Source organism: Sphaerodactylus townsendi, linkage group LG10, assembly GCF_021028975.2.
Source record: "Sphaerodactylus townsendi isolate TG3544 linkage group LG10, MPM_Stown_v2.3, whole genome shotgun sequence".
Classification (NCBI taxonomy): domain Eukaryota; kingdom Metazoa; phylum Chordata; class Lepidosauria; order Squamata; family Sphaerodactylidae; genus Sphaerodactylus; species Sphaerodactylus townsendi.
In genome coordinates this window covers 80,348,723-80,409,670 of record NC_059434.1, presented here as the reverse complement: position 1 = coordinate 80,409,670, position 60,948 = coordinate 80,348,723, and the positions used below count along the sequence as shown (strand labels likewise).

At 48.0% G+C, this 60,948-nt stretch overlaps 1 protein-coding gene across 1 annotated transcript; it reads left to right on the top strand.

Annotated features, from left to right (window-relative positions):
* The first annotated feature begins 7,488 nt into the window (after positions 1 to 7,488).
* MRPL1 (mitochondrial ribosomal protein L1) lies at positions 7,489 to 27,818 on the top strand. The gene is made up of 9 exons (XM_048508678.1): positions 7,489 to 7,600; positions 8,758 to 8,863; positions 11,352 to 11,616; positions 13,335 to 13,418; positions 15,469 to 15,540; positions 20,070 to 20,181; positions 22,355 to 22,455; positions 24,960 to 25,041; positions 27,060 to 27,818. Exons 1-9 carry the CDS (start codon positions 7,564 to 7,566, stop codon positions 27,221 to 27,223), a joined length of 1,023 nt encoding a protein of 340 aa, XP_048364635.1. The 5' UTR covers positions 7,489 to 7,563; the 3' UTR covers positions 27,224 to 27,818.
* The last annotated feature ends 33,130 nt before the right edge of the window (positions 27,819 to 60,948 follow it).

Here is a 60,948-nt window from a genome sequence, read left to right as displayed (position 1 = left end):
CTCTACTAACTACACACACACAGATTTGAAAGCAAAAAAGAAATGCAATAACTGAAACTCAGTACTCACTTTTGATGTGTCCCCTTTGCTTTAAAAACACTATAAAGTGACTGCTTTAAAAATACTACAAAAGAAGACGGAAATCCTTAGCTTTAAATTACTTGACACTTCTTCTGCTATGCTCTGACAATTCATACGAAAATAATGACACAAAAAAGAGTAAAAGAATAAATTTAGTACACACTCCTTAGAAGCATGACTTGTTAGTAGCGATGAAAAGGATAGAGCTGTAGTGTGCAAAAAAAGGTAAGAGTCATGACAGGTGAAATTCAGGGGTCATTTAGCTGGGAGGGTATAATTACTGCCAATTTGGAGTGGTGGGGGGGGGAGAGAAAGGAAAAAATGAATCATTAGTCATCAGAACTAAATGGGGCCTGCAAGATGAAACCACCAACCCATGTGTAGAACTTTTAAAACAAAAAATTATGACTTTGGAAATTAACCAGCAGCAAATCTCCATACAAGCCTCCAGGCTAATGAGCCCCACCTGAATTTGCAGTGGAGAATCAATTAAAGGCCAAAAGGATCAGAAGGTGAAAGATCCTGCAATGAGGAGGGAATTTACAAATCCTTCCTTTCCTCCCAAGATTCCTTGCTGCCTCCCAAGATTCCAGTTCAAACCTCTGAATTCCAAACGCTGGGAGTCTATAACAAATTAAGAGTTGTTAATCATGGCCTTCATAGGAATATTTGATTGGCCCCTGTTGGAACTGGAATATTGGTCTAAATAAATGCTTAGTCTTAGGTTGATACCTTACCTTGAAGGGGTTGCCAACCTCTAGGTGGGACCTGGAGTTCTCCCAGAATGACAACTGCACTCCACCAGACTACAGAGATCGATTCCTTTGGAGAAAATGTCAGCCTTGGAGGGTGGACTCTGTGATATCACTTCCTTACTGAGCTCCCTCCCCAAACTTCACCCTTTCCAAGATCTGTTCCCAAATCTCCAGAAATTTTCCAACTCAGAGTTGGCAAGCTTGACTACTGGAAAAATTGCTTTCAAATCAAAATATGTGGGAATTGTTTCTTGCACGGAGTGAAATCTGATTTAGAAGAACATTTAATTAGTTCTAAAGGGATTTGCTCTCTACCACTTATATTTCGGATTGCAGTGTGGTCTGTAATACACTGCATACTTGGGAGTAAGTATAATTCAACAGCGTAGGGTTATAATTCGAATTAAATTGGCCTATGGATCAGTGCATGCACCTCCACATGTGTGTGGACTCTTTAGTTCCTGGAAACTCTGGTTGTCTTCCTCTTTGGTATTGCTTTTCCTGGACCTCCTTTGAAAACTGGTAACTATCATCCATCCTTGAAATGCTATCCAACTTCTTTCCTTTTCTCTTAGGCCCCTTCCACACATGCAAAATAATGTGTTTTCAAACCACTTTCACAACTGTTTGCAAGTGGATTTTGCTATTCCGCACAGCTTCAAAGAGCACTGAAAGCAGTTTGAAAGTGCATTATTCTGCATGTGCGAAATGAGCCTATAGTCAGCTCTTGAATTTAAGAGCATATAACTCTGTTTGGGATGGCTATATAAATCACATTGTTGTTTTTTCCATTTATTAAGATAGGCTGACAACATATAGGTGTGCCAGGCTGTTGTTAAAAGCACAGGATTTGGGCCAGGGAAAGTTGGCAACCCTATAACTGGCAAAAAATGTTGTGACTTTAACCAAAAATGTCAGTTTCCTTTTATTTAAATATATGAAGTTACACAGTAACTTAACAAATAATATGAATCACCCAAGTTTTAAAGCACACTTATCTATGTTGTCATCAAGTCACAGGAGCATTGTGGCTACGGTATAGGGTATGTAGGGCAAGAATCATTTGGAAGTAGTTTGCCATTGCCCGCCTCTGTGTAGTAATATATTCTAAGTAATATAAAAGTTTTGTATTTTCATGCAGTTAATTTATGAGCTGAGAGCCCACCTGGAGGCAGGCCATGGTAAGCCACCTCTGAACATCTCCTGCCTTGAAAACCAGAGGTGGGATCCAGCAGGTTCTCACAGGTTCCCGAGAGTAGGTTACTAATTATTTGTGTGTGCCGAGAGGGGGTTACTAATTGGTGATTTTGCCACGTGATTTTTGCCTTAGTTACGCCCCTCCTCTCAGCAGTAGCGCGCAGAACTTGAAGCAGTCTAGCAGGAGGTGCACCAGCGTGCGTGGCAGCCTGCGCCTGCGTGCATTCGTTTCCTGCCCAAGGACCGGCGCAGCGGCTGCGTCCTTGCCACAGCCCCGCCCAGGAATGCCCCACCCCCGGAATGCCTGGACACGCCCCCGTCGGGCCCCGCCCAGCCCCATTGGCGCTCTGCCACAGTTTGAATCCCACCACCATGGGAACCTGTTACTAAAATTTTTGGATTCCGCCACTGTTGAAAACCCTATAGAGTTGCCATTAGTCAGCTGTGACTCAAAAGCAAAATAAAACAGGAGCTCCTAAACATACCCATTTTGATCTTCTGACTGCAGAAGAATATTGATTTGTAACATGATTTTTGTTGCTGTCAGGTCACAGCTGACATATGGCAGCCCTGTGAGGTTTCCAAGGCAAGAGGTGTTCTGAGGTGGTTTGTCATTGCATAGCAATCCTGGACTTTCTTGGTAATCTCCCATTCAAGTACTAACTAGGGCTAACACTGCTTAGCTTCCAAGATTGGGCTAGCCCACAGGTGTCAAATTTGTGGCCCTCCAGATGTTATGGACTACAGTTCCCATCATCCCCTGCCAGCATGATGCTGGCAGGGGATGATGGGAGCTGTAGTCCATAACATCTGGAGGGTCACAAGTTTGACACCTATGGGCTAGCTGCTAGCCTGACCATAGGTTGCCAGATAACAAAATAGCCTTGGGCACCTGAAAATACTAACCCATTTATTGTGGCATAATGTTTCACAAAGTAGAGTTAGATACTTGGCATGTTACATTCACTTGGCAGATATATGCACACAAGGCAGCGTGTGGGAAATCTGTTAGGAGGCCCAGCATTCTTTGGAGTAGGAATGCTATATTATGTTGCAAGCACAGATGAAAACAATGACAACAGCATCTGATTCCATCAGAATGGGTGTGGATAGTTCCTGATACCTGGCAAAGACAAATAGTGGAAGGGTAGACAATTACTTCCACGAACTTGTAGGAGGAACAATTATTTTTTTGTAAACAACCACCACCAGGAATCCTGTACCACAGCCAGTGTGGGGTAATAACAGACAGAACGTCAGACAAGGATTTGGGAAACTTATCTTCCATACTGCCATCAGCTTGTTGGTTCACTAGAGGATGGTCCCTCTTTCACCCTAATAATCTTTAGCATAGGGATGTTGCGAGGTTGAAAGGAAAATCAAGAGCTCTTGAAGGAAGGCTGGGATAAACGTGCTTGAGCTAAACAGTGGCCCTTCAGCCCAGAGTACTCTGAGCTCATTAGATGTTTCTAAAGCAAGTACTTGGATGGGAAACCGCCAAAGGACACCTGGTTGCTATGCAGTGGAAGGCAACAGCAAACCACTTCTGTTTAGAAGAAGAGAAGAGTTTGGATTTATATCCCCCCCTTTCTCTCCTGCAGGAGACTCAACGGGGCTTACAGTTTCCTTGCCCTTCCCCCCTCACAACAAACACCCTGTGAGGTGGGTGGGGCTGAGAGAGCTCCGAGAAGCTGTGACTAGCCCAAGGTCACCCAGCTGGCGTGTGTGGGAGTGCACAGGCTAATCTGAATTCCCCAGATAAGCCTCCACAGCTCAGGCGGCAGAGCTGGGAATCAAACCCGGTTCCTCCAGATCAGATACACGAGCTCTTAGCCTCCTACGCCACTGCTGCTCCTCTTGTCTCGAAAACCTCAAGAAGGGTGACCATGAGCCAAGTGTGCCTTGATGGCATTTATTATGATAAAGATAACTAGTTTTTTTCATCTGCCTAAGGTATGAATGCTTAGTACATGCGATGAAGTGAGGTGTGATTTAAAAAATAATAAATGTTGTGTTAATAAATACTGTGTTAGCTGTCACTGGACTCTAGTTTTATTTATGTATTGATTTATTTGCTATGGAATGATACAATTATCCCACTGGAATATTCTAGCACAAATTTTTGGAGACTCCTTTGGAAGTCATAAAAAAATCTGGTCTTCAATTGTGTAATCTTAAGAGAAGATATACCCCACTTAGAAAAGTGCACTTTTTAAAGGATTTCACAGTGTATCCGTCACTATTTTATTTTACTTTTTAAATAATATTTTTATCAATTTTCTCATATATAGTTGACAAGCGGAAGAAATATAGAAAAGGAGAGAAAAAATACAGCTGCCCGCAAACTGTATATGTATATATGGAGCAGCAGTGGCGTAGGAGGTTAAGAGCAGGTGCATTCTAATCTGGAGGAACCGGGTTTGATTCCCAGCTCTGCCGCCTGAGCTGTGGAGGCTTATCTGGGGAATTCAGATTAGCCTGTGCACTCCCACACACGCCTGTTGGATGACCTTGGGCTAGCCACAGTTCTTCTGAGCTCTCTCAGCCCCACCTACCTCACAGGGTGTTTGTTGTGAGGGGGGAAGGGCAAGGAGATTGTAAACCCCTTTGAGTCTCCTACAGGAGAGAAAGGGGGGATATAAATCCAAACTCTTCTTCTTCTTCTTCTCTTCTCTAACACATTAGATCTCGAAGTTATAACACAGTATTTTATGAGGGGGAAAGGATAAAGTGCCTCTAGCATGAAGGTGCTGTTGGGATTAAGATTCAAGTTCATCACATCGCATTAAGGAATGGAAGTAACGAGGGTTCACACCCACTGACTATTCCACTTTCAATCCATTTTCAATGCACTTTGTAACTGGATCTTCCTGTATGAAATGAGGAAAACCCCTTGCCAACAATCCCTAAATTGCATTGAAAGTGGATTAAAAGTGCATTCCGCATGTGTACAAAAAGTACTCATTCCAGAGCCGTATTCTATTGCAGCAAAATACAAACAAGAACCTTGTGGCACCTTAAAGACAACCAAGTTTCTGTTGTTGAGAAAGAAGTTAATTAAAGGTTATGCTACAATAAAAAGCTGTTAATTATTTTTTTTAGCAAGCAATGACAAGCTCTAGAGCCAGTCTGGCGCAGTAGTTTTTAAGAGTTTCGGACTAGTATTTAAAAGACTTGGGTTCGAATCCCCACATTAGGATTGCTAACTCCAGACTGGAAAATACCTAGATATTTTGGGAGAGGAGCCTGTGAAGAATGGGATTTGGGGAGGGGAGGGACTTCAATGGAGTATAATGGCATAGCCTCTACCTTCCAAAGCAGCTATTTTCTCTGGGTGAACTGATCTCTGCCTGGAGATCAGTAATACTAGCGGAAGATCCCTAGCCACTTCTCGGAGGTGACAACTCTGCCACTTGTGCTGCGGAAACTTGCCGGGCCAGCCACACATTCTTAGCCTAACCTACCTCACAGGGTTGCTGTGAGGATAAACCAGAGGCGAGAAAAACGCTGTCAGGCTCCTTAGGGAGAAAGGCAAGGTACAAACGAAGTGAGCAAATAAACAAAAGCAAATACAGGGTCACCGCAAGTCTGCTGCAACTTGATGACGCTGTAGCGCCTGGTATTTTCAGCAACAGAATACATCTTTTTAATAACAATAGGACTAAGGTGAATTAGTTAAGAACTCTGTTAGTGAAGAACCTTCTCTGTTTTCCCCTCCCAGCCTTTTCGATGGGGGGGGGGGGGCTGTCTTTAAACTTTGCTTGCTCTTAACTTTTGTTATTTAAATTTTAAGTAACTGCTGCTGTTGGAAATTTGTTTTAATGGGGTTAAGTTTTAGTTATGTATTTTATGTGCTGTTATTGGAAACAGTTGTACCGTGAGCCACCTCGAGCCCTTTGGGGGTGAGGCGGCCTATAAATCTAATTTAATAATAATAATAATAATAATAATAATAATAATAATAATAATAATAATAATAATAATAATAATAATAATAATAATGTGGCATAATCTTTCGGCACACTGGGTGCAGTGCCTAAAGATCTTGAACGGCACTTAAAAACAATTGGCGCTGACAAAATCACCATATGTCAGCTGCAAAAGGCCACCCTACTCGGCTCTGCACGCATTATTCGTCGATACATCACACAGTCCTAGATGCTTGGGAAGTGTCCGACGTGTGATGTAATACAAAATCCAGCATATTGATCTTGTTTGCTGTGTATAACTGTTTTATAATAATAATAATAATAATAATAATAATAATAATAATAATAATAATAATAATAATAATAATAATAATAATAATGATGATGATGATGATGATGATGATGATGATGATGATGATGATGATGATGTTGACGACAGAATACAGACAGACAGACACCTGGCACACAACACCCCAGACATAACAGTGATAGAGTAAAAACATGTTTATCATAGGTGTTGCTGTGCCAGTTGACAGCAGGGTAGAGGACAAAGAGCTGGAAAAGATCACAAAATACAAGGACCTACAAATTGAAGTTGAACAATTGTGGCAAAAAAGAACAACAGTAATCCCACTAGTAGTTGGTGCTCTAGGAAATCTTTAAAAACATCTGGAAAGCCTAAACTTGGACAGAACATCAGTCCACATGCTGCAGAAAGCAGCACTTCTAGGAACTGCACATATTCTACGCAAATACCTCTAATACCCTAGGTCCTTGGGAAGGACTCGATATTCAGAGATGAATTCCAGACACTTGTGCTGTGTTATGTGTATAATAATAATAATAATAATAATAATAATAATAATAATAATAATAATAATAATAATAATAATAATAATAATAATTGTTATTATTGTTATTATTATTAATGTAATGACTAATCAATATCACACACAGTCCCTATAGATGCTTGAAGTGTCCGACGTGTGATGTAATACAAAATCCAGCATATTGATCTTGCTTGCTGTGTGTAACTGTTTTGTATCAATAATAATAATAATAATAATAATAATAATAATAATAATAATAATAATTGTTATTATTGTTATTATTATTGTTATTATTATTTGTCAATACATCACACAGTCCTAGATGCTTGGGAAGTGTCCGACGTGTGATGTAATACAAAATCCAGCATATTGATCTTGCTTGCTGTGTGTAACTGTTTTGTATCAATAATAATAATAATAATAATAATAATAATAATAATAATAATAATAATAATAATAATAATAATAATAATAATAATAAACAACTCATAAAATGAAGTGAGTTCTCATGCACGGAAGCTTTTGCTGAACTGCATCCCGCTCATCCCAAAAGCATCACTGTTTTACAGAAACTTGAACATTTCCAGTTCTGCTGCAATCGCTGGAATAAATGAGTTTGCAGACAGAAATAAACAACTCTGCAGGGGGTTGCTTCCGTCACTCGCTAGGCTGTGAGGTCTTTTGAGAGCACGGAACCATTCTCCCCCCCCAACCCGTGTGTCACCCGGGCGCAATTCGCAGGCGCACGCCCGGCGTCTCTTCGCAGGCAAGATGGCGGCGCCCATGGTGAGATGCTGCATGAGAGCAGGTGAGTCCTAGGAAGACAGAAGTACAAGGACTGGTAGTGGCCATAGTCAAATTTATTGGTCCTCGCCTGCTCCTGGGTCAATATATATATGCATACTTGGAAACGAACCTCCTCTGTTTGCTTCCAAGGAAGTGGATCGGGGCTTGTTTGATTCGCATCTTTCCCTCGCCTGTTCCTGGGTCAACCTTTATGCATTTAGAGGGGGCTTGCTTCCAAGGAAGTGGATTGGGGTGTAGGCTTGCTTGATTCGGATCTTTCCCCACCAGCATACTGAAGCATTTATGATAACGTCACGATAGATTTGAAATCCAGCATAAATACGGACAAATCAGAAGCTCCTTAAAGGCTGAAAAGGTTTCCTTTCAGCTTTTCTGGAGTAGAGCCCTCTTCTTCGTATAAGTGCAATTAACATGAAGCAAGGCCAGCGGGTTTCATTAGATTTTGCTGTGAAATGAATGGGAGAGGCTGTGGTTCAGTGGTAGAGCATTTGCTTAGTGTGTAGTAAGTCCCAGATTCCGTTCCTGCAATTTCCAGCTAAAAGATTTGATAGTTGTTATTTGTCATCAAGTCACTACTAATTTATGGCAATGCAGAAGGTTTTTCAAGGCAAGAGACTTTTGAAGGTGGTTTGCCACTGCTTGCGTCTGCGTCATGACCTGGTTATTGCTTGCAGATTTCCCATCCAAATACTAGCTAGATCCGGGCTGTGTACTGGCCCAGGGTCATTCAGCAGGTTTCTATGGTGCGATTGGGAGTTTCAGCCTGGGTTTCCCAGGTCCTAGTCTGACACTTTAACCATTCCACTCGCTGGCTCTGTGAACAGCCTCTGCCGGAGACCTTGCTGCTAGTCTGCACAGACAATATTAATGTTGATAAATTAAGGGTCTATCAGTATAAGACAGTTTCATGTGTCCGTGTGTCTTTTTTGTACCTTTGCCCTAGTTCGTTTCATGGAACTAGCGATTAAAGAGATCCATTACAACTTGTGTTATCAAGCACCTGGGAGAGCAGTTTTAAACAGAGTTATCCCCTTCTGAGTCTTCACAGTGAGTAGACTTAGAAGAGTGTAATTCTGTTTAGGCTTGCATTGTGGGATTCAGCTTAACTTATTTTGGACTGATGATAGAAGCATTTTTTTCTCTCTCTTTCTCTTATAGTTACCTCTCTCTGTCCTAACCGTGTTTTCACCAGGCTTGGTAAACAGTGTACAGTGCTACCTACTTTTTCTAACTTGTTGATCTCGGATAGACCCTATTCTGCAAAGTAAGTAAATTCCTTTGATTGCTTAGGTTAGTTACTAAAATGCTTTAAAAATATATGTTTGTCCTGATTTTCTGCCAAAAGTGTTTTTTGTTGTCGCTGACAGAAACCAAAAACCAGTGCGAATGACAAACGCCCCTTGAAGAGCCGATTCTTAGCTGCAGCCAGACACAATGGGAGAGGTTTCCAAATGCTTCCTGCCTTCCTCCTGATACTGATTGGAGCCAGCTGGGAGGAGGATGCTCTCAGTGGAATCCAGATCCTGGCAGAATGGATGCTTTTAAAACATTTTTTTAAAAATTCATGGCATAAATAATAGAAGTGGGCCAGGCTGAGGCAAACATGTTGCTAGTAGCAGGGAGTGAGTTCAGACACGCAGTGTGCTACTGGGTAATCATAGAGTGATTAATACAAACAGGGCTGGTGTGTTTTTGATTCTTGCATTATGTCGTGCTTGCTGTTGTTCAGTGTACACTTGAGGGGGTGGGTGAAGATTGATGGAGGACGTTTGTTTGCATCCTGCTTGAGTCATTTGCGGAAACTGTGTGTGTCTCTACCCTGCCAGTAACCAGATTAATGGAAGAAATTAACAGATTGTGATCCCAGCTTGAAACCAGCTTGCTCTGTTTGGTAGAAAGGGTAATTAAGCCTTGGCTTCAAGTTTATACAATGAAGTTCCACTGGCATACAAAAAAAAATTGTCAACTCATCAGGTTGAAACTTGATGATAACCAAACGGATTGTCAGGCTTGTCATGACTGAAACCTTTATTGCTCTTTGAATATTTCACTAGTGTTTTTTTAAGGAGAGGCAAGGGAGAGACTGATTTTTGGATTAGAATCTTGGAGATTTTGGGCCAGTCATGTTCCTCTGGCTGATCTACCTCACAGAGGTGTTGTGAGGTCACAAAAGGGGAAGGGGGAAGCACATATGCTGTTCTGAGATCCTTGGAGAAAGGTTAGGAATAAAAACCTGCTAGGAAGACAGTGGGGCTGTATTTACTGGGAATTTATTTTTGGAAAGTTCTATTGAAAAGATGAGCACTCTAATAATCCTTTTGTGCAACGGCGATTTGTTCTAGTGCAAATTGAGCTTGCTGGTGGCTTGTGCCCTCTGTGTACAGATCTTGATTTTAAGCTATGTTCAGGTTTAGTAGCCATGCGCAATCAGTTGTAGTTGTACAAAAGAGCCGGTGGTGGTGAGAGTCACAATTTTGGTTCTCCAGGGTACAAATTATTCCTTTCTTACCTCTTCTTGTCCTCTGAATTTGGGCTTCCTCGGTGTCTCTGGCTCCACCTCCTCTGGCAGAATTGCGTGTCGGTGCCCACCATTGCGTGTCGGTGCCCACCATCCTGTGTCAGAATTCCAAAGGTGGCCCCAGGCAAAACAGGGTTGGGGATCTATGGCTTAGAGTATTGGGCTTGTAGCTGGAAGACTCGGGTTCAAATTTCATTAAGCCATGAAGGTCATGGGGTGACATTGGACTTGTCATGCGCTCTCATTGTAACCAGCTTCAGAAGGTTTATTTATTTATTTTATTTATACCTTAGACTTTTATACCGCCCTGTCCCCAGGGGGCTCCAGGCGGTGTACAACATATAAACGTAATACAGTCATAAAATAACTAAAAACCTTTAAAAGCAGTGGTAAAAACAATAAAACTAAGTATATTAAATGCAAGTATAAATATAAGTGGCGTCCAGCAGTTCAATTTTCAAAGTCCTCTCCCCTAGAGGGAGGAGCGGCAAGTCCCAGTAGTTGACAAGCGGCCCAGGTGTAAAGGGCCTGAAAAAGGGGGGGGGGACCTTAGCAGCTGGTCCCTCCAAAGGCCCGGCGGAACAGCTCCGTTTTACAGGCCCTGCGGAACTCACCAAGGTCCCGCAGGGCCTGGACAGCCGGAGGGAGAGCATTCCACCAGGCCGGGGCCAGAGCCGTAAAGGCCCTGGCCTATGTGGAGGCCAGCCGCATTGAGGGGCCAGGGACCACCAGTAGATTGGCCTCTACTGATCGAAGAGGCCGTGCGGGGACATATGGGGTGATGCGGTCTCGAAGATATGATGGTTGTTGTGGTCATTGTTATGAAAGAAGAAGGGCATGGATTTATATCCCCCCTTTCTCTCCTGTAAGGAGACTCAAAGGGGCTTATAATCTCCTTTCCCTTCCCGCTCCCCTCACAACAAACATCCTGTGAGGTAGGTGGGGTGGAGAGAGCTTTGAAAAGCTGTGACTAGCCCAAGGTCACCCAGCTGCCATGTGTTGGAGTGCACAAGCTAATCTGGTTCACCAGATAAACCTCTAAAACTCAAGTGGCAGAGCAGGGAATCAAACCCGGTTCTCCAGATTAGAGTGTACCTTCTTTTAACCACTACACCACACTGGCTCTCAAAGAATGACAGATAATGGAATAGGAAGCATGCTTGTGTGATTTTACCTTGCTTGTCTTCACAAAGCTAGGATGCTCCTTTCATCCCATCTGGGTTTTTTTCCTCAGGAAACAGTCCAGTAAAACAAAACCCAAAAGTGGCACCAAAGGGAAAACCTCTGAACCGGAGCCCGTCCGAAAAAGGAAACGTTTCAAACCAGTCTTGCTGAGTGAGCCGACCGATGATGTCTATTTGACGTGGTACTACCAGAGACCCATTTATGAAGCAGAAGTGGCTGTAGATATGCTGAAGAAGTTTCAGGAACTGGACTTTACCTACCCTAGGCAGCACGTGTATGCTGATATCACGCTGGATATGTCAATGGGCAAGAAGGTACGCCAGAGAGAGCTTATTGTGTGCCTGTAGATGGCAGACTTTAAAAAATGGCTTCCTAACATCATTTCCTGATGTATTCTGACACGGAGGGGTAATTCACAGGTGACAGAATCCACAGACACCGTGGACTTCATAATGTGTGAATTGGCCCTGAATGTGAGTTTAAGTATTCAGGACACCTACAGCTATTTCAGAGATGGCTTGCCCTGAATTACAGTGTTTGGTTTCCTTGACATCATTTCTCATGGGTTTGCATCAAGTCAGAAATTCTGCCTGTTTGTGTCCTTCAACACGGTGGAAGCTTTTGTTAAGATGTTCGACCTTTTTAAAGTAATTGTTGACGCAGTAACAGCCCCATCCAGAGGGGGAGGGCCAAATCTGCTGCTGGGAGCGGCACAGGGCCATGCCGGCAAATTTGCCCTCCCTGGGCAGTGGCATAGCACCAATGGGGGGGGGATCCAGCAGGTTCTCACCAGTCCCCGAGAGTAGGCTACTAATTATTTGTGTGTGCCGAGAGGGGGTGACTAATTGGGTCTGCTTTTCCGTTAGAAATTCCATTAGGTCCAAAAATCCTAAAGTCCTGTTGTTTCCTATTTGGCTGGTTAGCGAAGGTAGAAAACGGGATCATTCTCCCTGCTGGGCTGTTTTAAAAACATGTTTTAGAAATATGGTAAAGTTCCTTGTTTAAGGAAAGTATTCTTCTTTTGATTTCTAGAAACAAAATTAAGTATTTGGAAGTATTAAGTATTTGACAGGCAGTCAATTAGAGGAGAAGTAGTTGTTTCTGTTGGCAGTAGACGATAGGACTTGCTATAATGAGTTTAAAACCAGCATCCCTATGCTTCTGCTGCCACCAGCATACGTACATAAAACCTTTATTAGGCATAATACCAATATAACAACCAGCATTATCCAGGCAAATGTTCCATACATAAAACCATCACAGGTATTATTCCAAAGTTCCTAAAAGGAACCTAGCTACAGAATTTAAAATCACAGAAGAAGAGTTGTTTTGTAGGAATGCAACCTTCCCAGCAACAGAGTATTCCTTAAACTTAGCAGGAAGAAGAGTCAAAAGCCTGGTCCTCGCTTCTTCGTATTTGGGGCAGCTAAGCATGATATGTTCCATGGATTGCACCACTATAGTACAGTGGGGGCATTTCCGCTCTTGCGAGTCAATTTTAAGAAACCTCCCTTGGAGTACAGAACAAGGGAAGGAATTACAACGAGCCCTTGTGTATATCCATTGGGAGTATACTCAGTCTGCCATCAGATTGGTTTTGAATTTGATGTTGAAAAAGAAGGGGGAACAGTTACTTCGCGCTTGATCTTGTAAAACTTGTAGCTCCTGGTCAAGGAGTTGCCTTTTTAGTTGAAAAAAGAGTTCGGAGGGAGGTAGCAGCCACCAGCATAGTTCAGGTGTGGTTGGGGGAGGAGCCTATAGTAGTTGGCTTCCACCCGGCCATTACCCCCATTCTATCAGTGGCTGGGGTTTTGGGCCTGTGCCATCTTTTCAGTAGCAAAAATCCAATAAGCCCACTGGGGTTTTTCTTGTGGCTCGGAGACTTTTCTGTGACCTTTGCCTCCCACGTCGCTGGAGAGCCCTCTTGGGAAAGGCAGCGCGGTGCCCCGTCTGGACGCCCTTCCTTTGGGACGGGGCCACCTGCGACACGAGCGTTTTTTTTTTCATTTGGTTTTCCTTGTGTTCCATTCAGAAACCCCTGGAACCGTTTGAGGCGACTGTTCTTCTGCCCCATCGGTTTGTGGATGACTTCCATAAGGTTGTGGCATTTACAGAGGTGAGTCGCTGCAGGCAGTTTCAAAGCCACACTCGAAGCAGCCGTAGATCATCTGTCTACCGGAGTCCGCATTGTCTGCCCAGGCTGGCAGCTGCTCTCCAGGGTTTTTGGGCAGAGGCCGTCCACGTCACCCGCTGCCAGATGCTTTAAGCAGAGGTGCCGGGGGATGAATCATGTCAAGCAGCGGTTCTGCTTCTCAGCCACAGCTCCTCTTGAGGCAGTCTCTCAGTACATGTATGTTATTTGAGAGCCTGCGTGGTGTCATGGTTAAGAGCAGGTGGATTCTAATCTGGAGAACTGGGTTTGATTCCCCTCTCCTCCACCTGAGTGGAGGAGGCTTATCTGTTGAACCAGGTGTGTTTCTGCACTCCTACATTCTTGCTGGGTGACCTTGGGCTAGTCATAGTCTCTCTGAACTCTCTCAGCCCCACCTACCTCACAAGGGGTCTTTTGTAGGGAGAGGAAGGGAAAGGAGCTTGTAAGCCCCTTTTGAGTCTCCTTACAGGAGAGAAAGGTGGGGTATAAATCCAAACTCCTCCTCCTACTCCTTCTCCTTCTCCTGCTGCTGCTGCTGCTGCTGCTACTACTACTACTACTACTATTACTACTACTACTACTACTAAATTGCAGCAGAGGTGATGCTACCTGACCACTAAATAAAACCCAAGTTTCAAGGGAATTGGAGGAAGAGGTCTCATTCTGGGGGTCCCTGTCCAAAGCATTCCCTACCATCCACCATTGTTTCTTGATTGGTGCAGGGGGAGGGGATGAAATGCCGTCTTTTCTTTAGGCCAAAGACACAAGGGCCAGCAAAGCAACCACTGGCCAAAAGCCTCCCCATGCAAACAAAACAAATAAGCCCAAATGAACCTATTCAGAACCAGGAAGACCCCGCAGAACCACAGGTTAATGTTGCAAGCCTATCGCAACCAATATCAAACCAGAGAATCCATGCCAATGTCAACCAGAGAATCTAATGCAAACCAACTTAAGCAAAGAACACTGTGTTACAAGGACAAAGGAACCAATTTGAAACAAACGGAATCTGAGCCAAACCCAACCTGGGAAGCCAATACCAAGACCTGGCAGCAAGACACTGGCATAGATCTGCTATAGGATTGAAGAAAAATGATCCCGAGAACCTTAAAACACTACTACCCCAATATTTCCACAATTTTTCAGGACCTATTTACCTTTATCTTGGTTAATTCTGGCTACCATCCAGATACCCAATTATATCTGAAAAATACCAATAAGGATGTGTGTGTGTGTGTGTGTGTGTATGGTGTTTTCATCATATGGAACAGAAATATCCTGACTGCTGTCTCCTATTAGGAGCAACAGTGGCATACTAGGAGATGCAGAGCTTCGTGTATCTAATCCTGGAGGAACCGGGTTTGATTCCCAGCTCTGCCGCCTGAGCTGTGGAGGCTTATCTGGGGAATTCAGATTAGCCTGTACACTCCCACACATGCCAGCTGGTGACCTTGGGCTAGTCACAGCTTCTCGGAGCTCTCTCAGCCCCACCTACCTCACAGGGTGTTTGTTGTGAGGGGGGAAGGGCAAGGAGATTGTCAGCCCCTTTGAGTCTCCTGCAGGAGAGAAAGGGGGATATAAATCCAAAACAACAACAACAACAACTACTCCTTCTTCTTCTTCTTCTTCTTCTTCTTCTTCTTCTTCTTCTTCTTCTTCTTCTTCTTCTTCTTCTTCTTCTTCTTCTTCTTCTTCTTCTTCTTCTTCTTCTTCTTCTTCTTCTTCTATGCACTTCATACACAATGCTACACTTAACTTCTTCACAATCCTCAGAGTAGGTTGGTACTATCCAGGGCAAATGGCTCCAATGCAGTGGTGCTCAGTTTAGGATTGCAGTGCGTGTCCCACATAATGCTTTTGGGGTGGGTGGGATACTTTTTTCCCCATTATCGAACACAGGAGCTTTACAGCTGAGTTTCTTTGCTGCTTGACCATGTTTGCCAAAGGCAGCCAGTGCACCTGAAACAGCCATTTCTCCCCGTGTCGTTCATCCAGACTGTTACTTTCTTTACAGAATGCCGAAGAAGCTGCTCTTGCAAAAGAAAACGGAGCTGCGTTTGCAGGAGGGTTCGAACTAGTTAAGTCTGTAAGTAATGGAACGTCAATCCACCACTGCAGCAACCGTTTGCATTGCAAAGTAATAATGATAATTTACTTGTATAGATATTTATGTCCCACCTGTCTCTCACCGCAGTTTACGATATCAGTCTTTGCTCATTTCCCCCCCACAACAACAGCCCTGTGTGTGGGGTTGCCAGCTCCAGGCAGGGAGATTCCTGGAGATATGGGGTGTAGCCTGGAGAAGGTGGGATTTCAGAAGGAACATCAGCAGAGTATAGAGTTCATCTGCCAGAGAGTCCTGTCTTCCAAAGCAGCCATTTTCTCTTGCGGAACTGCGCTATAAAGATCTATGGCCGTGGTGGCGAACCTTTGGCACTGCAGCTGTTATGGACTACAATTCCCATCAGCCACTGCCAGCTGGCAGGGGCTGATGGGAATTGTAGTCCATAACATCTGGAGTGCCAAAGGTTTGCCACCACGGATCTATGGGGATTAGGGCCCCACCTGGACCTTGGCAACCTTACCTGTCGAGGTAAGTAAGGCTGAGAAAGAGTGTCTGATCGGATGTCACCTATTGAGCTTCTATGGCAGAACGGGGATTTGAACCTGTGTCTCCCAGCTCTTAGTCCAGTACTCCAACATCTTTCTGAGGCTCTTGACTAGCCTGATTCTTGCACCTTTGAGTCCTTGTTTCGCACCTGATCAAAAACTTGCTGAAGAGTGCAGGTGCAGGCTGGACTGGTTCAGTGCATTTCAGTAGATTTCAGTTTTATTTTCTTAGCAGATCGCTTTCTTCTGGAGTGAGACACGTGTGCCCCAGCTGGGACTTAGAAACCGTGTTGGGGATGTTTGTACCGCATACAAAGCTCCTCTTTCAGTTCGGAGCAGCAGTGGCGTAGGAGGTTAAGAGCTTGAGTATTTAATCTGGAGGAACCGGGTTTGATTCCCAGCTCTGCCGCCTGAGCTGTGGAGACTTATCTGGGGAATTCAGATTAGCCTGTGCACTCCCACACATGCCAGCTGGGTGACCTTGGGCTAGTCACAGCTTCTCGGAGCTCTCTCAGCCCCACCTACCTCACAGGGTGTTTGTTGTGAGGGGGGAAGGGCAAGGAGATTGTCAGCCCCTTTGAGTCTCCTGCAGGAGAGAAAGGGGGGATATAAATCCAAACTCTTCTTCTCTTCTTCGGGCTGGAATAGCCTCTTGGTTGTGTAATGTATTAAGTATTGCCAAGTTGCAGGTGACTCAATGGCAACTCAGTAGGGTGGTTTGCCAGTACCTTCCTCTGCATAGTGACCCTAGTAGTTCTTGGAGGTACTAACTGGGGCTGTCCCTGAATAGCTTCCGAAATCTGACAAGCTCATGCTAGCCTGGGCCCAGGTGCATAATGCCCTGGGGACATATAGAGTCAAATGTCCACAGGCTGCAGCCATTTAGTCACATGGGGGTCCATACACTTCATTTTCCCTAGATACGCCTCTGCCTGGGCCATCCAGGTCAGCGCAGCATCTTGGTTAGCCATTCTTAGAAACTGGCTCACTTTTGAAAACTCTCCAGCCAACATGAACGAGATGGAATCGGGGGTGGATTCTAACCCTGCAAACTTGGCCCTAGAACAGGGGTCGGGAACCTTTTCCGCTCAAAGAGCCATTTGGCTCGCTTGCCCGCCCCCTGCCCGCTTGCCCCCACTCCCCCACCTGCTTTCCCGCCCGCCCACTCGCCGCCCGTTTGCTTGCACCCTCGCTTGCTCGCCCGCCCGCCCCCCTGCTCGTTTGCTCGCCCCCACTCACTTGCCCAATCGCTTGCTCCCCTGCCCACTTGCTCGCTTGCCCCCCCGCCCGCCCCACCTGTAGCGCCCCTGCCGGCTCCCCGCCCCCACTGAAACGCTCGCGCCTGCCCAGCCAGCCCTGCTGCGGCAGCCCCGGCTCCCTTGCCCCAGCAGCGCCGCCCGCCGCCCGCTCGCTCACTCTCCCGCCCGCTCGCTGGCCCCCCCACCCGCTCGCCCCCACTCTCCCACTCCCACCCGGCACCACCCACCTGCCCGCGCGCCGGCAGCACTTCCGCCCGCCCACTTGCATGCCCGCCCGCCTGCCTCGCTGCCTTTAATTTCTGCCTGGGCTTGCCGGGAAGGGGCAGCCACTCCGGGAGCCGCACGAGAAGCAGCGAAGAGCCGCGGGTTCCCGACCCCTGCCCTAGAACTTGGTCTTCTGCAGTTCTGGAGAGAAAGACTCATATTGTTCTGTACAGTGTAAGCATTTTGTGTGGTTGCAGAGGGAAGCTCTTGTAATATTTCGGACAGCAATGGAGTCTGCAGGGCACAGGACATACAGGATGTCCTCCCCTGCCTTTATCTTTTTGTCCTGGAGCTGAGAGCGTGTAGATTAAATACTGGCCCCAGCCCTTGAAGGGGCGTGAAAGCTGCTCGGCTGTGCCAGAGCCCTCCAAAGTAGGTTTTCTGCTTACAAATGAGTTACGCAAAATGGACTTTCTCTTTTTGGCTCTCGCCTCAGCCAAACGGCATCAGAATTCTACTGACGCGCCGGCTGTGCCATCTGGATAAAATCTTTATTTTGCATTGTTTCTCTTCTACATAAATCCCAACAGGGATTTATGCAGAATATAATTAAGATGACTTTATTCTTATGGTTTTCACGTGTGTGTAATCTGTTGGTACGGTTCATAGCGATTGAAAATTATTTCCAGTGGTTATGATCTATGGTATTGGCAATAAACTTCATCACGAATGTTGTTGTATTGAGGGGAGTTTTCCCCCCTCCTTTTTCCTATGAAAGGCAGTGATATGTATATAAGGAAGGCGTCTTTCTTAACTAGTTCTTAGCTGAGGAGACCGTGTGGTGGAAAGGACCGTTCTTGAGAGCCAGTGTGGTGTAGTGGTTAAGAGCGGTGGATTCTGATCTGGAGAACTGGGTTCAACTCCCCACTCCTCCATATGTGTGGGGGACTCTTATGCGGTTAACTGGATTTGTTTCCCCACTCCTCCACACGAAGCCTGCTGGGGTGACCTTGGACTGGTCAGTTCTTTCAGAACTCGCTCAGCTCCACCTTCCTCACAAGGTGTCTGTTGTGGGGAGAGGAAGGGAAAGGAGTTTGCAAGCCACCTTACTGGAGAGAAAGATGGGTTATAAATCCGAACTCTTATAAATCCTAACGCAGCAGTGGCGTAGGAGGTTAAGAGCTCGTGTATCTGACCCCTTCCGCACACGCAAAATAATGCGTTTTCAAACCACTTTCACAACTGTTTGCAAGTGGATTTTGCCATTCCGCACAGCTTCAAAGAGCATTGAAAGCAGTTTGAAAGTGCATTATTCTGCATGTGCGGAATGAGCCTCTAATCTGGAGGAACCGGGTTTGATTCCCTGCTCTGCCGCCTGAGCTGTGGAGGCTTATCTGGGGAATTCAGATTAGCCTGTGCACTCCCACACCCGCCAGCTGGGTGACCTTGGGCTAGTCACAGCTTCTCGGAGCTCTCTCAGCCCCACCTACCTCATAGGGTGTTTGTTGTGAGGGGGGAAGGGCAAGGAGATTGTAAGCCCCTTTGAGTCTCCTGCAGGAGAGAAAGGAGGGATATAAATCCAAACTCTTCTTCTTCTGTTCTTGAACCTGCCCTGACTTACCGGAACGCAAAAATCCTGATGCTGAAGTTACCTCAGGGCGGCGAAATGTTAAGATTGTTCGACTAGAATCTGATAGACCCAGGATGAAGTTTCCATTCGGTCGTGCAATTCCCTTGATACATTTTGGCCAGCCACTCACTCTCCCTCAGCCTAACCTACCTCGCGGGGCTATTGGGGGATAATGAGGAAGATCATGTCACAGGAGCTCCCTGAATGCATGGGGTAGAAAATGTTGACAGAGAGAATTTTTTCTCTCTTTCTCACAATACTAGAACCAGGGGGCATCCATTGAAAATGCTGGGGGGAAGAATTAGGACTAATAAAAGGAAATACTTCTTCACACAACTTGTGATTGGTGTTTGGAATCTGCTGCCACAGGAGGTGGTGATGGCCACTAACCTGGATAGCTTTAAAGGGACAGATTTATGGAGGAGAAGTCGATCTCTGGCTACCAATCTTGATCCTCCTTGATCTGAGATTGCAAATGCCTTAGCAGACCAGGTGCTCGGCAGCAGCAGCAGTAGCAGAAGGCCATTGCTTTCACCTCCTGCATGTGAGCTCCCAAAGGCACCTGGTGGGCCACTGCGAGTAGCAGAGTGCTGGACTAGATGGACTCTGGTCTGATCCAGCAGGCTCGTTCTTATGTTCTTATGAAGAACAGCAGAATTTAAAAAAAACTTGAACTAAATAAACCTCATGATCACTCAATGGCAGGATTTTGCTCTCGTTTCAGCACCAGAAAGAAGGAGACTAGCACATTCTCAGCCAGGTTAACTTAATGGGACTGCTCATTCTTCTTATATTTGTCAGGGAACAGATTGTGAGGAGAAATCTGTGTATCTCTCTCCCACCCCTCCCCATGACTGCTGTCTGTTAATTACTGCTAACTGATCCAGATAAGCTGTGATTTTAACTGTCCAGATTTTAGATGGCGAAATCCAAGCAGATTACTACGTAGCTGTGCCTGCAATGCTAAACAAAATCAACAGTTTAAGGACCGTGCTAAACGACAAGCATCCGCGGGCTAAAAACGGTAATGCTCATCCCCCCCCCTCCCCGTTTGGTCTCTTACTATCTATGGGGCATTTCCTACGTTAGGTGAACCATGATAGAAGGCAGCTGCTCAGGGAGGCCTTCCGCCCGTGAAGTTTCTACGTGGATCTGTTGTAGCTGCCTGTTGACCCCTCTTCAGTGTAGCGAAGCAAAGTGGTGTGCCGGTTAATTCCCACTTAGAGTGCTTTCATCACAGCGACAACCGGGTTTGAGAACCATGCGCCGCGAGCGTGAGCTGTGGAGGCTTATCTGGGGAACCAGATTAGCTTGGGCACGCCAACACATGCCAGCTGGGTAACCTTGGGCTAGTCAACAGCAAAAACACAGTACCCCTGTCTGGCTCTAATACAAGATTAAAAACTCCACTTTAATGAAAATATTTAAAACATATATATCCTTAAACTTGTGCACTATACATGAGGTGGACAACAGATGAATCTGAAGCACACACACACATACACTAGGAGGGAAATCCCTAAACCAATTCACAGGCAACAAGTCTCTATCATGAGATCATCATATTCTGTGATGTGATCATCATATTCTGTAGAGTGTGCACAGTTCTGAGAAATAGTCATTGGCTGATGGTCAATCTGAGATGGAGGTGCACAAGTTTAAGGGTATATATGTTTTAAATATTTTCATTAAAATGGAGTTTTTAATCTTGTATTAGAGCCAGACAAGGGTATTGTGTTTTTGCTGTTGACATTTATACTGTCTCAGTCACAGTTACTGGCACTTGAGCTGTGGAGGTTTATCTGGGGAACCAGATTAGCTTGTGCACTCCAACATATGCCAGCTGGGTGACCTTGGGCTAGTCACAGTTCTTTGGAGCTCTCTCAGCCCCATCTACCTCACAGGATGTTTGTTGGGGGGGGGGGAGGAAATTGTCAACCCCTTTGAGTCTCCTTACAGCAGAGAAAGGGGGGATACGGGAATGGAGGAATGTGGACAAACATCAGCTTCTTTCACATTTCTAATGCAGGTCTGTTACCGTAAGTAGACAGGAGCGGTAAAGATAGAATTAGTCAGATGCATGGACTATGAGTCCATCAATGATGGATGATGAAAGAGAAACTCCATTTGTGGAGGCTTGAGCTTGATAGCCCAGGCTAGTCTAATCTTGTCAGATCTTGGAAGCCAAGCAGGGTCAGCCCTGGATAGTACTTGGATGGGAGACCACAGAGGAAGTCCAAGGTGGCTATGTAGATGCAGGCAACCGCAAACCGCAAAGCAGCAGTGGCGTAGGAGGTTAAGAGCTCGTGTATCTAATCTGGAGGAACCGGGTTTGATTCCCAGCTCTGCTGCCTGAGCTGTGGAGGCTTATCTGGGGAATTCAGATTCGCCTGTGCATTCCCACACACGCCAGCTGGGTGACCTTGGGCTAGTCACAGCTTCTCGGAGCTCTCTCAGCCCCACCCACCTCACAGGGTGTTTATTGTGAGGGGTGAAGGGAAAGGAGATTGTAAGCCCCTTTGAGTCTCTTGCAGGAGAGAAAGGGAGGATATAAATCCAAACTCTTCTTCTTCTTCTTGCCTTGACCTGGATGGCTCAGGCTAGCCTGATCTCGTCAGATCTTGGAATCCAAGCAGGGTTTTTTTTCATGAGTGCGTAAGAGCTGTTGATTCTTCCTTCGGGCTACAGCACCCTGTACTACTACCTACTTGGTTGCTTGACTCTTGGGAGAAGATTTGTGGGGAGAACTGTAGTGGCGAAAAGGAGGCAGCCGAAGTACTGTGCTAGCCTAGTCTCTTGAAAATGTGGGGCCACTACTAAAAAGGCCGAGTCCCCAGCTGCTTTCTGTCTAGAATCCTAGTTGGAGTCTAGGAATCGTCTTCTGTTGTAGGCTTAGAAAGGGTAAAATGGGGTTGAGCAAAGCCTGGCCAGGCCAAGAGAGTGACTGACCTGAGGTTACCCAGCAAGCTTCCATGACTGAGCGGAGATACAAACTTGAGATATTCTGAGGCATTCTTGCACCGTTAGTGCCAGAGATCGATCTGCGCTTGTATCCTCACTATGATATGCGGAGTATTTTTTGGGGGCACTGAGGAGAAACAAGGGAGCTCCTGTTTCACGCAGAGCTCCGTTTGCCGGCTGGAGCCGCTGCGCGCCGCGCTCGTTTGATGCTCTTCTTTGGTTTGTGTTTGAACCAGGGTCTGTCAGTTACGACATTCCAAAGATGCTGAGCTTCTTCAGAGCGTGCCACACGTACAAGGTGGAGGCGGATCACCGCGTCCAGTCGCCGATCGCAACGGTTAGTTTCAAAAAGGACTGTGCGGACTGAACCCAAATGACACTGTTCGTCTGAGGTGGGGGTTAATAATTTACTGAGAAGATGCCTGACTGTGTTTGGTTTGCTTTGTAGCTTTTCAGGAGTGCTATCCACTGACCGGTAAATGAGCAGATCATTCCACAGGGCAGTATAGTTACAGTACGTTAGGGAAGACTGGCAAATCATTACCTTTAGTGGATGTATGATGTGGTGCGACCGCACTCGGAGTACTGTGTTCAGTTCTGGTCGCCACATCTCAAAAAGGATATTGAAGAGATAGACAAAGTGCAGAGAAGGGCAACGAGGATGATTGAGGGACTGGAGCACCTTCCTTATGAGGAGAGGCTGCAGCGTTTGGGACTCTTTCGTTTGGAGAGGAGACGTCTGAGGGGGGGATAGGATTGAAGTCTATAAAATTATGCATGGGGTAGAAAATGTCGACAGAGAGAAATTTTTCTCTCTTTCTCACAATACTAGAACCAGGGGGCATCCATTGAAAATGCTGGGGGGAAGAATTAGTACTAATAAAAGGAAACACTTCTTCATAGCGTGTGATTGGTGTTTTTGGAATTTGCTGCCACAGGGGAGGTGGTGATGGCCACTAACCTGGATGGCTTTAAAAGGGGCTTGGACAGATTTATGGAGGAGAAGTCGATCTATGGCTACCAATCTTGATCCTCCTTGATCTGAGATTGCAAATGCCTTAGCAGACCAGGTGCTCGGGAGCAGCAGCCGCAGAAGGCCCTTGCTTTCACCTCCTGCATGTGAGCTCCCAAAGGCACCTGGTGGGCCACTGCGAGTAGCAGAGAGCTGGACTAGATGGACTCTGGTCTGATCCAGCAGTCTCTTTCTGATGTTCTTATGTTCTTATGTTCTTATGTATACCTCACCTTTCTCTTCTGCAAGGAGTCTCAAAGCAGCTTACAAACTTCTCTTCCATCCTCTTCCCTTCCCAACAGACACCGTGTAAGGTAGAATCATAGAATCACAGAGTTGGAGGAGACTCCAAAGGCCATCAAGTCCAACCCCCTGCAATGCAGGAACACGCAATCGAAGCACTCCTGACAGATGGCCATCCAGCCTCTGTTTAAAAACCTCCAAAGAAGGAGACTCCACCACACTCCAAGGCAGGGCATTCCACTGATGGTCAGGAAGTTTTTCCTGATGTTTAGGAAAGGACTTTGAGCCAGCAGCGGCAGTGAGGCTTTGGAGCTGAGCCAGGGAGGGGGTAGCAGAGTAGGAGATGAGGGAGGGGGCCAAAGAGGGGGGGGATCTGGCAAAAATCGGGGGAGGTTTATTTATTTATTTATTTCATTTATATCCCCGCCAATCTCCTCAGGGCGGTTTACAATAAAAACACATCAAACAATCAATGTAATAATTAATATAAAAATCGACATTTATATATTTATTTATAGATTTGCATATCAGATTCAATATACCGCCCCATCCCCAAAGGGCTCTGGGCGGTGTACAACCAATGAAACTATCAACCTCCATCTTAAAATCAGATGATAACATAAACAAAGACAAACTCATCGGGTGGTCAGCATAATATGGAATTCCCAAGGTGGAATATGGGGCACAGGGAGATGGCACTTTCAACGGCCGACCTCCCCAAAGGCCCGACAGAACAACTCTGTCTTGCAGGCCCTGCGGAATTGTTCTAGGTCCCGCAGGAGGTTCTAGGTCCTGCAGCCGAAGTACTGTGCTAGCCTAGTCTCCTGAAAATTTGGGGCCACTACTAAAAAGGCCGAGTCCCCATGGCTGGGGGGAGAGTGTTCCACCAGGTTGGGGCCAGGGCACTAAAGGCCCTGGCCCGGGTAGAGGCCAGCCGTAAACATTATAAATAGTATAGGATTAAAAACAGATGGCATAAACAAATGCACATGGGGACATAAGTTGAGCTGCAACCAGCGGCAAAGAGGAGAAATGGGATTTCCCCTCCTTGAGGCTTTTGCAGAATCTCTTCCTTCCTTCCTTCCTTCCTTCCTTCCTTCCTTCCTTCCTTCCTTCCTTCCTTCCTTCCTTCCTTCCTTCCTTCCTTCCTTCCTTCCTTCCTTCCTTCCTTCCTTCCTTCCTTCCTTCCTTCCTTCCTTCCTTCCTTCCTTCCTTCCTTCCTTCCTTCCTTCCTTCCTTCCTTCCTTCCTTCCTTCCTTCCTTCATTTCATTTTTAGACCGCCCTCCCCCAAAGGGCTCATGGATACCTCATCACGTGTGTTTGCAATTCTGCTTGGTTTAAAGAGGGTTAAAAAGAAACCCCTTCCCCCGCATTTTCACAGCAGGGTATCTTTGAGCTAATGACACCCACAGCATTTTTGATGCTTCGCATCTTTAATAGAAAGGAAAATGTTTCTCCTATTATTAAAAAACGAAACCAAACCCAGGCCCAGAGCTCTGACTAAATATCTCCCCCTGCAATTTTTTTATTAATCCAGCAGCTGTTAATGTTTTCTGCTTCATTAATTTTCATTAACGTCTTTCAGCTGGATATGCCGACTGATCACATAGTTGCCAATAAGCTCGCGATTCTGAAAGGATGTGTATGGCTGCAATCTTTAGCCTATGGTGAACCCACACGTTTTTCTTGGTCTCTTGGCCCCAATCTGATACGAAAGGCTATAATTATATTTACTTTCAAGGGGTGGGGGATTAAAGGGGTACCTCTCTGCCACCAAGGAATGAAAGAAGCACATTATAAACCAGTGATGGCGAACCTATGGCACGGGTGCCAGAGGTGGCACTCGGAGCCCTCTCTGTGGGCACGCACACACAGAGTGGGCACGCACACACATCTAGACTGGACTGGGCCACTGAGCACGACATGCACGCACCGCGTTGATCAGGGAGGTCTCGGCTGGCGGGCCTGGTGCCTGTGCTCCGGGTGGCTGCTGCCTGAGGTGGGGGGCAGAGGAGGCAGAGATGCTAGAGAGGCACAGAGTGGTGCACACGGGACTTGCTGGAGGCTAGAGCAGGCTGGCCCCTGCTCAAGCGGGTGGGGCGGAGGAAGAGGGAGCCAACTGTTTTTTCTAAACTAAAACCTCAGCATTCAAGTTAAATTGCCAGGTTGGCACTTTGTAACAAATAAGTGGGGTTTGGGTTGCAATTTGGGCACTCGGTCTCAAAAAGGTTCGCCATCACTGTTATAAACAGTGCCCACATTTCTGGGACAGACAATAAGAAACCGTTACAGGTTGGAGGGCGAGGTATTTTAAGACTAGTATCCTGGCTTCATAAAACGGTAATACTCTTTTAAAAGGGAATCTGCTCTCCTTTGGAAAGATAATCACAGTGTCTCTTGAGAATGCAGCATGCTGTCTCTCTCTTCCTTCCTACCACCAGTTTTTGGAAAGTCAAAAACTCTCTGGCAGTTTCCTGTTGAGAATTATATCGAGAACTCTCATTCCAAGGGACCGGGTCCTTTCTATTTGTTTTGTTTTATTCATTGGCTTATTTGTTGCTTCATTTATATTCCACCTGTCTCCCCAAAGTGACGTGCATTCATCTCTCTTTCTTACCACAATCCTGTGAGGTAGGCAAGGGCTGAGAACGTGCGCCTGGCCCCAGGCCACGCAGTGACAAAGCAGGGTTTTGAATCCCAGATTCTATACGTGTAAAGTACCATCAAGTTACAGCCGGCTTATACCGACCCTGTAGGGTTGTAAGGCACTGAGAAGTTCAGAGATAGTTTGCCGTTGCCTGCCTCTGCACAACAACCCTGGTATTCCTCGGTGGTCTCCCATCCAAGTCCAAACCAGAACTGACCCTGCTTAGCTTCGGAGATCTAAGGTTATTCTGGACCAGGGTTCTGCAACCTGCGGCTCTCCAGATGTTCATGGACTACAAATCCCATCAGCCAATTGGCCATGCTGGCAGGGGCTGGTGGAAATTGTAGTCCATGAACATCTGAAGAGCTGCAGGTTGCAGACCCCTGCTCTGGGCCATTCTGATTAGGGCCTAGTCACTATACCACAGTGATGGTGAACCTTTTCGAGACCGAGTGCCCAAATTGCAACCCCAAACCCGCTTATTTGTCGCAAAGTGCCAACACGGCAATTTAACCTGAATACTGAGGTTTTAGTTTAGAAAAAACGGTTAACTCTGAGGCGTGCGTTACTCGGGAGTAAGCTTGGTGGTAGTCGGTGCCTTGGCTTTGAAGCAACTGTGCAACTCTTCGAATGGGTGAATCACGACCCTAGGAGGGTTTACTCAGAAGCAAGCCCCATTGCCAGCAACCGAGCTTACTCCCAGGTAAAGGATTGCGCGTTAGTTCTTCGCATGAAAATCAGTGGGGTTTAACAGCGCTTAACAGGGTTACCTACACTGCTTCCCCAAAACTAGGTCTTAGGTTTAATGCTAATAATTGAGCCCAGCGGCCCAGGCCAGCCTAGATTGGGGTGGGGGGCACTCTGTTTGTGCATGCCCACAGAGAGGGCTCTGAGTGCCACCTCTGGCACCCATGCCATAGGTTCACCACCACTGCTATACCACATTGGTTTTTCAGCTGGAGCAAGAGAGAGGCAGGAGATTGTGCTGAGTTCCTCTGCTTGCTTAACTCTCCCCCACCCCCCAATTTGTTTTTGAAGGCTCCTTTGTGACCCGTTTGTTTATTCGGAGTTCGACCAGCGAAGGGTTACAGTTGAAGTTTGAGCGCTTTGTCCCGCAACCAGCTTCGAAAGAAAAAGCAGAAGAGAAAGTGACGGAAGGGGACGCCGACACGGACGACGAAGAGATGCAGGAAGCCAAATAACCGGCGTGTCGACTTCACCATTTTCTGTGTAGTAAAGCCTGAAAGCAGCAACTCCTCTCGTTTCGGTGGGACTTAAGACCGTACAATCGGTGGTCGTACAATCGGTGGGACTTGAGATCGTCCATCCGCCCCACCCCCTGGTCCCTCGAGCAAAGTATCCATAACTCAAGTTGAACAAATCAATTTAATTTTAAAAAGACAGATTTGGGTTTTATGTCTAGTCCTGAGAACCCGTCTCAATGATTTGAGATTCCGATTGAGTGTGAAAATGACTTCCGGCGTAACACACCTTCATTCGTATGCTTCACTTACATACAATCCTCGACGGCTCAGAGCTCTTGCTAGTGATAGAAAGTCCCAGTCCGCTTTGCATTGGTATGTTGGCAGGGTTTGGCTGCAGATAGCTTTACTGCATATGTAAAGGCTCCACTCTCCCTTCGCTTGTTTAAGCAGCATAAAGAGTTGGTGGAATCATTCTTTAAACTTAATTTTTTGTAGAAAGAATAGCAGTGGGAGTGCGTTATTATCATCTGTAATTATCTTTTGTTCGTGGTATTCTTTTAAGAATTAAATTGCTACATTGCAGTTTTATGGACCATGCTTCACGTAGCTGCTAATTCCAGTCCCTGCAGTCTGAAAATCATTGTCCTTTGAGAAGAGGCTTACTAAATGGGTCTGGATCCCTGAGAGTGAGTGAGTTATCCATCCATCCATCCATCCATCCATCCATCCATCCATCCATCCATCCATCCATCCATCCATCCATCCATCCATCCATCCATCCATCCATCCATCCATCCATCCATCCATCCGTCCATCCATCCATCCATCCATCCATCCATCCACCCATCCATCCATCCATCCATCCATCCATCCATCCATCCATCCATCCATCCATCCATCCATCCATCCATCCATCCATCCATCCATCCATCCATCCATTCTATCCATCCTATCCATCCATCCATCCATCCATCCATCCTATCCATCCTATCCATCTATCTATGGTTAAACTTATAGACCGCCCTCCCCCGGAGGGCTCAGGGCAGTTCACAACAGCAACAAATAACAACAAATAATATAATGGCACAAGTAGTACCAATACAATTTAAAACATAACATTTAAATCACGGTATAAAATTTCAGAATAGCAGACAGATGGCGTCTAATGATTGAACTCCTCTAAAAAGGGACAGCAAGGTCCCAACTATTAAAAGAGAGGGAAGAAGGGGAGGGAGGGGAGTCTTCTCAGCGGCCGGCCTCCCCAAAGGCCCGGCGGAATAATTCAGTCTTACAGGCCCTGCGGAACTCATTAAGGTCCCGCGGGGCCCAGACAGCTGGTGGAAGAGCATTCCACCAGGCAGGGGCCAGGGCCGTAAAGGCCCTGACCCGGGTGGAAGCCAGCCACATCATGGAGGGGCCAGGGATCTCCAGTAAATTGGCCTCTGCTGAACGCGGAGGCCGAGTAGGGACGTATGGAGCCAGACGGTCCCGCAGGTACGAGGGTCCCAGACCGCGTAAGGCCTTGAAGGTTAACACCAATACCTTGAAAACGATTCGGAACTCAACTGGGAGCCAGTGCAAGCGGCGCAGCACAGGTAAGATATGATCTCTAATGGCACCAGTTGGCTTCAGCTTATGGGTCTGGATCCCTGAGAGTTGGCTTCAGCTTGTGGGTCAAATACACAAGGCACTGAGCTCAAGATTCTACCCTCAGGTCTTGTGTAAACCACTGTTTCTCCTTCTTAGGAAGAGTTTGGATTTATATCCCCTTTTTCTCTCCTGTAAGGAGACTCAAAGGGGCTTACAATCTCCTTTCCCTCCCCCCCCCCTCCACAACAAATACCCTGTGAGGTGGGTGGGGCTGAGAGAGCAATGTTTTAATGGTGTCTTATAAGGGACTTTGAGACAGGGTAAAGTGGGCTATACGGATTTTAAGAAAATCAGCATAAGCAGTACACCGTCCGCTTTGCTTGTAGAATGTCCCAGGTTCAATTTCCGGCATCTTCAACCAGTCAAGAAAGAATAGGAAGCAATATGACCTTGCACAGCGGCTGCCGGTCAAAGCAGACAATACAGATAGGCCAAGAGTCTGACTCAGGGGAAGGCGGTTTGGTGAGGAATGGAGAGATGGGAAGAGTTGCATGCCGAAGAAGATCCTGGGTTCAGCCCTGAGGATCTCCAGAGTCAAGCGATGTGAAAGCCTTCCCCTGCCCCCAGATCCTGGAAAGCAGCTGCCAGTCAGAGTAGATAATAGCGACCTTATTGATCAACATTCTTGATCAATAGCTACAGGAGGTGGTGACGGCCACGAACCTGGATAGCTTTAGAAGGGGCTTGGGCAGATTTATGGAGGAGAAGTCGATCTATGGCTACCAATCTTGACCCTCCTTGATCTATGGCAGGGGTAGGGAACCTGCGGCTTGAGAGCCGCATGCGGCTCTTCTGCCCTTGCACTGTGGCTCCACGAGCCGAGCTGCTGGCCCCATCCTTGCCCGCCTTGCAGGCAGCAGGGCGGGCACACCAACTGCCCGCAGCCGGCTGGGCCACGCCACAGGCTTCCCCTCTCACCTGCCCCATTGGAGTGGGGCGGGCGCTTTCCCAGCAGCTGGCGAGGCCGAGCCGCTGGCCCCATCCTTGCCCGCCCTGCAGGCAGCAGGGCGGACGCATCCATGCGCTTCTCAGAATGAGCAGAGTAAAAGGTAAAAACCCCCAATATATACAGTGTTATCTTCATTTTAAATGTCAAAAATTATTTGCGGCTCCAAGTGTTTTCGTTTCCCATGGAAAACGGGTCCAAATGGCTCTTTGAGTGTTAAAGGTTCCCTACCCCTGATCTATGGCTACCAATCTTGACCCTCCTTAGCAGACCAGGTGCTTGGGAGCAGCAGCAGCAGCAGCAGCAGAAGGCCATTGCTTTCACCTCCTGCATGTGAGCTCCCAAAGGCACCTGGTGGGCCACTGCGAGTAGCAGAGTGCTGGACTACATGGACTCTGGTCTCATTCAGCAGACTCTTCCTTATGTTCTTAGTCCAATTCCAAAACCTTTATTAGGCATAAAGTCGAGTTTCCAGATGCAATAGAAAATCATTCTCTGTTACACAAATGTTCTTAGTCTCACAATAAGTCAGCTTCACGTGTCCCTTCGACTTTGCATCGACTTTGGCAAGTTTGCACTGGTGACTGCAAATAGCTCAACCTCCCTCCCCATTTTATCCCTGCAACAGCTCTGCACAGCTGTTTAAAATGAGGCAGAGCAACTAGCCCAACACCACTTGGAAAGATAAATAGCTGATTTAAATCCAGGTCTCAAAATCCGAGCCCGACTCGATTCACTGTAACCGGCTGTCTCAGTGGGGGGGACGGAGAAGTATATGCAACGACACCGGAGCTGTTGCTGTGTTAATGTGCCCAAGTATCGTTTCTGACAAGAGCATTGGAAGAAAAAAATAATTGCACAATGGTATGACCAGCCTAACAAGAATTGATCACAGCTGGGTGATAAACTTGGTTGCATAACAAATGTATTAAAACATTTTGACCACTAGATGGCACTCGTTCCTTACGTACAGCCACTTAATTGTCTAGCTGCAAACAGTTCTCTTGAAAAATGTGGATGTGATTATTATCTGCAGCTATAAATATAATTAATGCTAATTCGCTGGCTGTGGAGGGTCTCGAAGGCAACAGTTGGTAGATTAAGTATGTTTTACATTATGTGACATGAGCACAGAATTCACTGTCCTGTTAATCTGCTATCCTTATTTAGAAGAAGAAAAGGAGAAGGAGGAGTTTGGATTTATATCCCCCTTTCTCTGCTTAGGGAGCCTCAGAGGGGCTTACAATCTCCTTTCCCTTCCCCCCCCCTCCCCACAACAAACACCCTGTGAGGTGGGTGGGGCTGAGAGAGCTCCAAAGAACTGTGACTAAGAAGCAGAGAAGGGCAACGAGGATGATTGAGGGACTGGAGCACCTTCCCTATGAGGAGAGGCTGCAGCGTTTGGGACTCTTTAGTTTGGAGAGGAGACGGCTGAGGGGGGACATGATTGAAGTCTATAAAATAATGCCTGGGGTAGAAAATGTGGACAGAGAGAAATTTTTCTTTCTCACAATACTAGAACCAGGGGGCATCCATTGAAAATGCTGGGGGGAAGAATTAGGACTAATAAAAGGAAACACTTCTTCACGCAACGTGTGATTGGTGTTTGGAATATGCTGCCACAGGAGGTGGTGATGGCCATTAACCTGGATAGCTTTAAAAGGGGCTTGGACAGATTTATGGAGGAGAAGTCGATCTATGGCTACCAATCCTGATCCTCCTTGATCTGAGATTGCAAATGCCTTAGCAGACCAGGTGCTCGGGAGCAGCAGCAGCAGCCGCAGAAGGCCATTGCTTTCACCTCCTGCCTGTGAGCTCCCAAAGGCACCTGGTGGGCCACTGCGAGGAGCAGAGAGCTGGACTAGATGGACTCTGGTCTGATCCAGCTGGCTTGTTCTTATGTTCTTATGACTAGCCCAAGGTCACCCAGCTGGCATGTGTTGGAGTGCGCAAGCTAATTTGGTTCACCAGATAAGCCCCCACAGCTCGAGTGGCAGAGCAGGGAATCAAACCCAGTTCTCCAGATTAGCGTGCACCTGCTTATAACCATTTCACCACACTTGCTCTTTACCAGTGCAGGTTTCTAGCCTTTGAGACTGGTGCTACAGATTGATGAGTGTGTATTCAAGTCCTAGTAATTGCCAATCCTAGCTTGGAAAATTCCTGGAGATTTCGGAATGGAGTCGGGATAGCAGGGCTTGGGGAGAAACATCACTCAGCAGGATATAGTGCCATAAAGTCTAGCCTCCAAAGCAGCCGTTTTCTCCAGAGGAAATGGCTTATATGCTATTGAAATGAGATGTAATTCCAGGAGTTTGCCCGACCGTACCTGGAGGTTGGTAATTATGCAGCAATGAAATGTTAAAGTTCGTGTGGATATTAACAATCGGGGGTTCTAGAGCTCAGGCGTTGGTGTCAGTATTCACACAGTGAGTAGGGACAATTAATTATACGGATCATTAAAATCTATGGATATTGGCTTAATTTGCATGAGCACAGACAAAAAACCGCGGGAATTTTTCTCACATGGGTCAGCCCTGTGGCTCCAGTTTTGAACTTTCTACCGGTGATTTCGCTTTTATTTTCTAAAAGGGTGTCTCTTGATCAATGCATTTTAGGTCAGCTGATCACGTTTCGTGCATTAGCAGCTTAAACTTGCACATGACTTCATAGTTTTAAGGCTACAGCATAAACTTTGCTTTTGGAGACTGCCCAAGAGTTGGCCATTCGCTTACAGTAAGTATCCCTTCCTATGCGCTAGAAAAGGGGGAATGCATCTATTTAAATCAGGGCAGATATCAGTCGTATTTTAAAAAAACTGCCTGATTATTCAAGGACATCTTTGTAATCAGTGAAAAGATTTTTACTTGATTCTCTGATTAACTGACCTCTGAACATCTCTGACCTTGATGGGGTCACCATAATTCAGCCGATCGCTCCCCCACCAACAAGAATGAATGGATGGTAATAGCTTCCTTCACATTTTTGTAAGAATAATAGATTTTTCAAAAAGCCTTTGTTAACTAACAAACGCCCATCCATTTGGTAAGAGCCCTGTGCCAATATTTGCCATTAGATTCCCATGTAATTTGGGAAGAGCTTTTATATTTCACTTGCACCTGCGTTGACAGTCGTGACAACGGCAAGACGATATTGGCAGCATTGTTATTGTTCTAGCTCAGGGGTAGGGAACCTTTAACACTCAAAGAGCCATTTGGACCCGTTTTCCATGGGAAAAGAAAACACTTGGAGCTGCAAATAATTTTTGACATTTAAAATAAAGATAACACTGTATATATTGGATTTTTTTACCTTTTACTCCACTCATTCTGAGAAGCGCATGGATGCGTCCACCCTGCTGCCTGCAGGGCGGGCAAGGATGGGGCCAGTGGCTCGGCCTCGCCGGCCACCGGGAAAGTGCCCGCCCCGCTCCAATGGGGCAGGCGAGAGGGGAAGCCTGCGGCGCGGCCCAGCCGGCTGCGGGCAATTGGTGCACCCGCCCTGCTGCCTGCAGGGTGGGCAAGGATGGGGTCAGCAGCTCGGCTCATGGAGCCGCAGTGCAAGGGCAGAAGAGCCGCATGGAGCTCTCAAGCCGCAGGTTCCCTACCCCTGTTCTAGCTGGTTTAAAGAGTATTTGAGCTAAACTGTATGTAGACACCATTAATCCCAGCGACGGATCACTAACATTTAACTTGGGAGATTAAAATTAAAACAGAGGGCAACAGATTAGTAAACACCCCTTCCTTTTGTTACTCATTTACACCACACTTGATGTTCAGCTCACATGCTTATCTCATAGCTTCCTGCTTGCCTATCGATTGGTTGCTCAATACCAGATTTCTCTGATAGTGTTTGCTATAACCATCTCTTTACGTCGTAGGATTTTCCCCCTTCTCTGTCAAATGTTTAGCAGCCTCTCTATTTTGCGCTTGTCCAAGCTGACCACATTTTGGGACTGGTTTTTTTTTTAAAGTCTGAATCGGATTACAGCTGCTAAGGCCACGTGTTTGCTTTGAAGCTAAAATGGCCCACACTTGTTCCGAGCTATCCATCAGAGAGGGAGATTTCGCACAGCGGATAAGGAATGTGTCTCTCCCTTTTAACAAGTAATTCGTGTAAATCATTTTTAGCCTTTTGAGGTTAATTCCTGTGTGAGACTAATTGTGGCTCTTGGAATTATTTTATTCTCGATTCAATTAATGCAATTATCAGTCAGAACAAAGAGCACGGCGCGCTGTGATGGAGATATGGCTCATTCCAGAAACCAACAGAGACCATTTTTCAATTAATCTCTTTGCCTGCCTCCTCTAACTTTACCAATGTTTGTCAACTGTATTTACTGCAGCTTTCTAGAGCATAGGTGTCAAACTTGCAGCCCTCCAGATGTTGTGGACTACAGTTCCCATCATCCACTGCCAACATGATCCTGGCAGGGGATGATGGGAACTGTAGTCCATAACATCTGGAAGGCCGCAAGTTTGACACCTGTGTTCTAGACCATCTAACAGATAGGCTAGTGCAGTGGTGGCGAACCTTTGGCATTCCAGATGTTATGGACTACAATTCCCATCAGTCCCTGCCAGCATGGCCAATTGGCCATGCTGACAGGGGCTGATGGGAATTGTAGTCCATAACATCTGGAGTGCCAAAGGTTCACCACCACGGGGCTAGTGTATTGTTTTTCTGTTGGTCATCTAGGTGGCCTGATCCTTGCTGAGCCAGGGATTCTAATCTGGGTCTCCCAAATCCTAGCCTGACATGCGAAGAAGAAGGAAGAAGAAGAGGAGGAGGAGGTTGGATTTATACCCCACCTTTCTCTCCTGTAAGGAGACTCAAGGTGGCTCACAAGCTCCTTTCCCTCTCCCCACAACAGACACCTTGTGAGGTAGGTGGGGCTGAGAGAGTTCTGAGAGAACTGTGACTAGCCCAAGATCACCCAGCAGGAATGTAGGAGTGCGGAAACACACCTGGTTCACCAGATAAGCCTCTGCCACTCAGGTGGAGGAGTGGGGAATCAAACCCAGTTCTCCAGATTGGAATCCACCTGCTCTTAACCACTACACCACACTGGCTCTAGCCACTACAGTACCCAAAACAAGAGGGATTGTAGTGGGTGGGGGGATTTGTCTAAAACAGTGCTCAGGGCCCCCTTTGTGGAATTTAGGGGCGGAGGATGCCTGTTCTTCCCTGGGCTTGGCTGGGTCTTTGAGCCTGCAGTTTAAAGCTTAACCAGAGCAAGTGTTGAGCAGAGCTCTGCATCTGGCCAGACCCAGGTTTGTGCTGCGGCCTCTCCCCAAGCTCCACAACCTTTGGAGGCGGAGCTTAGGGGCAGAGCCAGCTGTATAAAGCTGGAACCAATCAGACCTGGCGTTCTGTCTGAGGCTGAGCTCCGCCTGGCTGGATCAAACCGTACTTGCAGGCCTCAAGCCTGCAGTTTAAAGCTTGGCCTGGCCACGCTTAGCTCAGCTTTGAAGAGGCCCTCCCCACTCCTGAATTCCCCATGGAGTTTGAGGGGGCAGGTGGAGCCCAGATGAACTCTGGCTGGGGCTCAGCACCTGCCCCCGAATTCCATTTAGAGTTCAGGGGTGGGGTGGAGTTGCTGGGGGAGGGTGTGGGGGAAGCGAACGTGCCCCCGTGTGATACACTCTAGTGGTGCCTGCGACCTCAGCCCCCTTGCGCCCGTCCGTGTTACAACACTAGATTACAGACCAAAAAGACCGACAAATACTATAGAGGCTGCAGTCGAGCTACTATCTTGAATTATACACATTCCGTACCGATAATAGAAAAAAGATGCTTAAATAATGTACTAAATTATACTATCCCTTTAAATTTCCAACATTCAGCAATACCCAGCGCATTCAACGCACAACATATAATGCGTAATTTAATGCGGTCTCCACAAATTTTAGTATGAAAAGCTGTGCAGAAGTGCCTAATCAATATATGCGCAAAATCCCTAATGAGTCTAATGTTATTTGTTTCCGGATGTAGACGCCCTTTTCGTGCACCCCATCAAACTGCACTTCATCAGAACCGTTAATTGCTTATTCGTGTCTCTTGAAAACTTTCCATCAGGGAGATCCTTATATGTTCAAGGAGTCATAAACAATCTTCAATTCTTCTCTAATCCACTCCGCAACCCAGCTCCCTGAGACGAAAACGCCAGTATGCCCTGTGGCTGCATCTTTTTGTATGATTGGTATGGAATTTGTATAGTAACCTGATTGCAGCATCTGTAATATTTATTGACTCTAACCATTAACCGTGACGGCTCTCTCCGTAGCATCCAGTCCTCGACCGGCTGGCTGGATCAGATTGTCAGAGACTTCAGAGTTAAGGAGGTCACAATAAATATCTCAGAACGCAATCCTAAAAAGAGTTAGACCCATCTGAGCCGGTTGACTTTGATGGACTTGGAAGGGTGTAACATTGCCTAGGACTGTACTATAAAGCTGTTACTGAAAAGAGAAGAGGGAAATATTTAAGATTGGACATGCTTGTCATTCATCCCATATCCCAGATTCATTGAAGAAACACTATCCGTTCCTGACTATCACATCACACTTTCTCCCCCCTCCCTCTCTCCCCTCCTGTCTTTCTATATAAAGGAGGGCTTAATTTTCCTCCTTCTAAATAATTGGTATTAATGCCCAGCGACAGCTGCCTGTAGCCTATTTTAAGTGCAACGTATTTGAGATAAAGCATTCCCATTCAAAATGTCCATTCCCAGTCTACAAGGGTACAACCCTTCCTTGTGCTGTATAACCAAATAACAGTCACGAGTGTCCTTCTAAATATTATAGTAATTAAATGCTCTTTTGCTTTGAGATCCCCCTCCCTCCCCCGATGATGGCAATATACACTTTGTTATAGCCGCAAGCTTAAGAACACTTTCCTGGGTGTAGGCTCAATTAAGTAAAATGGGACTTACTTCCAAGTAGATCTGCTTAGGATTCCTCCCACCATGGATGGGTGTGATATAGGAGACTCCACCACACTCCGAGGTAGTGCATTCCACTGTCGAACAGCCCTCACTGTCAGGAAGTTTTTCCTGATGTTGTGGAATCTCTTTTCCTTCAACTTGAACCCAGGACTCCTGGTCCTCATCTCTGGAGCAGCAGAAAAGAAGCTTGCTCTCTCACCCACATGACATTCCTCCAAATATCTAAAAATGGCTATCATATCACCTCTTAACCTTCTCTTCACCAAACTAAACTTGAGCTGTGAAGGCTTATCTGGTGAACCAGATTAGCTTGTGCATTCCAACACTACTACTACTACTACTACTACTACTACTACTACTACTACTACTACTACTACTACTACTACTACTACTACTATTATTATTATTATTATTATTATTATTATTAGGCTTAATAGACCGCCCAACCCCCGAAGGGCTCTGGGCGGTGTACAATGAGACATAAAACAAATACAATATAAGGTCTCATAAATACAATATAACGATAAAACATTAAAATTCATTAAAATACATTATAGCAGCAATTCCAGAGATTACAAATAAAAATATGTGCCCAGATGCATGCACAGATGGCGCCCAACCCAAAGGCCAGGAGGGCCAGCATTGCCCAAAAATGGATGGAATCAGCGATCAGGCAATGCTGAAGATGGCAAAACTGTCGTGGGGGCTGGAGAGGGGGCAGGCAGTCTGCGGCTGGCATCCCCAAAGGCCCGGTGGAATAACTTGGTCTTACAGGCCCTGCGGAACTCACCAAGGTCCCGCAGGGCCCAGACATGGCAGCTGGGTGACCTTGGGCTAGTCACCGTTCTTTGGAGCTCTTGCAGCCCCACCCACCTCACAGGGTGTTTGTTGGGGAGGAGGGGGAGAGGAAGGGAAAGGAGATTGGAAGCCCCTTTGAGGCTCCTTATGGGAGAGAAAGAGGGGATATAAATCCAACGAAGCCAGGCCCTTGGTAATCTCACCCCTTCTGCATATCTGCATCCTCATTTTGTGTTGTGCAATGGAACATGTAGATATGATGAACCCAGGGGGCTGATGTATATGCAAAGAGAGACTCCAAAATTTGAACCAAACAGTGTCAGTGACACGGAGAAGTGACGGCTGACAAGTTGAGGCCTTGCTCTTTTATGAAACTTAGATGTAGGTCAGTTGCTGATCTGGAGGTTGAAGGGTTAACTTCCTCCTTTCCTCGCATGAGCCCCAAGGCCAATTGAGGCTATATGAGGCTGCAATTCGCATCCTAGGAACTGACAAAAGGCTGGTCTTCCTCTGTCTGTTTGAGCCTTCATTCTGGGGGTCATGACCCTTTGTGAAATTGATCAGGGAATAGAAAAGCAGGTAAAGGTGTGGATGCAGCCCAGATGTTGCAGCCACCATTACAGTTTGATTCCTAGTCCCCAAGCCAATTTCCTGTGAATTGAATTCGGCCCCTTGCAGGTTCCCAATACTGGTTTTAGCAGCTCAGAGCTTTAAAGCGAGACTGTTAATAGGGATTAAAAAAGGATCTCTTAGTTTGAATTCCTGTGTTTTGTGTTTGCCTTTTCAGTCCCTCCTCAACTTGTGACGGGTTTATATACAGCTCGGAGATCTCAGTAGCGAACAGCTTTTCTTTGAAGATGCCTTTGCCAAAATAATTAAGTTAAAAATACCGAGTAAGGGAATCTTTGCAGATTAATTAATGGCTGGGAAAGGATTGTATGGGAGACAAAAGGGGGAACGATTGGTTTTGACCGGTTCTTTCCAAAGTGCTGAACAAAGGCTTTTGCGGTACTAGAAGCCCCGGCTCATTGAAAGTTATATCCTACCTGGATGACATTTTTTAAAGAAATGTTTTATGTGTTGATTTTACATTGTTTGCTGCAGATAGTTTATTGATCTGGCGGGAGTGCCAGAGAGCTGTATCCATGTTTCCAGGGCTGGCTTGAGAGATTTTTGGGAGCTCCTGAAGGAAACTTTGCCAGACAGGGTTGAGAGGAGGTGTGAGCAGCAAGTGGAAAGTGTGAACAATAAGACCATATCAAAAATCCACGTCGCAAATCAGGCTCAATTCCTTATTCAGGTTTATAAACTCAAATTCATTGTAAACGCATTCATTTCATTTGTTTCAACCAGAACTCAAGCAGCAACTTATTGTATTGCTGCTTGAGTTCTGGTTGAAACAAATGAAATGAATGTGTTTACAATCAGTGGTGGGATCCAAAAATTTTAGTAACAGGTTCCCATGGTGGTGGGATTCAAACTGTGGTGTAGCGCCAATGGGGCTGGACGGGGCACGATGGGGGGGTGGCCGGGCATTCCGGGGGCAGGGCATTCCTGGGCAGGGCTGTGGCAAGGATGCAGCCGCTGCGCCGGTCCTTGGGTGGGAGACGAATGCACGCAGGCACAGGCTGTCACGCACGCCAGTGCACCTCCTGCTAGACTGCTTCAAGTTCTGCATGCTACTGCTGAGAGGAAGGGCATAACTAAGGCAAAAATCATGTGGCAAAATCACCAATTAGTAACCCCCTCTCGGCACACACAAATAATTAGTAACCTACTCTCGGGAACCTGTGAGAATCTGCTGGATCGAGTTTATAAACCTGAATAAGGAATTGAGCCTGATTTGCAACGTGGATTTTTGATATATGTTTATGGTAGTTGCATGTCTGATTTTAATGTATGAACAATAAGACTGCCAACTCCAGCTCGGGAAATTAAGAACATAAGAAGAACCTTGCTAGATCAGACCACTGGTTCATCTAGTCTAGCATCCCGTCTCACACAGTGATCAGGCCACAATCAACCCTCAGTTCCAGTCACACAGCATAAGCATAAGCATTTTATTGTCATTGTGAACGCACAACGAAATTTACAGCAGCATTCCTCGATGGACACAATTTCAGACTCATACATCATCCTCACTTTCCCCTTCCTCCACTCATCCCTACACAGCCCCAAACACATCAACACGAAGCCGCGGAGTTCAGCATCGCCACAGCTCTAGAGTAGAAGCTGTCTCTAAGCCTCTTTGTCCTAGTTTTGATAGACCTGTATCGTCTGCCAGGTGGTAACAGTTCAAAAAGAAAGTGTGCTGGATGAGACGGGTCTCTCAGAATATTTTGGGCTTTCTTTAGGCTTCGGGAATTATAGAGTTCTTCCAAGGAGGGGAGAGGGCAGCCAATAATCCTCTGCGCAGTAGTGATCACCCTTTGGAGCGCCTTCCTATCTGCCACTGTGCAACTGGAGAACCATACACAGATGCAGTAGGTTGTTGGTTGTTTCCACAAAATGTGAAGAAGTCCCAAGCCGAAAATCCTCCTCTGACAGAAGTAGTTCCAAATGGATGCTCCAGACCTTTAACGCTCAAAGAGCCATTTGGACCCGTTTTCCACGGGAAAAGAAAACACTTGGAGCCGCAAATGATATTTGACATTTAAAATAAAGATAACACTGTATATATTGGGTTTTTTTTACCTTTTACTCCACTCATTCTGAGAAGCGCATGGATGCACCCGCCCTGCTGTTTGCAGGGCGGGCAAGGATGGGGCCAGCGTCTCGGCCTTGCCAGCCACCGGGAAAGCACCCGCCCCGCTCGAACAAGGCGGGCAAGAGGGGAAGCCCGCGGCATTGCCCAGCCGGCCGCGGGCAATTGGTGCACCAGCCCTGCTGCCTGCAGGGCAGGCAAGGATGAAGCCGGCGGCTTGGCCTCGCTGGCCGCCGGGAAAGTGCCCGCCCCGCTCCAACAGGGCGGGCGAGAGGGGAAGCCCGCGGCGCGGCCCAGCCAGCTGCGGGCAATTGGTGCGCCCGCCCTGCTGCCTGCAGGGCGGGCAAGGATGAAACCGGCAGCTCGGCTTGTGGAGCCGCAGTGCAAGTGCAGAAGAGCAGCATGCGACTCTCGAGCCGCAGGTTCCCTACCCCTGCTCCAGACAGACAGAATGATGTTGCCTTGGCTTCATCTGAAGCATCTCCTAGTATAGTTAGGGATTTCCAGCCGCCGGTGTGGGAGGGGGTCTCATTGGCGCCGACCCCCTCTGTTCGCAGTCTGGGGGTCCACCTGGATTCGTCTCTCTCAATGGAGACCCAGGTGGCCCATACAACCCGGACTGCATTTTTCCATCTTTGCCAGGCCCGGTGGTTGGCTCCCTTCCTCTCCCAGGCGGATCTGGCCACTGTGATCCATGCAACGGTCACCTCCAGGCTGGACTATTGTAACTCGCTGTACGCCGGCCTTCCCTTGCGTTTGATTCGGAAGTTAAAACTGGTCCAACATGCGGCAGCACGCCTGCTCACAGGAGGCGCCGTCAGAGAACACATCCAGGCTGTGTTGCGGCAGCTGCAATGGGTCGCGGTTGAATTGAGAATAATCTTCAAGGTGGGGGTTTTGACGTTTAAGGCTTTGCGCGGCCTGGGACCCTGGGACCTGCGGGACCGCATCAGCCCGTATGTCCCGACTCGGCCTCTGCGCTCTGCAGAGGCCAACTTACTGGTGGCCCCCGGCCCCTCTATGATGCGGCTGGCCTCCACGCGGGCCAGGACCTTTACGGCACTGGCCCCGGCCTGGTGGAACACCCTTCCTCCAGCTGTCCGGGCCCTGCGGGACCTGGGTGAGTTCCGCAGGGCCTGCAAGACTGTGTTGTTCCACCGGGCCTTTGGAGTGTCCAGCTGCTGACATGGTGCCCCCTTACTGCCCTGCCCCTAGGGCAGTTACATCAGGGTCCCCTCATATTGAGGGGTCCTGCCATCCCCCCCCCATGGGGGTAGGTTTTAAATTGGGGTCGGACGCCTTTTATTATGTATTATGGTTTTTTGCTGTTTTATGAGTTTTAAGCTATTTTATGGATTACTATTAGTGTTTGTTACCGCTGTTTTAAAGGTTTTAGTGACTTGTTTTACCCTGTTTTATGCTGTACACCGCCCGGAGCCCCTGGAGGATGGGGCGGCATAGAAGTTTAATAAATAAATAAATAAATAAATAAAAATAGTCAAGTGAGAAGCCAGAGTTGGCTCTTTGCTTTGGGGGAGAAAGTGGGCGCCAGGAAAAAAACGTCAGTGGATTCTGTGCTGCACACTGAAATCATGCTGGGCATCACTGCTGTGTTGGCTACAATGCAGAATCCTATGCAGTTTTGAAGAAGAGTTTGCATTTATATCTCACCTTTCTCTCCTGTAAAGAGATTCATTCAAGGTGGCTCACAAGCGCCTTTCCCTTCCTTCCCCCACAACAGACACCTTGTGAGGTAGGTGGGGCTAAGAGAGTTCTGAGAGAACTGTGAGTGGCCCAAAATTACCAAGCAGGCTTCATGTGGAGGAGTAGGGAATCAAACTGCATCTCCCCGTATTGCCCTTCAAGGCCCCTCCGCTCATTGGAGGGGAACCTCAGCCCGAGAGAGATCCGGCTGGCTTCAACACGAGCCGGGGTTTTCTCAGTCCTGGCTCTGGCCTGGTGGAACAAATTACCAGCTGAAATTAAGAGTCCTGCAAGAACTGTCTCTGCTTGTAAAACCTGGTTGTTCCACCAGGCCGTCTCCATCTAGCCAGCTGGTACCAACATCTCCTCTTGGCCTCCGGAGTGGGGGGGAGGGGGGAGGAGTGGGAATGAGACAGTATAGATAATTCTTGTCGCCATCTGCTTTATTCTATAAACATTTTTTAAATAATTCATCTATTTATTCATTGCATTAGTATGTTGTCGGCGCTTTTAAATAGTTTTAATAGTCACTGTTTTATTTAGGTGCTGTGTGGTTTCCGGGCTGTATGGCCGTGTTCTAGCAGCATTCTCTCCTGACGTTTCGCCTGCATCTGTGGCTGGCATCTTCAGATCTTCAGCACCCAAGTGATTCCGGCCGCGAAAGCCTTCGACAATACACTGTTTTATTTATTTATTTATTATACTGTTTTTAACTCGTAACCCACCCTGAGCCCTTTGGGAAAGGGCAGGATGAAAGTAGGATGCAATACAAACTAACAAATAAATAAACCTGGTTCTCCAGATTAGAGACCAACGCTCTTGACCAATACACCATGCTCGCTGTCTTGGAATGCAAGGTTTAGAATGGCTCTCACTGCACAAAGTTATTGCTTTGGAATAGTTTACAGCATGAATATTCTTCATGCGGACCTGGAAAAAAGCAACAGCTAAGCACTGTGTCAAAAACTATCACCCCCTGCAAGGGTTACACCTTTGTTTTGTCTGATTTTTTTTTTAAATAATGAAAAACACAGCTAATCTCTCCCTCGTAGCATACTATAAACCCCCGCCATAAAAGCCACAGACAGACACTAATACCACCGCAACCTGTGATTAAGCGCTGCCAGAGAGAGAGAGACCCTGGGACACATGTTTATAAAACCATTTCAAAGACGGGACGGTTTGATGCCGCGTCTTTGTTTTCGCTCCCCTTCCGAAACCCATGAATTAGCACGGGCACAATCGCCGCTTGTGGCAGCAGCAGACAAAAAGGCTTATCTTGAATTACTGCCCTGTGCCAAGGAAAACACCCGGACAAAAGAGGGTTTTGCTCCGAGTCGAAAGGAGCTGCTGTTTGCCTTCCGGTTTAACAGCCTGCTGCTATTAAGCCTGAATGTCTCTGCCATTGATGGATTTGTCAGGTGGGTCTTAAGTGACATGTTCGTCGGTGCAGAGACATGCGCTGCCTTTCTTCTCCCGGTGCCGGCAGTCAGGACTTTTTGTTCTCGGGGCTGGCCTCTGCCAATTCTGCTTCTGTTGGCGGAAGGCTCCGTCACTGGAGATCGGCACAGACTGAAGGCGTGTTGCTTGACATGCTGCAGTAAACCCGGGTTTGCCACCAAGCGGAAACTCCTGAGTTCAGCTGGTGTGAGCCATTTGACAAGCATGGTGGTGGAAAGTCCTCTCAAGTTGTCTCCAACTCACGGTGACCCCATAGGATTTTCAAGGCAAGAGATGAATTAAGGTGGTCCTCCATTAAGAACATAAGAACTAGCCTGCTGGATCAGACCAGAGTCCATCTAGTCCAGCTCTCTGCTACTCGCAGTGGCCCACCAGGTGCCTTTGGGAGCTCACATGCAGGATGTCAAAGCAATGGCCTTCTGCTGCTCCTGAGCACTTGGTCAGCTAAGGCATTTGCAATCTGAGATCAAGGAGGATCAAGATTGGTAGCCATAGATCGACTTCTCCATAAATCTGTCCAAGCCCTTTTTAAAGCTATCCAGGTTAGTGGTCATCACCACCTCCTACGGCAGCATATTCCAGGTGCCTTTGGGAGCTCACATGCAGGATGTGAAAGCAATGGCATTCTGCGGCTGTTGCTCCCGAGCACCTGGTCTGTTAAGGCATTTGCAACCTCAGATCATTGCCTGCCTCTTTGCAGTGACCCTGGACTTCCTTGGCAGCTTCCCATTCAAGAACCAATTAACACACACCATATTCTTGCTCCGGCTGGAACCAACAGGTTAGATAGTAACTGTGCTGGATGACCTTTGACCAGTCACTCTCACACTGGATAGCCAGCGTGGTGTGGTGGCTAAGAGCAGGTGGATTCTAATCTGGAGAACTGGGATTGATTCTCCACTCCTCCCCGAGTGGCAGAGGCTTATCTGGTGAACCAGATGTGTTTCCGCACGTCTACATTCCTGCTGAGTGACCTTGGACTAGTCACGGTTCTTTGGAATTCTCTCAGCCCCACCCAGAGGTGGGATCCAGCAGGTTCTCACCAGTTCCCGAGAGTGGGTTACTAATTATTTGTGTGTGCCGAGAGGGAGTTACTAATTGGGTCTGCTTTTCCGTTAGAAATCCCATTAGGTCCAAAAATCATGAAGTCCTGTTGTTTCCTATGTGGCTGGTTAGCGAAGGTAGAAAACGGGATCATTCTCCCTGTTGGGCTGCTTTAAAAACATGTTTTAGAAATATGGTAAAGTTCCTTGTTTAAGGAAAGTATCCTTCTTTTGATTTCTAGAAACAAAATTAAGTATTTGAAAGTATTAAGTATTTGACAGGCAGTCAATTAGAGGAGAAGTAGTTGTTTCTGTTGGCAGTAGACGATAGGACTTGCTATAATGAGTTTAAATTATGGACAGAAAGATACCAGCTGGAAATTAGGAACTTTTTTTTACAGTAACAGAGAAATTATTAATGCCCCACCCCCGGAATGTCCAGCCCCGCCCCCGTCAGGCCCCGCCCAGCCCCATTGGCGCTACGCCACTGTTTGAATCCCACCACCATGGGAACCTGTTACTAAAATTTTTTGGATCCCACCACTGGCCTCACCTACCTCACAAGGAAGGGAAATGAGCTTGTAAGCCACCTTGAGTCTCCTTACAGGAGAGAAAGGTGGAATATAAATCCAAACTCTTCTTCATCTTCTATTACACCTTACTCCATTTCAAAAGCCTCCTTTGCAAGTTTAATCGGAAGGAACGGAGGTTGCAGCCCAAAAGGCAATCCGCCCAGCTGAAACTGTGTTTGTATCTGGGTGTTTTCTCATCGCTCCTCCCAAATCACTGGTGTCCATTTTTCTTTTCTCCTTACCTCTCAAAATGGAAATCAGGACGTGTGCCTTACCGCTGTCTGTATTTTGTTACCTGGGCCGAACTAGCAGTGGGGACCAGCGTGAAGTTGTCCACAACAGCAGAGTTATTTGTCTTCTGCTCTTAGGCAGACAGCTGCTTCGTGGCCTTGTCGCTCCACAGTTGTTAAAGCATCAGCAACCGCAAATCCTGCGAACGAGACCCTGCCGGGAGAAATGTAGGAAGCCAGGAAAGTGGAGATACAGATGGGATGGCAACCTGGAGGGATGGGAATGCAGGAATGGAGGAGAAAGGGGTAGAAGAAGGGAGAGTGTGCAGCCAGAGGTCTACACTGCAGGTCACACCTTTCTTGCTTCCCGGTTTTATCTCAACCAAACTATGAAGTATGGGATGCCAAACTCCAGGTGGGGCCTGGAGATCCCCTCAGAATGACAACTGATTTTCAGACTCCTGTTAGAACATGTAACCTTGAGTCAGGCGAGAAACACACATCCAGACATTTGGATTCTGTATCATCCATTTTGGCCCTCGATATTCTGCAGCTACAGAGGGACAGGGAAGGCAGAAGAGCCGCGTTCCTTCCCCTAACAGAAATTCCTTCTGTTAGTGGAAGTTTGCAGCGGGACACAAAATGGTATCTCAGTGTCAAGCCTACCTCGCAAGCAGTGACGTAGGTATAGATTTTTTATGGGGGGGTTTTCAGGGGTGAGGCCACGCCCCCACCTGCCTCTGGGGGCATGGCCACACCTCCCCAAGCCTCACCCCCAGCCTAAGTGCTTATAAAAACAGCTCTCCGAGGCAAGGGATAGCGCGTGACCCGCCTGCCCCGCCTCCCCCACCGGCTGGGCTGGCAGCCAGCAGTCCCTTCTGTCTCCCCTCCAGGCAGAGGAGCAGCTAGGGAAAATGGAGCTCGGTGCAAAATGTGAGGTTTGCGCACCCCCCCCCCCAATGGAATCCACCCCCAAACAGCATCATTTTCAATGGTGTTTAAATTAGGGAGTCCAGATTCTCCTTTTAAATCCACCTTAAAGGGGAATCTGAGGTCCCCAGATAAAACAATATTAAAAGTGATGCTGTTTTGGGGTGGATTATCCCCCACCCTGAAACAACATCACTTTCAAGGTTTAAACTGGGGACCTCAGATTCTCCCTTTAAATCCATGCCGAAGGGGGTGGATTTAAAAAGAGAATCTGGGAAAATCTGGGGGGTGCCTGCTGTCAGGGATACAATTGTTAAGCTAGAAGCACCAAACTTTCAGGGTATCTTTGGGAGACTCTCCTGATGATACCACACAGGTCTGGTGAAGTTTGGTTCAGGGGATCCAAAATTATGGACCCTCAAATGGGTAGACCCATCTACTATCAGCTCCCATTGGAAACAATGGGAGATGGGGCACCCCTTTTGAGGGTCCATAACTTTGTACCCCCTGAACCAAACTTCACCAAACTTGGCTGTTATCATCAGGAGTGTCACCTGACGATAGCCTGAAATTTTGGTGCTGCTAGCCTAAAAACCTTGCCCCCTGCAGGCCAAACACCGAAAAAACACTTTAAAAATACAAAAACCCACAAACGAGGAGGGGGGGCGGAGCTTCGGACATGCAATGGTGGGGGTCTGAACCCGAGAACCCCCCCACCCTTACCTACATCCTTGCTCTCAAGGCTGTTGGGAAGATAAAATAAAGGAAGAACCGAGTGTGCTGCACTATGCCAGGGCTGCTTCTCCACCCAAATAGCCCCTTGTGCCACAGTGGGGAAAGGGCAACGACACACTACTGGGTCTCAGTTGGCTCTTGACTGGCAGAGGAAGAGGCAGGGGGCATCATTTCCAGAAGCCCCCGACTAGGTCCAAGTGGAGCCCCTGTAGCCGTGGCAGAAATCCTTTGAAGCACTTTGAGCTTCTTGCAAGAAGGCCGAAAACGTCACAAATAAATCCAGGTCTCGGCTTTTCCTTCCTTCCCAGCCATCTCACAGAAAATCTGCCCAGCTCCACAGTTTGCGGGAGGGGGGATTTCGTCCTTTATAGCTGCTGGCCCCCCCCGCAACCCCCCCCCCGCAAAGCGCCACCTGAATCCAAATTGCCAATTTGCCTGAAGGGCCGAGCGGCTTGAAACCAACTATTACTCATTAGCAGCCAGCGGGAGGTATTTGTTGCATAAAAACCAAAGCTGAGACAGCTAGAACAGGAACACAGAGCAGCACATGCGTCTTAAAAAAAGATTAAACGCAACTAATATGGTGCGTTTGCTTAGGAGACAGTATGAAAATTCAGGGGGTGAGCCCCTGTAGTCTGTTTGCTTTCCATAGGTGGTCCAAAAGAGGTCGCGGAACAGTTTTAATCCATGAAATAACGGAATCCGGTCCCTGGGAAAAAGCGAGCTTTACGTTCCATGTCAGGGCATTAATGCAACCGCAGTGTTCTGATATAACTATGAACCGGGGAGATCCCCAACATGTAAAACCCCAGGGAGCTGTGGAGGCCACCCCTGTGTTTCCCAGCACACAGTGACTTCTTCTCCAAAGCCAAAAGCCAGTCCTTGCCGGAAGGGGCTGTGGATCAGGGAGCGTGGAGAATACCCCCAGTTTCAATCCCCAGAACTGCCAGCTAAAAGATCTGGAAGAAGGTGATATGAAAGACTTTTGCCTCAGACCCTGCTGCCAGTCAGTGTCGACAATACGAGACTTGGTGGGCCAAGGATCTGACTTAGCATAAGAAGAAGAACAAGAAGAAGAGAAGAAGAGTTTGGATCCAGCAGGTTCTCACAGGTTCCCGAGAGTAGGTTACTAATTATTTGTGTGTGCCGAGAGGGGGTTACTAATTGGTGATTTTGCCACGTGATTTTTGCCCTAGTTACGCCCCTCCTCTCAGCAGTAGCGCGCAGAACTTGAAGCAGTCTAGCAGGTGCATTCGTGGCAGCCCGCGCCTGCGTGCATTCGTTTCCCGCCCAAGGACAGGCGCAGCGGCTGCATCCTTGCCACAGCCCCGCCACGCCCCTGTCGTGCCCCGCCCAGCCCCGTTGGTGCTACGCCACAGTTTGAATCCCACCACCATGGGAACCTGTTACTAAAATTTTTGGATCCCACCACTGGAATTGTATCCCCCCTTTCTCTCCTATAGGAGACTCAAAGGGGCTTACAATCTCCTTTTCCTTCCCCCCTCCCTACAACAAACACCCTGCAGAGACGTAGCTCCAAGGGGACAGGGGGTGCACAACACATTGGGCGCACGCTCCTGTGGGGGTGTGGCGAGGGCGTTCTTCTGGGGGGGTGGCAAGGGCGTTCCGGGGCAGGGGTGGAGGACACTCTAGTGCACCGGGCGCTCTTCCCCCTTGCTATCCCTCTGACACCCTGTGAGGTGAGTGGAGCTGACAGAGCTCCGAAGAACTCCAAAGAACTGTGACTAGCCCAAGGCCACCCAGCTGGCATGTGTTGGAGTGCACAAGCTAATCTAGTTCACCAAATAAGCCTCCACAGCTCAAGTGGCAGAGCGGGGAATCTCCAGATTAGTGTGCATCTGCTCCTAGCCGCTACACCATGCTGGCTTTTCATGTGTTCATTAAAGCGGAAAGTGCTTCATAAAAACCCAGGAGGCCTGCAGGGAGCATCTAGCCGGAAATGGCTGCCTCCACTATAAGAGGTCTGTTGACTTGGACCCTTCCAATATTTTCTACGCTTGGTCCCTGCCCCTGTGGCAGCCATTTTATGGGGATGTCCAGTGATGTTGGTAGGTGCTGTCAACTTGCAGCAGTGGCATAGGAGGTTAAGAGCTCGTGTATCTAATCTGGAGGAACCGGGTTTGATTCCCAGCTCTGCCGCCTGAGCTGTGGAGGCTTATTAGGGGAATTTAGATTAGCCTGTGCACTCCCACACACGCCAGCTGGGTGACCTTGGGCTAGTCACAGCTTCTCTGAGCTCTCTCAGCCCCACCCACCTCACAGGGTGTTTGTTGTGAGGGGGGAAGGGCAAGGAGATTGTAATCCCCTTTGAGTCTCCTGCAGGAGAGAAAGGGGGGATATAAATCCAAAACTCCTCTTCTTCTCTTCTAAGGGGACCCCATAGAGTTTTTGAGGGAAGAGACGTTCTGAGGTGATTTGTCATTGCTCTCCTCTGCATAGCTGTCTCAGATTTCCTGGTATAGTGGTTAAGAGCAATGGACTGTAATCTGGAGAACTGGGTTCGAATCCCAAATGTTCTGGTACTCCTGCTCAAAAACCTTTAGCACCTGTCCTGTCCTGGGGCTTTTCCACTTTCTCATTCCAAGTTCCTGTTTCTTTGGGTCCCCCCCCCCCCCCCAGTTCTGCTCTTGTTTTGCTCCCTCTAGCAGTTGGTTTGATATGATGCCGGTTTAAGTCCAGCGTATCTCTCTGCAGATTTAAAGTGCAGATTTTTATGCTGGAATTAAACCTGTGTCATATTTGCAACGACCACTAGAGGCAGCAAAACACGTGCAGAACTGACCACCCCACCGAAGAAGAAGAAGAGTTTGGATTTATACCTTGCCTTTCCCTCCTGTAAGGAGACTCAAGGCGGTTTGCGAACTCCTTTCCTTCCCTCTTCCTGCAACGAGCCCCTTGTGAGGTAGGTGAGGCTGAGAAGGTCCTGAGAGAACTATGACTGGCCCAAGATCACCTAGCAGGCTTCACTTGTAGGAGCAGGGAAACAAATCCAGTTCACCCGATGAGAGCCTGCTGCTCATGTGGAGGAGAGGGGAATCAAACCCGGTTCTCCGGATTAGAGTCCACCGCTCTTAACCACTGGCTCCTCTACGCTGGCACTGCTCCGACGCTTGTACTTGACTGTTCACCGACCCCTCTCTGTGCCTTTATTCCCAGTCCTTCATTAATCTGTTTTGCCCTGTCAGCATTTCCCATTTTCTTTTCTTTTTTTGAGAGGTGTGTGGGATGAAGGTTTGGGAAATTCCTTCGTTTCAGAGAGATTAAGGTTCCACTCTGCGCCCCAGCGCTGGAGTCGGGCCGAAAACCACCCCGGCTTTTGCCAGCCTCTCATTTGGCAGAACTGAAAACGAAGCCTTAGGAATTTGCGGCTGGCATAGGACCACCGCTTCTCGCCTTGACAATAGATGCCCTGGCTTTGCCCTGACATTTATTTTCCATTAAGCGGCCCTTATGCGCCACCAGGAGACCATTATGCCAAGGCCGACACAGTTTTCGTTCCCCGATGCGGGCCCTTCGGTGCATTTTAACAGAAATGAAAATTCGTTTCTTGACTGTCCCCGGAGAGCTAATGACCATTTGCTTAATGTCAGAAATGTAAACCTCTGTCGGAAAGAAGCGGCTTTATGCTGGAGCCCCGGCACCGCGAGGGAGAAAGGAATTAATTTGTTTACTGAACTTGATACAGCAAATGGGCCTCCCTCTGTTCCTATAGGAAATAGTGACTGAGCAGGTTCCGTCCCTAGGAAAAAGCGTAATACCAGCCCTTTAAGGACCGAGATCAAAGGAGGAAGGTAACTCCGGGTGCCTTTAAGGCTAAAGAAGTGAGCAGCCAGTGGTTAATGATTACTGCTGTTACCATAGCACCAAGAGAGGCCCCATCCCCGGAACAAGAACCTGGCGGATTCCCGAGGACCTTTCCCTGAAGGGATCTCCCTTCTTCCGCCTGTAAGCATTCCTCCTCTGCTCTAATTAAACCGATTACATTTTGCATTGCAGCTTTACATCCTGAACGATCCCTTCTTTGCAAAACCACTCCTGCCTTCTGACTGGGGTAGAAGGACTCCGGGATTCCCATCCTTACTCGTATCTGAGGAAGGGAGCTCCTGAACGTTTATTAATTAATTAATAATTAATTAATTACTTAATTAATTTAACTTGTATACCGCCCTCCCCCGGAAAGCTCAGGGCGGTGAACAACAAGGTATACAATAGAGCACAAATAAAATCAATAATACCAAGATTAGTTAAATAAATAATGATGGCTCTATACACATTAAAATCAACCCTATTAAAATGCCGCTTCCAGATACCAACATAATAGATGGCGACCTACTATCAGATCCCCTAAAAGTTCCCTAAAAGAGGGGAGGAGGGGGCGGCAGGTTCCACCGATGTTATGTGGGGGGGCCATCAGCGACCGGCCTCTCCAAAGGCACGGTGGAACAGCTCGGTCTTGCAGGCCCTGCGGAACTCATTAAGATCCCGCAGGGCCCGCGCAGCTGGAGGGAGAGCTTTCCACCAGGCAGGGGCCAGAGCTGTAAAAGCTCTGGTCCGAGTGGAGGCCAGTCGCATCATTGAGGGGCTAGGGGTCACCAGTAGATTGATTAGGGACAGATGGGGCAAGACGGTCCCGCAGGTACGGAGGCCCCAGGCCGCGTTTGTGTGTGTGTGTGTGTGTGTGTGTAAAGTGCCGTCAAGTTGCAGCCGACTGATGGTGACCCCAGCAAGGGGATTTCAAGGCAAGTCAGAAGCAGAGGTGGTTGGCCATTGGCGGCCCCTGCAGAGTCTTCCTTGGTGGTTTCCCTTCCAAGTACTGACCCTGCTTAGCAGAGGTATGGGGGGGATGGCACCTGGGCAACACCTGCTCCGGGCACCCCTTGCACCCCCCACCCCTGCACCCTCCCCACACCCCACTTACCTTAGCCAGCAGAAGCCTGCTGCGGGCTGCCCATCGGTCTGGCCCCACCAGGCTGCTCCTTCGGCCCATGGAGGCTCCACCAGATGAAGGAGCAGCCTGGCCGGGTGGGGTCAAGGGAAGGGATGTGGGGGTGATTCTCCGCCCCCATGTGACCAGCTGGTGTGTGCCCGGAGACATGTGACCCCGCATGTCCCGTGAGCGCTCCGCCACTGCTGCTCAGCTTTTGAGATCCGACGAGACGGGGCTACACCACGATGCTTTCCAGCCCCCTTGAAAATTCACATTCCCCCAAATCTTCTTGGTCTCTAAGGTGCTTAAGGACTCCAATCTAACTGTTAGACCACTCATTTTTCTTGTTGACAAATTCTGGGCTGTATAAATAGAAGTATAGTTTCTAGATCAAAGGATGTAATTGTACCTCTCTATTCTGCATTGGCTAGACCTACCTGGAATATTGTGCACAGTTCTGGGCACCGCAATTCAAGAAGGATATTGACAAAATGGAACAGGTCCAGAGGAGGGCAACCAAAAGGTCTGGGATCCATGCTCTACAAGGAGAGGCTTAGGGAGTTGGGGATGTTTAGTTTGGGGAAGAGAAGGTTAAGAGGTGACATGATAGCCATGTTTAAATATTTGAAGGGATGTCATGTTGGTGAGGGAGCAAGCTTGTTTTCTGCTGCTCCAGAGACCAGGACCAGGAGTCATGGGTTCAAGGTAAAGGAAAAGAGATTCCACCTCAACATCTGGAAAAACCTCCTGACAGTAAGGGCTGTTCGACAGTGGAATTCACTGCCTGGGAGTGTGGTGGAGTCTCCCTCTTTGGAGGTTTGGCCATCTGTGAGGAGTGCTTTGATTGTGTGTTCCTGCGTTGCAGGGGGTTGGACTTGATGGCCCTTGGGGTCTCTTCCAACTTTATGATTCTATAACTTGATAAACCTCTGTCACGTCCCTTCTCAGTTGTCTTTTTTTCTGAAGGGAAAAAGTCCCAGACTTTTCAGCCTTTCCCAGTAGGAAACGTGGTGCTATCTTTGAGGATGAAATGACCACTGATAATGCACTGTTCTGTTTACAGAACAAAACTAAACTGTTAATTCCTAGAAGAGCTGAGATTCACATTCATAAAAGAATAAAACAGTGCATTTTTCAGTTGTCATTTCATCCTCAAAGATTACACCACAGAAAGATGCTCTAACCCCTTGAGCCTCTTGGTTGCCCTAACTTTTCCAGAGCGGAATGTCCGTTTTGTGATACGGTGACCAAATTGCACATAGTATTCCAAAGGAGGCCACATCATACAATTATGGAGGGCATTACAATATTGGCTATTTTATTTTCAGTCCCTCTCCTAATAAGCAGAGGTGGGATCCAGCAGGTTCTCACCAGTTCCCGAGAGTGGGTTACTAATTATTTGTGTGTGCCGAGAGGGGGTTACTAATTGGGTCTGATTTTCCATTAGAAATTCCATTAGGTCCAAATATCATAAAGTCCTGTTGTTTCCTATGTGGCTGGTTAGCGAAGGTAGAAAATGGGATAATTCTCCCTGTTGGGCTGTTTTAAAAACATGTTTTAGAAATATGGTCAAGTTCCTTGTTTAAGGAAAGTATCCTTCTTTTGATTTCTAGAAACAAAATTAAGCATTTGAAAGTATTAAGTATTTGACAGGCAGTCAATTAGAGGAGAAGTAGTTGTTTCTGTTGGCAGCAGATGATAGCTTGCTATAATGAGTTTGAATTATGGACAGAAAGATACCAGCTGGAAATTAGGAACTTTTTTTTTTACAGTAAGAGTTTTTTACAGTAACAGAGAAATTATTAATGCCCCGCCCCTGGAATGCCCGGTCACGCCCCCGTCGTGCCCCGCCCAGCCCCATCGGCGCTACGTTTGAATCCCACCACCATGGGAACCTGTTACTAAAATTTTTGGATCCCACCACTGCTAATAAGTCCCACTTTGCCAAGGAATACCAGGGGAGTGGCCCAGAGGCAGGCAATGTCTGGTTGCCCTGGACCATGGCTGGCCTGCTAAAATGCTCTGCTGAATGAGACAAAGGCCCTGTGGGACTTGGTACACTTATGAGGGCCTCTGAGATGAAGCCATTCCACCAGGCCCATGACCAGTGGTGAAGTGCCAAGGGGGTGTACGACGCACTGGGTGTGAACTGGTGCGGGGGTGTTCTGGTGCAAGGGCGTGGTAGGGACGCAGCGCGCGCGCGTGCCCCGGCACGGTTCCCCCTTGCTCTGGTCCTGCCCATGACTGAGGACAAAAATGGTATTTCCAGCAAAGTGCCTTCCCCACCATCTTTCTTCCCGTCCCTTCCCTTGTCTCGTCACTTCTCTTCCACCTTTCCCTTCCCCCTCAAATAGTTTGGTTTTAGCGCCATTGGGTGGCACGCCAAGAACGGATGTATTTCAATCTACACTGTAAGCGGCCCTGAGCCTGCAATAGAAAAGGACAGTTTGTCAATCAATCAGTCAGTCAATAGTGGCAAACCACCTTGGAAGGTCTTTTGCCTTGAGAACCCTACAGGGTCCCTATAAGTCAGCTGTGCTTTGACAGCCAAAAATTACAAACGCACTATGACCCCAAGGTCTCTTTCCATCTCAGTTTCAGCAAGTTCTGACTTAACATGCACTTACAGTTGTGTGTTTTTTTGCTCTGAGGTACACGCTCGGAGGTACCTTTTTTGCTCGGAGGTAGTGAATCTCATTTGCCCCAGCGTCACCCCCCAATCTGTGGCAATTCGCTTGGTGGTCTGCAGAGCTGGCTTTGGCGTTCACTACCCTGAATAATTTTTGCGCCATCTGCCAACTTGGCCATGGCACCGCTCGAACGCCCCTCCCCTCCCCCCCCGCAGTTCCAGATCATTTGCAGACAAATTAAATTGAACTGGCCTGACACCAATCCTTATGGGACCCTATGGCTTACTCCCCCCTCCGCTGAGACAACTGTCGTATTTTGTATCCAGCTCCACTTCCGGGTTCTTTGATTGTTGGAACAGGTTCTGCTCATACCCACTGCATTATTCTGTTTAGAAGAAGAGGAAGAAGAGTTTGGATTTATGTCCCTCCTTTCTCTCCTGTAAGGAGACTCAAAGGAGCTCACAATCTCCTTTCCCTCCCAACACCCACCTTGTGAGGTAGGTGGGGCTGAGAGAGCTCTGAAGAACTGTGGCTAGCTAGCCCAAGGTCACCCAGCAGGAATGTAGGAGTGTGGACACCCATCTGGTTCACCAGATAAGCCTCGGCCATTCAGGTGGAGGAGTGGGGAATCAAACCCGGTTCTCCAGATTACAGTGCACCTGCTCTTAACCACTACGCCACCGCTGCTCCAGGAATCTTTGCTGCCAGATGCAAAGTTTTGTTTCCAATCACCGGCTTGCTGCTGGACTGAATAATTCCCACCGTTTTGCCTCCAGCCCCAGTAAAAAGTGGGCTAAAAAGGAATAACAAAAGCCCCCCTGGGCTAACTTCAAGGGCTTGAATCTCTCCTACTGTGTGCTTAAAGCATGGAAAACACAAACTGGGGGGGCTCCGAGGAGGCCCCCTGAGCAGCAGGAAGTGGTCAGCCAGGGGACATGCAAAGGCTTCCAAAGGGACGCCTGGGGATCTGACCGGCCCGGTGCGGACAAGCCCAGGGAAAGTGGGGGCGACGCACTGGCGGCGGGTTCGACTCTCCTGGGTGGCGGCGACCGCGGTCCGCCGCCTGCTCCCCCCGCCCCCCCGCCCCTTTCGATCCGCTCTCCAGACAAAAGCAGACAAGCATCGCGCATAAACTTCTGCAGCATGAATCAGGGGATCAGGTTGCGAGCGGGCTCGCTTTCCCACGTGACTCTCCGGAATCTTTGCCAGCTCTCTCCGTGCCCCCCTTTTCCCCGGGTCCATTTGCACGCCGCGGCTGCACGCGAGAGGGGAGGTCGCGCGTCCCCGTCCCCCCCGCCCCCCCCCCGCGGTGCCAAGAAATAAATCACCCGCAGGGGAAGGGCCCCGGTGCATTTCGTCAGGCGCCTTGGAAAGGGATTCCCCGCCTCGGAAGGGTCCGCCCGCCTGCAAGATTTCTTGCAAGGGCGAGGGGGGGGGGGGGAAGAGGGCGCGTGCCTCTCTTTGCAAATCTCCTGCAAAAGGCGGGGGGGGGGGTGGCGGGTGGAAGGAGTCTCTCTCCGCTCTCGGGACCTATCGAAGCGGGCGCTTTGTGTGTGCGAGTGCGAGTGTGTGTGTGCGCACGGGTCTGGGCATCTCCGCAAAGAGCGCGCGCGCGATATCTATATACCCGCACACGCCCCCCTGCAAGGGAAGAGGGCGAATCCCCCGCGCGCCAGCCTGCGTCTTTGCAACGCGCAAAAGTTTCCCGGAGCAGCCAGCGGGGCCGGCTCGCCCTCGCAACCCCTCCGGACGACGCCGGACCCCGGGGACGGACGCCACCTTGCCTCGCCCTCTGCAGAAGCCGGAGCTGCCGGGTGTGTGTGTGTGTGTGTGTGTGTGTGTCCCAAAAGCGGACCTGGAAAGGGAGGAAGGCTTTGCACACCGCGCCCGGCTTGCAGCCACCCGAGGGGGCTCTCCGGCCGCCTTTTCTCCAAGCAGCGAGGCGAAGGAGCTTGACAAGGGGCGGCTGGGGTGAAGGGACCCCCCCCCCTCCGGCTGCGCCCTTGCAGAGCGCACCCCCGGCTGGCTTCGCCCCTCCACCTTGGCCATGGAGCTGCTGCGGCTGCTGGTGGCGCTGGGGGCCCTGTTGGCGTGCCCCCCCGAGGCGGCAGGTGAGTGCCCTCTTCTTCCTCGCGGGCTGCTGGGGAGGGGCTCCGCTTCTGCTTCCTTTAGGGGGCGGGACGGGGTGGGTTCTCTGCTTTCCCCCCTGCTGAAGTCGAGCCCCGTCCCGGGCGGGCTGACTTGGGTGGTCTCACGGTTCAGTTTTAAAAAGCAGCATCGAATGCCCCCCCCCCCCCGCCCCAGTAAATTTGGGTCCCCCCCCCTCCCCCCCTTCTTGCCTGGTCAGTCCACTCAAGAATCCGAACTTGTTAAGTCTTGCAGGCCCGCGAGATTTCTGCTTGAATGTGCGGGGTCAGAGCGAGGGGTCTCGGGAACAATTGAGAAGTAACCAATATGGGTCAAGCGAGGGGACCCCACGCTGGGGAGAAACTAGAGCGTGCTTTGCAAGGCTGGGGGAAGGTCCGCTGTGCTGGGCAAGAAACTTGGCGATCACCTCGTGTGAGAAAAGAGCCACGGGCAATTGACCAATGGCCCCCTATGGGAAATTGACCAGTGGCCCCCTATGGGAAATAGACCAGTGGCCCCCTATGGGAAATAGACCAGTGTTACCCTGCATTAGAAACTGACTAGAAGTACCCTGCACCCTGCATTGGAAATTGACCAGTAGTCCTCCGCCATTAGAAATTGACCAGTGCCCCCTATGGGAAATTGACCAGTGGCCCCCTATGGGAAATTGACCAGTGGCCCCCTATGGGAAATTGACCAGTGGTACCCTGCATTAGAAATTGACTAGGAGTACCCTGCACCCTGCATTGGAAATTGACCAGTAGTCCTCTGCCATTAGAAATTGACCAGTGCCCCCCTATGGGAAATAGACCAGAGGTACCCTGCATTAGAAATTGACTAGGAGTATTCTGCACCCTGCATTGGAAGTTGACCAGTAGTCCTCCGCCATTAGAAATTGACCAGTGCCCCTTATGGGAAATGGACCAGAGGTACCTTGCATTGGAAATTGACCACTGAGTCTGATCATTGGTCTACCAAAGTCAGTACTGCCTGCTCAGACTGGCAACAGCTTACCAGGATATCAGCCTGAGGTCCTTCACATCACCTGGCACCTGATCCTTAAATGGAGGTGCTGGGGGTTGAACCGGGGAGTTTCTGAACACCAGCCGTTGCTCTGCCACTAAGCTACCACCCATCCCCAGATGGTCTGCTAGAAATGGATTCATTAGGGGACCTTCTGTCGATCCGGAGTCTTTTTTGGCTTCAGAGTTTCACAGAAGATGCCCCTTCGTCAGCTAGTCAACAAATCTACGTTTTCCAGCACTGAGCAGAGAGAAAAGGGTATGTTTGGACATGAAGCTACTTTAGAACTGTTGTACCGAGTGAGCCAATGAATGGGTTGTTGACCCAGGGTCTGACTCTGGACAGTCCTCCCTCAAGTCACCTCAAAGCACACAGTTCCTGGTAAGTCACAAATGTGCACTTACATAGCAAGCATGCACACTGTGAAATTGTTTACGTTGCTATCACTTGAAATGTCCATTTCACAATGATAAAAGGCGGCATCCACAAACTGAAGGGTGCATTCTCACGCTGTGTTGGATCCCCTGCCTCTTTAGTGTCACCGCCTGTAACTGGCGTGCTGGGTGTTCATTTTACAAATGTTCCATTTGTGCTTTTTTGTCCCACACCAGTGTTTATAGGTGTTCGTACACTGGCACGAGTGACCGTCAGTTACCTTCCATGGCATGCTTGAAAATGCCCACAGTTTTTATCTTAACCATGTAAGGTAATCTGGGACGTCTTCAGTAGAAACTGGTGTGTGTGTGTGTGTGTGTGTGTGTGTAGGAGATACATCTCTTCTTTCTACTTGCTAAGCAAGACTGCAAAATAGATTCCCTGGATCCATTCTAACAGTGGCCACTTAGATCAGGGGTGTCCAACTCTGGCGCCCCAGTTGTTCACGGACTACGATTCCCAATTGGCCATGCTGGCAGGGACTGATGGGAATTGTAGTCCAAGAACATCTGGGGCACCAGATTTGGACACCTCTGTCCTAGATGCTTCCAAGAAACCCACAAGCAAGTAGGAATAGCCCTCCCATTTTTCCTACCCAGTCCAAACAACTAGTTCTTAGTTGCTATTTTAAATACTTCTGGGCACGAATGTTCATTTTAGCTATCAAGGTCCGTTATGGACTGGATGCCCCTTCAGAGAGGCAGTGGGATATAATGGTTAGTTTTAACTAGGTTCAAGAGCAGTGGTTCTCAGCCTGGGGGTCGGGATCCCTTTGGGGGTCAAACGATCCTTTCACAGGGGTCGCCTAAGACTCTCTGCATCAGTGTTCTCCATCAGTAAAATGGATAAATGTTAGGGTTGGGGGTCACCACAGCATGAGGAGCTGTATTAAAGGGTTGTGGCATTAGGAAGGTAGAGGACCGGGGTTCAAACTCCTACTCTGAAAGGAAGCTTGCTGGGCAACTTGGGGCCGGTCTCTCTTTCCTAGCCTAACCAATCTCGTTGTTTTGAGGGGGGAAACGGAGGCAGGGAGAATGCAGTAACTTCCCATAGCTCCTTGGTGCAACTGTGCTGGATAGAATGGGTTTAATCCCCCTTTCAAGGGGATTGAATAAGTGACATATATTATTATGCAAAGGAATACTTTCTTTGGAATCTCTTGACTCTCCTGCGTAGCCAAGAAGGTTAGGGTTCATGTACAGGGTAAAAACTTTTTTTACTTCCTTCTGTTATGCCCTGGCTTTCTCCTCAGTCTGGTCTCAAACCTGCTTAAAACGTTCTTCCTCTTCTGTTTTATCCTCGTTCACCTATTTGTGAGGTAATTTCAGCAGAGCGTGGGACCGGCCCAAGTCTTCTCAGCCTCTATGCCCTGTTGTTGGCCATAGTAACTGCTGGGCCGTGATCTTGATTTGATCTTTGATTTGATCTAGACTCGATCCTGATCAGCTTAATCTGCATAGCCCCTCCCCCCCCAACACGTGAACATTAATTTCTCAGCTGGAAACACCTGGAATCTGTCAGACTTGAAGTCTGCATGGTGGACTTTGTAATGCGTGGATCGACACTTCGCGGGACCGTCACCATCTCTCAGCCTAGGCTACTTTGCAAGATTGTTGTGAGAAAAACAAGAAAGGACTCCTCCATGTTCCTGCTCCCACCCCAAATTCCTTGGAGGAATGGTGGAATAATAATGCAGTCAATAGGAAAAAAATGGGAGCGGGGCTACCAGCAGGGGTGCCCCATTAAAGTTCTAATATTAACAGGGACTGAGAAAAATCGCCTTTCTCCACCTTCTTAAATTGTAATAATAAAATCAGCTGAACATGGAAGTGACATGCAGATATCTTGCTGCTGGCGGTTGCTATGCCGATAGCAATTGTGAGACCTCTTGTTTGTTCAGAAAACAATCCGTCAAGGTGGTGTAAGGGGCACGTTACTGCTGATGTAACTCACGATGTACTCCCTTCCCCTCCTCTCTCTGACTGCCTTTGAGGAGTAGTAAGATTTATTGCTTCCCCTTCAAAGCTGACTGAAGTGGAAAACTGAGGGCCAAAGGGGGCCTGCATGGGCAGAACTATGTGCAGAACTCTTGTATCTACTTCTCATCCCACAGCTATGCACGCTTAAGTTCATTTTTCCTCATGAAGCTGCCTTGTAATGTAGCAACTGTGGAGAACCAGTGTGGTGTAGTGGTTCAGAGCAGGTGCGCTCTAATCTGGAGAACCAGGTTTGATTCCCCGCTCTGCCCCTTGAGCTGTGGAGGCTTGTCTGGTGAACCAGATTAGCTTGTGCACTCCAACACTCTTAGTGGAAGAGCCTTAGGCCCCTTCCACATATGCAGAATAATATATTTTCAACCCACTTTCAGTGCGCTTTGAAGCTGGATTTTACTATGCGGAATAGCAAAATCCACTTTCAAACAATTGTGAAAGTGCATTGAATGTCCATTGTTCTGCATGTGCGGAAGGGACCTTAGCTTTGCATGCAACTGTCTGTAGTTGGGAAGTTTTGCATCCTCATTATCTGCTGTAGAGTTAAAACCAAGGAAGGTCCATTTGCTCTATGCTCAGGGGAAGGCAAAAACCCTCCAGCGGTTAAGAGTGGCAGACTCTAATCTGGAAAAGCAGGTTTGATACTCCACTCCTCCACATGAGTGGCAGACTCTAAACAAATTGGATTCCTCACTCCTTCACATGAAGCCTGCTGGGTGACCTTGGGCTAATCGCAGTTCTCTCTGAACTCTCTCAGCCCCACCTGCCTCACAAGGTGTCTGGGGTGGGGAGGGGAAGGGAAGGAGTTTGTAAGCCTTGTTGAGACACCTCAAAGGTTGAGAAGAATGG

Excerpts from the sequence above, each read along its gene's own strand:
- MRPL1 (XM_048508678.1), top strand. The coding sequence starts at position 7,564 with ATGGCGGCGCCCATGGTGAGATGCTGCATGAGAGCAG. Across the intron at positions 11,617-13,334 it reads ATATGTCAATGGGCAAGAAG|AAACCCCTGGAACCGTTTGA; the intron begins GTACGCCAGAGA and ends TGTTCCATTCAG. Across the intron at positions 13,419-15,468 it reads AGGTTGTGGCATTTACAGAG|AATGCCGAAGAAGCTGCTCT; the intron begins GTGAGTCGCTGC and ends CTTTCTTTACAG.